Source organism: Ipomoea nil, unplaced genomic scaffold (assembly GCF_001879475.1).
Source record: "Ipomoea nil cultivar Tokyo-kokei standard unplaced genomic scaffold, Asagao_1.1 scaffold3047, whole genome shotgun sequence".
NCBI classification, from domain to species: Eukaryota; Viridiplantae; Streptophyta; class Magnoliopsida; order Solanales; family Convolvulaceae; genus Ipomoea; species Ipomoea nil.
Window position 1 is genome coordinate 407,589 of NW_017619475.1, and position 72,089 is coordinate 479,677.

At 34.8% G+C, this 72,089-nt stretch overlaps 2 protein-coding genes across 3 annotated transcripts; one reads left to right on the top strand and one right to left on the bottom strand.

Moving 5' to 3' along the window:
• Positions 1–6,931: 6,931 nt before the first annotated feature.
• LOC109163887 (GDSL esterase/lipase 1-like) lies at positions 6,932–32,550 on the bottom strand. 2 transcript variants are annotated; one of them, XM_019312607.1, is made up of 7 exons: positions 32,503–32,550; positions 31,949–32,229; positions 31,737–31,861; positions 31,377–31,607; positions 30,833–31,094; positions 30,475–30,726; positions 6,932–6,953 (listed from the first exon to the last, which is right to left on the bottom strand). In XM_019312607.1, exons 2-6 carry the CDS (start codon positions 32,196–32,198, stop codon positions 30,482–30,484), a joined length of 1,113 nt encoding a protein of 370 aa, XP_019168152.1. In that variant the 5' UTR covers positions 32,199–32,229; positions 32,503–32,550; the 3' UTR covers positions 6,932–6,953; positions 30,475–30,481. The 2 variants fall into 2 exon arrangements, with proteins under 2 accessions (XP_019168152.1, XP_019168151.1); XM_019312606.1 differs by lacking the exon at positions 6,932–6,953 and having other exon boundaries at positions 30,438–30,726.
• A 7,114-nt stretch (positions 32,551–39,664) lies between these two features.
• On the top strand, positions 39,665–43,312 carry LOC109163886 (furcatin hydrolase-like). The gene is made up of 10 exons (XM_019312605.1): positions 39,665–39,927; positions 40,292–40,361; positions 40,455–40,513; positions 40,605–40,680; positions 40,792–40,957; positions 41,414–41,997; positions 42,139–42,170; positions 42,286–42,388; positions 42,602–42,704; positions 42,819–43,312. Exons 1-10 carry the CDS (start codon positions 39,793–39,795, stop codon positions 43,015–43,017), a joined length of 1,527 nt encoding a protein of 508 aa, XP_019168150.1. The 5' UTR covers positions 39,665–39,792; the 3' UTR covers positions 43,018–43,312.
• Positions 43,313–72,089: the final 28,777 nt, after the last annotated feature.

The window sequence follows — 72,089 nt, forward strand, 5'->3', positions numbered from 1 at the left end:
AACAACACAATTACACTCTAGATGCAAATTGTAACAACCCAAAATTTCATTTTATAAATCCTGTATTAAGAAATCTCAAAGTAGCTTTTTCACCCCATTAAAAAATTTTGCGATCAAATCGGTGTTTGAATAAAATAATTTTGTTCCATTTTAAAAATTAATTCGACACCGAAGAAATGAATTTCATTCAAAAATTCCAAAGTTTTCGGGTACTTCGCGTACCAAGATTTAAATTGAGAATTTTAACCGAGTGAGACCGGGAGAATTCAAAAGGGAATTTTGAACAAGTGTTCATCCTTATAACTTTTGGCAAAATTCACTTCCAACCCCAAAGTAATAAAGAAATAACATTTTTAGCCTATTGTTCATGTTACATGGTGGACCACAAGACATCCAAAAATCCCTTATAAAATCATCTTTTAGCTTGGGAAATTACCCCTTTGCCCTCAACCAATCATTGTGAATCATCCTAGGGTTTTGCACCCTATATAAACCCCTTCATTTCATCTCATTTTCCTGATCTCATTCTTTGCCACTTCCTCATTTTCTTGGCTGCTAACAACAAGAAGAAAGACAACAACCTAGTAAGCTTGTTCATCCCTCATTCTAGTATCTTTTCTCTTCTAGTTTTCTTTAGTCTTTGAGGTTCTAGGCTAAGGATAGAAGGTGTGTTGGGAAGTGTAGGTGGTGAAGGAGGCTCAAGCTAGGCCAAGAGAAAGAAGAGATCCAAGCAAGAAGACTAGACTACAAGAAGTATAACCCCATGGATTCCTCTTTAGATTTGGCTCTGTGAAGCCTAGTGTTGAGTAGAAATGAGTAGAAACTATGAGATTTTGATGTGTTTATGCTTAGAAGTGATCTAGTATGTGTTTGTGAGTTGTTGAGATTGTTTTGGAAATGTTTGGATGAGTTTTTGCAGGTAAAGTTCCATCTAGTGCACAACACAGTGTGCACCAGATCAAAGTGGCAGCCCTAGCCGCGGCCCATCAGAAGGGCCGCCGGCTAGAGCCGTGCCACCACGGGACTAGGGCATGGCCCTAGAAGAGGGCCGTAGCCTAGTCCCGGCACATCAACGGGGCTCCAGGGGCGGACTATGGAGAGTCCCGCCCTAGGTCCCTAAGTATTATTCTGATGAGATATTGTGCAGTGGCCGGGCCCTTGTGGCTCAGCTACGTGTCGTTTCGGATCGAGTGTTACGGGCCTTTGTGGCTCGGCTCTTCGGGCTCGTCTCGACGCACGTTTTTGGTTTCGATTTCGTGGAATTTGGATTAAAAACAAGTATGTTAAGAAGGATTTTGTGAAGAAATGTTACACAGTACATATTTTGCTAAATTCTCTGTGTTTGAGAAATTGTTGATTATGTGATCAAATATTGTTTTTATTGAGTAAATAAGCATGACCGTTTGAGAATATGATTAATTATGAAAGCATGATTAAATTGTATTATTTGATCAATGAGAATAGAAGCATACTTGTTGAGTGAAATGTATAGAAATTGCTATTTTGCAAACCGAGCATGTTGATACATTTTTGAATACTTCTTGTTAGTGTATACATGATTTAGAAGCATGTTATAGAGAATTTTGACATTTCACATGAGTCATATTTCAAAGATGCATAAAAGGCCAACGTGAGTCCAAGAATATTTTCAAAAACCATGAGCATGTGGTATAATATTCTTTGATGCATTAAGAAGTAATAGAATTGTTGCATGCGTGAGATTGATGCATGAGAGATATATTTATGTATTATCTATATCGGTGAGGTTTTTGGAGGATACCGTTTGGACTATGTTCCTCTCGGGAGATATTTATGACATTGCGGTCCCAGTATATGTAACGCGGCGTATTCCCACGTTACGAGGTTGGAAACTTCCCGCCGGGCTTGGAATCCTGGTTAGGGGGTGTGCACACTAATAGTTCGATACCTAATTCCAAAGAGTTTGAACCACGAGATTGGTTCCGTAGACGGTAGGAGATATTGGGTCGGAATCATGCCGTTCCCGATGGGGTAAGTCACACTTTTGTGAAACCCTAAGCCGTCTACGAGTATAAGAGAAAGAAAGAGATTCAACAGAGACTCAAGAAAGAGAGTCAACAGAGACTCAAGTATGAGAGTCAATATAGACTCGATAGAAAGAAAGAGAGTCAAGAGAGACTCAAGAAAGTTACAAAGAAACCTCCACAGAAAGTACTCTAATTTATATATGAGTGTATGATTATATTATTGCACTAGATTGCATATGAACATGAGTATATTGTTGCACTAGATTGCATAAGAGTATGATGATATTATTGCACTAGATTGCATATGAACATGAGTATATTGTTGCACTAGATTGCATAAGAGTATGATGATATTATTGCACTAGATTGCATATGAACATGAGTATATTGTTGCACTAGATTGCATAAGAGTATGATGATATTATTGCACTAGATTGCATATAAACATGAGTATATAGTTGCACTAGATTGCATAAGAGTATGACGATATTGTTACACTAGATTGCATATGAACATGAGTATATTGTTGCACGAGATTGCATAAGAGAATGAATATATTGTTGCACTAGATTGCATATGAGTATGATTATATTGTTGCACTAGATTGCATAAGAGTATGAGTATATTGTTGCACTAGATTGCATAAGAGTATGAGTATATTGTTGCACTAGATTGCATAAGAGTATGATTATATTGTTGCACGAGATTGCATAAGAGTATGAGTATATTGTTGCACGAGATTGCATATGAATATGAGTATATTGTTGCACTAGATTGCATAAGAGTATGATTATATTGTTGCACGAGATTGCATAAGAGTATGAGTATATTGTTGCACTAGATTGCATACGAGTATGATTATATTGTTGCACTAGATTGCATATGAGTATGATTACATTGTTGCACGAGATTGCATATGAATATGAGTATATTGTTGCACTAGAATTGCTGAGAGTATGATTATGTGGTTGCACTAGATTGCACAAGAAGCATGACCATAATGTTATACATGATTGTATGCGAATGAAGCATCGTAGGAGAATTATTTAAATGAGAAGCGTAACTTAAGGTATTCCTTTGAGCATGGTTATTGTGATGTAGTAGAAGTTCTACTTAATAAGTTATGTGATAAGAGTGTGGAAGCATGTGAACACCTGTTATATGGTCTTTTAGCATAATCCTATCTGTAAGCCTGAATTGCTTGATAAGTTATTTGAAAAGTCTATAAGTTGATGAATCTACGTGATTAGCCTTATACGTATATAAGCATGCCAGCTGATAATATAGGGTGCAAGCATTTTTAAAGAATACGATAATCTAAAAATGTTTTGAGTTTAGCTTATTTCTATAAAGATATCAAATGTTTTCAAAGTATATGCTAGAATGCTTTACAGGGTTGAGTGTGGTTATACTTAGCTTCGTGCTAACATGTGTTTTTCCTGTTTGTCTATGTGTTGCTTGTAAAATTGTAAAACCCCTTTCAGGTGGGCCCAGCAGTGAGAAGAGATCGAGTTAGATTAGTCTCTTAGGTTGAGATGTCTAAACTCTAGTTTTTATTTATGATGATGTTATGGATTTAGAAATTATGACTTCATGATGGTGAATTGTTGTAGACTGTATTGGGGTGATGTTTTCCCCCTTACTTTTTCAGTATTTACTTTTAGTACCCAGACTTAATCGTATTCGTAGTTTTACCCCCTTTAGCCTGTGCAATCACCAAGAGTGGTGGTTGTGGCGGTGACACTCCCACTATTTATCATCTAGATTTCCGTTGCATAGTTTATGATAATGACTGTTTAGGGATGTAATTAAGAGTTAGAAAAGTGAGGTGTTACACAAATCCTAAACATGTCAAGACTCAAGGATAAACACATAGTAATTCAAGAACATCAAGAACCTCAAGAACATCAAGTTAATTGCTATCATATAAAACCCTAATGACAAGTTCTAAACATGCTTAAACCCAAGATCATGCATATAAACACTACGAATAACAAGAGCATCAAGATTACCATGCAATCACAATATAAACCCTAAGACAAGCTCTATCAAGGCATAATTATAAGATCACACATACGATTATCAAAGGAGCCAATAAATAAGATATAACAAGGAAAATAGGTTTTGTAAGACATGGGTTACCTCTTAGCCTTAATATTTTTCCTTAACTCCTGAGATCCTTCTCCAAGATTTTCCTTCAATTGATCTTCCTAGGCTTGGTGATGGGAGATTCTTTGGCTAGGTTTCTTGGGGGAATTTTTCGAGTAATAAAGTTATGGGTGGGAAGGTTTCTAAATGCTTTCTAATTCCCTATATATAGATTTAGGAATCCTAATTAGAATCTGAATAGTAAAGGCCCACTTTCTTTATTTCTAACACAATTAAAGGCTTTATTATAGATAAGGGTCCACGGTCATCCATGGGCCACATTAATTGATTAAGGGGTCCTGAATAAATCCTTTTTAATTATTCTTTAGCGGGATTTATTACATAATTAATCCGGGTTTGAGGATCGTAACACGGAGTGTTACACCCTCCCCCCCCCCCCCCCCCATAACAAGAAGCTTTGTCCCCGAAGCTTGGTAGTTTACCCACTCAGTTCCCAGTCATAACACATGCTCACAAGTAAATTAGGAAATTTATGCACACATTCGTTTTCTATAGGTACAAGTCAAGGGCTGATCAAGTTAAGAGACAGTGCGGGTTGAGATAGGGTTACCTTGGTTTCCCATCCCCGACCTTGAGGCTCCGCGCGGCCCTAGCATGGTCTCGATCGCCGACACCCTTCGGTCCAAGGAGCTTGTCGTGAAAATCAATGACGAGAATCCTTCTTCCATGATCCTTTTTTGCCTCACGAGTGGTGCGAGGATACGTTCATTGGTTGATCTCTCGTCCTGGTCATCCGCGGCCCTCCTTCCCCTTGCGGGTTCCGGGTAGTTTGGTTCGTCTTCCTCTTCTTCTTGTTCCTCTTGTTCTTCGTCCTCTTGGGCAGCTTGCTTCATCTTTTTGTTTGAAATGCCCAATCGCTCTACTAGCAATCTTTGTTCGGTCGGGGGCTTCAGGCATACCTCCTCGAGGGTGATGTATTGTCCCTCTCTGACATGGTAAATGTCATTGCGGCGGAGGTTTTGGGCATTGAAGATCATCCTACCTATGGGCTTGGCTTCGGTCCGTCCTACGTCTACCCATTTTCTTTCCATGATCCAAGTATCCAACTTAGGATCTTCCCGTAGGGTAGGCTGAGGATCATCCCGTAGGGTAGGCTGAGCCGATTGCTAGATTTGCAAAACTCAATATGTTTTACCATAAGAGCGGGTAATAAGTTGAATTTGACCTTGTGCTTAAGGAAGTAGGTAAAGGTGCACTCAAGGCTCCCCACATCCTTGCTCTTGTTATTGTTGGGCAACAGGCTATCCGTCACAATCATAAGGGTCATACATGAGTCTGTAAGACAGTTGATTACGACTAGAGCACTCACATTAGAGTATATGGAGCCCGAGAAGAATATTGCATATCCTCTCGCTAAAGGACTAAATAGAAAGGCTGTCCTCGATACATCGAAGGAAATGAGTTTAAAATCAACAAAGTAAGCCAAGCTTACGTACTCATAAAGCAATTGAACATGAGATGTTCTAAGTTAAGGTCTACACAGAGGTAGACCTCAAGTCAAAAAGTTTGACTTCCGAAGAACCTGCATAATGGGTGCTGATGTGTGCACATGAGTTCAAAACTACCTCTCCTTGGCTAGTTCAAGATTCAATTCACTACTAAGGAGAAAGTTACTCAAGTCACTACGTGTCAGTTCAAGGTCTAAACCATTGGCATTAAGGTCAGTGCTCACTTCCGCTCAGACATCTACTTCCTTCACACTTGTTTGAATGTGTGGGGGATGTTGGGAATAACATTCAAAAATTGATTGTTGGAAAATTCATGAGTTGGTCCAAAACTACTTTGTCTAATTATTTTTGTGGTTGCTAGTTTTTCACTCAAATGAGTGAATCTCATTTGATTAGAATGAATCTCATTTGATTAGAATGAGTGGTCCAGCACTGGTTTTGGATTTGGATGGTTAAGAAGAGAAGCCTATGTTAGTATATAAGGAGCACTTCCCTTATTCATTAAAACACACAACAATTCATTCTTCTCTTCTTCTATTCTCTCTGAGCCTCTTGTCTGAGCTCTAAGTCGGGTCCTATTGTGACTGCGAATACATGTGCCGGTATCTCGTAGAAAGTCTGTGTGCAACCAGTCGAAAGCACCCGGTTATCCCGACAATTTGCTTTTAAGGTAGTGTATTCACACGACACAGGATTCCCTTACTTTTCCCAAATTAGCCAATGTAAAAAGTAGTGCTACTGCGACATTTTCCGGTACTAAACTCCAACACGTTTTACCCCCACAACTGGACAATCCTCTCTAAGGACCACTACCACAACATAACATGTTGTCTCTGCCTCTTTCAACCCTTAAAACATACATACATACAACCACACACACACACACACACACACACACACACACACACACACACACACACACACACACATATATATATATATATATATATATATATATATATATATATATAATAATCATGTCCACATGTTACGAAGGGGCTTAGGTAGTCATTGTTACCAATGCTCAACATGTACACACTACACAACACCGGACAACAATTTGTTCGATTCTTTGTCCCCTAACGATAGTTATGCCAAGGACTTAAGTCCACCTTACAAGGTGGATCTAGATCAAAATACACAATTTATATATGGAATGTTCATAGTTTACATACTAAATGTTCATACTGTACATACTGAATGTTCACAATTAAAATTGTAAACATTCGTATGTAAATTATTAACATTTGGTATATAAAATTTTGAGCATTCAATATATAAATTCAGTATAAATTACATACTCAAATGAACTTCCTCAGGATAAGCTACTTGGTGAAACAAGGACTTCACACTGTAAGACCTAACAACATTAGGGTCCCCATTCCAAAGTAATGTAGCAAAGTGCAAGTTAGACTTCTCTGTGGGGTGAAAATTATCAAAAAACATATAATCCCTAACATCTTTGCATAACTCATACTCTTTCAATTGCCCCCTTTTATCCCCACAACTGGAAAATCCTCTATAAGGACCACTGCCACAACAAGCTGTCTTTGCCTCTTTCAACCCTGAAAGCATACATACATACATACAAATAATATATAATAAGTAATCGTTGGAAGTGTATATTATTTGTCTTAACCAATACATTATAATATTAACATGCGTACCATATCTTGATGGATAATCAATTATATCAGTGGCAGCCTGAAAGAAATCAAAGTAGGAATACTTAAACCCATATAAAGCCTTCTCTAGTTTGAGGAGCTTGTTCGGTAAAACCTTATTATGTATCTCTATCAATACTCAGAATTTCTTCTCACAACCAGTTCTATTTGTTGGTTGAAACTTTAGGGCCCTTGAATATGGTAGGCAAGCTAAAGGCACCGCCGAAAAAATGACAAATTTTCTTCCTCCTTCCATGTATACTTCCTGTTGAAACTGGGTTGTTCGCGATGCTGAAGGAAATTTTATTGCAGCAAAGGGGAGTCGTCACACTGGTACCTTTGGGGTTAAAGAAGCTGAAGCATTTAGTAAACATGAGGCTCTCAGTTGGCTGAAGGGGATGAATCTCGAACATGTGGATGTGGAAACTGATTCCCAGCTTACTTTTTATGCTTTGTGTTCTGAGTCATTTAGTTCATCTTTTGGTTTTATTATTGATGATTTTAAACAAATTGCTTCCCAGATTCCTGATGCAATTTTTGGTTTCGCTAGGCGATCTGCGAATCGCGCTGCCCATGCTATTGCTAGGGAAGCCGTTTCCATGCCAGATTGCGGAGAGTGGTTTATCCACCCTCCTATTTTTCTTGTAAACATTCTTGCTGCTAACTTAATGAATTAAGTTTTACTTCAAAAATTATAGTGAAAACAAATTTATAAATTTTAAAAATATAATTATGATATATAAATATAATGGATTATATATAAAATAATTTTTTTAAAAAATTGGACCAAAAAATTAGAAGCGATATGATGTCACCTAGCGACACCTGCACATGGCCATGGTCGGCGCCTCACCAAATTCTAGCGGAACCTAAAGTAGAAGCCGTACCAAATACAGAAGCACCGTACCAAATCAAAAATTATCAAGATTACATAAAACAAATTTAAAAATAAAAATACATCTGGAGTTCTTTCCAAAAAAAAAAAAAAAAAAAATACATCTAGAGTATTGGTTCTTTATCAGCTTCCGCCCAACTGTATCAATTGAAGTAATGGGAAAAGATAGTAATATGCATACAATTCATTAGCATTTACCGAACAAGGTATTGGCTCTGATACCACTTGTTGGTCCCGATAGAATGAGATGAGAGTCTAGAGGGGGGGAGGGGGGGTGAATAGACTCTTTTCGTTAGAAGCCCTAAACGTCACCTTTCGGTGTCTTGGCGCAGCGGATAAGATAGATTCGTTTTAAAATACTTTGCACGAGTTTGCGTAATTAGACAAACTTCCGGTAAAGATAATGAAGTAAAGATATGAGAGCAAAATAAAAAGCGTAAGTAAGGAGATAAGGAGGACACGAGATTTTATAGTGGTTCGGCCAAAGTTGCCTACTCCACTTTTCTTCCACAACTGTTGGAAGGATTGCACTATCACTCTTAGTACAATTACACAAAGACTTCCTTGATCACTAAGCCGGACAGCCTTCGTAGGTTTTTCAACTCCTCGAGTTTACTCCGCCTCTATCAACTTTTTCTCCTGAGTTGAGGTTGGTAGAAAATGATTTCTTGAATTCTCCAACGAAGAGATCTTGACTCTGAGATATGATAGCTTTAAACTGATGTCAAGACTTCCTTGAGGTGTAAGACAAGTGATTCTCCAAGTAACTTAACACCTCAAAAACTGGTTCACAAAAGCTTTTTGTAAATCGTAGACATTTCAAGAGCTTTTGTAATTGAGTAAGTCGAGTGATAATGAACCAGCACCTTCTTAGTTGATGAAGGTGAGTTTATATAGGTGATGAAAATTCATCCGTTGGAGGGAGATGAAATTTTCGAACCTTTTAACCATTGGACAAGGACCGGGGAGCTTCATGCATTAAATGCTCCATTAATGAGGTTGTACCATGTAGCCGTTGAAGGTATGGAAAGCATTAGGGTTTTATCCTTTAGCTCCAAGAGATGGTACATCTTCATTTAATGCTTCTTGAAAAGTGTGTCCCATAAGATGAAGTCCTTATTGTCCTAGGATGTTGTCAAATCAGACAAGTGAAACATTCTTCTCGTTGTTGAAGAGAAGTAATGCTTGATAGAGATCGTCTTTCACAAACACTGTCCTTTCGTGCTTGTTGACAACTCCTGCTTGACTCTCGTTGTTGTTCTTCATGTCTCGTGTCTTCTTTCGCCTTGGAGACCCTAACATCTAGTCATAACTCATTTTCGTGTGTTTGTCTAGCTTAACACGAATTACAGAGGAGTTATGGCAACTCTCGTCTAGGACGAAAGCAGCAAAACAAAAAAGCTAAAGGTTAGGGGTCTACTTTTCTACATTACATTGGTATCATCAAAATCCTAATACAATGTTCCTAACAATTTCCCCCTTTTTGATGATGCCAAAACCTATACTCTTCTTATAAGGCTGATAAAAGTTCCATAAGGATTTTTCTTATACAAAAACAGCCATACTCGAGAGTTTACAAGTCTTTTTCTAGATAAAAACGTTTAATAAGCGATATAAGAACAAGTAACTCCAACAGGTGACACGAGATGTGTAACAATGAGAGTTTCATATATAAAGATGTGATCATTACAAAAACTTCATAAAAGGAATATAACAAAAGTTAACTTACATTTCTAAAAGCTTTGATTTCTGTTGTTCAGCTTCCTTGAGCTCTTGGTCATCCTTTTCTTTTTGTCGCTTTAGCATCCTGTTGAAGTCAATTTTCTCATTGATTTTTGCTCTGAAGACTTTGATAGGGTTAGTCCTGACAAGCTCTTCATGTTCTCCTCTGATGTTCAGACCAGTGTAGTTGTTGTAGGCTTCCCGAATGTTGCTTCCTTCAACAATACCATACTTCCACCACGAGATCAGTTCAAACGAATTCATGCCTTCTTGGTAGCTCTTTCCTGATTCCTTGTGCACTTTGAAAGCTGCATTATGCATGACATTTTGTGGGGAATCTTTGGTTACACTCGAAAGATCTTCAATGAGATTCCTGATCCTTTTTCTTTCCATTGCTTCATCTTCTCTTCTCTTTCTTTCTTCATCATGCTTCCTCCACAGTTCTTTGTTTGCTCTTTTGATTCTTTCATTTTGAGTGCTCATGTGATTTTGTCTTGTATGGTTGTCTTTTGTTTTCAACCAAGTGGGATTATTACAACCCTCGAATCGTTTGCCACTGCCTTCTTCATATGGGACAAAGTCCACAAAGTTTCCTATGCCATCCATAGTTACTTTGTTGTCTCTCATAAGCTTTTGCCTTAATTTTATCTGTTCTTTCTTTGGCAGTCCTGTGAAGATGTATTTGGCTTCAGAGCCAAAAGATTGTCGAGGCTTGATTTGTTTGGAGGATTGGTATCGACCATATCTTGACTTCGAGGAGTAATGACCACGAGACTTGGAAGATGGATTCGGGTTCCTTTGGTTATAGTCTCTTGGTGTCCGAGAGGGAGAGTGTCGTGCTTCACGAGCTTGATCTTTCGTGCTATCTCTCGGCTGATCATCATCCTTATCTTTGTCATCATTTCTCTTTTCCCCCTTTTTGGCATCATCAGCACAGGTGGTAGGAGGAATGGAAGAGACCTTCTTGATTGCAAGCAAAATATCCTGAGCATATCCGAGAATTTGAAGTGCATATTCGCCCAGTTGGTACGAATTGTCCTGATATGTGTCAATCTTTGTACAGGCCAAATCCATACGCTCTTTGAGACCAAAATGAGAGTGTTTGATTTCGTGCTGTTGTCGCGCAACTTTGTTCAAAGAAGCTTCGAGATCATAAAGTTTCTTAGTCATTCGCTCAATGGCTTTGTGATCTGATTGGCTTTGTTGCTGCGGTTGAGGCTGTGCTGGAGGTGGAGATCGAGGTTTAGATTGGGCTGCTATCAGAAAATCGACCTTCTTGCATAGATCATCCATAACTTTCGTGTCCTTTTCTCGTAAAGCAAGATATTGCCTGTGGATGGTCTCGGCTGAATGAACAGTTCCCCTCATGATGTTCATGATAGTTCATGGGGACTTCGCAGGGGATTCTTCCTCAATATTTGTTGGTGATGTGTCCATGTGATCATCTTGAGGTGGTGCTTCCCGGTTTCCACCACTATCTGAGCTAAGAGGTATTGGTGAAGCTTCCAGTTTGCCTTCACGCATACTTTCATTTCCTAGATGGATTGGAGTCTCGTTTAAGGGTTGAATATGCGGAACAATGGCTCGAGATAGATCTTCAGGATGAGTAGTTGAAGTTTCTTTCGAATCTTCATTGTCAGATGGTAGTCTTCTTAAGGGAGATCTCTGAGGGTAGGTGTCATAGTCAGAACCGATCAAAATTGTGTGACTGTCTTCGGGTTCGGTTTCTTGAGCACCTTCATTGCCCATCTGATCATCATTATCATCATCGTCATCATTATCATCATTCTCATCATCATCATTCCCATCATCAGCATTGTCAGCATCATCATTTTCTTCATTTTCACCTTCATCACTCTCGTCTTCTTCAATCTCTCGTCCAAGCTCATCTTTCGTGCCACTGACATTACAATTTGGATCATTTTGGTGTTCCTTCTCCAGAGTGGTCTTGATCTTTGAAAGCAACATGGCATATCGAAGTTGCTTTAGTTCTTCTTCATAAACTGGATCCAAGGGTGGCTTGTTGAGCTCGATGCAGATTGGAGCTTTATCTCTCCCGAGAGTGCGATTTGTCATCTTGTAAGAGAAAACGCGATTGATCTCTTCAATTCGAAGAGCTTTTGAAAGATCATCAGTGCCCATCCATGCAAGTGCAAATTCCTCTTCGTCCTGCATTGCTTCAAAAGTTTCAAGAAAGATCCGCAGGGGAGCAGTACGCCACTTTTGCCACTGTTGAACTCGTTTGTAATCTCGTTCAATGGATTCTCTAAGCAACTGATCTGGTGAGGGTTGAGGAACCTTTACTTCTGGAGCTGGTACCGATGGTTTCGGGATGTCCGGAGGTTGTACCTGCACTACTGCTGTCTCGTCTACCAATACAGGTTCTTGTGTCAGAGTTACCTGCTCTGTATTGATAGGTTCTTGTGGCAGACAAGGTAAAGCGATCAAAGCATCAGTCGCCTCTTTCGTCTTTTCTGGTGATCCAGGTTCTTGTGGAAGACTTAAGTGACTGGCCTCCATGTCTACATTAGCAGGTTCTTGTGTCAGCTCTCCTAGGAGTTGATCTGCCAAAGTAGGTTCTTGTGGATGGTGGTCTTGAGGAAAACCGAGATCAGGCTTGGGTTCTTGATCATCAGGAATTTTCTTAGGAAGAACATCTTTCGGTTGACCTTCTCCCTCAGAAAGTGCTTCTTTCGTGTCACCTTCTTTCGGTGTAGAAGATTTCTTCGGGAAGGATTTAGCCTTGACTGGGGACCGAAAGTGACTGTCTTTGATAATTCTGGAGAGAATTAAATTATCTTCATCTTCGGATGAATCTTTGACTACGATTGATTCTGGTAGAGGGGAGGGTGGAATAGGATCGTTCTTCTTTTGTGGAGATCTTGGTGAGATTGGAACACCCGAAGATTCTTCCGCCTTTTTCGCTTTACTCCGAGAGGAGTGCTTTTCTCGTCTTTTTCGTTTCGGCTTTGGCTGCTCATCTTCTGAAACCCTAGGTGTTCTTGATTTCCGCTTGGCTTTGACTTGCTCGATAGGGATTCCCAACTCCAACGCCTTCTGTTTGTCATATCCTGATGGTTTTTGTTTCATGTGACATGCTTTCTGACCAGGCCGAATTCCTGGGCGCAGAACGACTCCTTTTGTTGCCAGAAGATGGCTTATCACAAAACCATATCCCAACTTCTTCGCAATGTCTCCTGGACTTTTTCGATGAAAAGTGATGGTGTGAACGATACAGTTGAAAATGATCTTTGACCAATCGACTTTAAATCTATTCAAGAAGGCATGCGGCATTTTCAATTTCTCCTTCGTTACATCATCCGTGCCCGAAGTCTTGTGATCGACGAGTTTGTTGAAGATATCAACAGTGAACTCATAGTCTAGCCGGAACCATTTCTTCTTCAACGGCCATGAGATTTCTGCCTTGGATGGTGCGTGATTGTTCTTGATGGATTCGTAGAAGTCCTCTGGGTCGAGATGATAATAGATAATATCTGTCTTGTAAGACTCATCTCTTTGTGGAAACCCGTATGTTGATCGAATGTCTTCTGCGGTAAGAACCACATGATGATTATTGACTCTGGAAGTGATAGTCAAATAATCAGAAGATATTGAAGCATTCATATAGAACTGGGTTACGTCAACCGGGTGCCAAACAGTATAAAGATGTGTGACGAAGCTGTATAATCCTGTTTCTGTAAGGAGACTTATGATGTGTTCACCAAAAGTTCTATCCAAGATATATTCAAGGAATCCATGCGCGTCCCACATGCTTCCCCCTACGATGAAGGGTACTCTGGATTCAATGAATGTTAGGTCCTCTGTTGAAAAGCTTGGGATTTCCATGGTGGAAGGAGTTTCTGGTTCAGGATTAGATGGTGATGCTTGTGGATGTTCTGCCATGATTGTGGATTTGTGAGAAACAAAAGGTTGGAAAAAAAATAATGAGATTGAGGAAGGTAGGGTAAAAGGATCAAGAGAGGTTTAAGTGGGGTTTTATAGAGCTCCGGGTCTCCGGGTATGGATGATCCATTTAGAGATGAACGGTTTAAAAAAAATTCAAAACACTTCCGGTTCTTTTTCTCCAAAAGGTAACTGATCATCATGGGGGAGTGATAAGATTGTTTGCAGATCAAAAACGATCATTCCCTCATTTAATGAAGAGAGAGAAAAACACTCGAGTGCCTATATGTGCATTAAATGCACGTCACATCCTGCATCAGACAAAGTGGGGGAGTGGACCACTTTTCTCGGCCACATGATCCCATTGGGATTCATCTTAACGGTTGGAGATAAAGGCTCAAAACATTAAGCATGTTTGGTCATGATTTCAAACCCGAAAGAGGATGTAATTTTCAAAACATTGGACTTGTGAGACAAATGAAGTCAAACATGTCTCTCCTTTATGGCAACAGATGCTTCTCCCGAGAGAATTGTCGCACAGAACAATATATAGTGAAGGCAGTTGCAATCTCTCGTGCATTGGAAAGCAGACTTTCCTTCTACATAATGCAATCCTTAACCTTTCGTTCGTACTCAAGATGTTCCCTTTTATGAGCAAAGAGTCTTAGCAATAAGAGCCTCATGATCTGCTTTCAAGATTTGTCTAGAAAGACTTCGTCTTTCCATGTCATTTAGGTTAGCCATTGCTTTGGCCTTAGCAAAAGAGTACAGTGCACGATGCTTTTCTTCGTGCTTTAAAAGAGAGTAGAACTTTTGAATTTTTGAGTTCTTTCTCAAATAGATAGACCGAACCTCTCAAAAGGTGTATTCAACTGTCTTATCCAAGACACTATTTAGAGAACATATTCTTTTTCAAGAATTTTGTTCCTGAATCGAGATTATTAGGCAGACGATAGATTAGGCAAATAACGTCTCGATTAAAGGAAACTAGAGCCAGTTTATTCATCATAGACCCGAGAGAGGAAAGTACATAGGATAAAAAGTAACACACAAAAAGATCAAATTTTCTTCCTCTCGTTCTTCTTGACTTCGGATGGTTCTCCTTTGGCCTTTTTCAAATTTCCCAGCATTTGCTTGAACCATTTCCCGGTTCGTGGAAAGTTTGAGCCAGATGAGGATTCGTGTTCTTCCTCCTGATCATATTTCTCCATGAAGTCCTCTTGTGCAAGAAAAGCCATATAATCTGGATCTGGAGTCTTGGTGGGATCTTTCAAAGTCTTTTCTTCACTTTCGACGATGAAACCCACCATATCATCATACTTAAGAGACGAGTCGGAGTCAGAGGGAATTTCCACCGGTGCTTGTGGACTATTGCCAGGGTAGAGATCGCCCTGTTCCTCCCTGAGGCGTCTGGCATTTTCTCTCAGCTTACGAGAATCACCTCTGGTGAATGGTTTCTTTGGAGCCATGGTAAAGAGAAGAGGGATGAGTATAATGTGAAGAATTCTCCTCCTTTTATAGCAAGAAATCCACAAGGCTCATGTGTCTGCTACACATTAATTTCAACGCAACAATAAATGCTTATAACTGTAGTCAAGAAGTCATTAATTTCAAGTACGACTTTGACTATTATCTTGTTTCTATATGAAACTCTAACTTCAATGCTCTTTTAAGGAAAAGTAACGCATAAAATTATGGCCCCTTTTTGACCAGAAAACGTATGAACGATGATCTTTCCTGTGATTTGGACAAGTAACATATAAAGTTAGGCATAGACAAGAAAAGCAGTCATTATAAGTAAGAGAAGATAAACACGAAAGGATAGCAAATTTTATTAGATCACGAGGATTCCAGGTCACGAGAGTACATCATACAGAAGCTTAGAGAAAACGATAAGGCACGTGAAGTTCCAGGCGAGTCATCTCTTCGGTCACATCAGTCAGATTTGTCATTTTTGCAAATTCATCCAACTCCTCAAGTGAGAGAGTGGGTTCGGGTGACTGAGTTGCTGGCCGAGAGTGAACCATAGTGATATCTTCAGAGGATTGTTCACTAGGTTGAGGAACTTCATAAGATGTTTGCTCATTAGCCATCATCAGAATTTTCTCTTTAGCAAGCCAAGTGGCTTGTTCCATGCAGTAAGCCTTTGTAGCCCTGGACTCGTTGATCAATTTTTCATGAGTTTCCTTGTCCATTGGTGCTGTGTTGGGCATGGAGTAGGTGACAATGACCCTTTCCCCATATTCTTCAAGCCTTATGACGGTGGCATTCGAAAGCTTGTCGGCTTCTCGCATATGATGTTTTAGGCGTTTGGCCCTTTTTTCAGCTTCGTTGCTCTTTTCTTTTCCCTTATCCATTCCTGCAATCTTTATCCTTCTCTAAAATTTTGTGAATGAGTAAAGCTCATGAAATAGAAGGATAATATATATATATATATATATATATATATATATATATATATATATATATATATATATATGCAAAAGATAACGTGTGAATCTTAACAAAATATTTTGGTTACTGACAAAATGTTTGCATGATGGAGTTATAAATTAAAAAAAAGATCATGAGCAAGATAACATCACATTTTGTCACCGTGGCCTAACAAATTATTCAAGTTTTCTTTTTCTTGCTGCTTGCGGTGGACTTAAGAGGAGATGCTATCTTGGTGGGGGTGCTTGAGGGTGAGTAGTCAAAACTGTCGCTTAGTTCCAGCACACTGTTTTCTTTGACATATCCAATGGGATTGCCAACAGAGTGGAAAGATTCTCGTGACTCATTATTGGATGAGTTACGAAGAAGGTTTCGTATGTGTTGAGCGTGTTCAATGAACTGGTTGAGCTGTTGCTCAGTCACTAGCGGCTCACTGAGAATTTCATTCTTTCCTTCTCGTGCCTCCGTAATGGTTCTTTCGCTTCCCGTACTCATTCCTGCATATGTAAAGACAGACACTAGAATTTTTGTTAGATGAGAAAATTATTCTCATAGAGTTTCATTTATAAAAAATCCTTGCGTGTGAGAGTGAATCAAATCTTTTGATTTTCGAGAGCAAGAATCTTTGCAGATTTGATTCTCTAAGCTTTACGTCATTTCAATCATTCCGAGTTCATGCCTTAGAGAAGAGAATCTTGTTTCACTTAAGGGTTTCGTGAGTATGTCTGCAAGTTGATCATCAGTATTGACATACTCAAGAGATATGTTCTTTTTCTCGACATGATCACGAATGAAGTGATACTTGATGTCAATATGCTTGGTCCGAGAGTGCAGCACAGGATTGTTCGTGATAGCGATAGCACTCGTGTTATCGCATTTTATGCTCACTTCTTGTGCATTTATGCCATAATCTCTCAATTGGTGTCTCATCCATAAGATTTGAGCACAGCAACTTCCGGCTGCTATGTATTCGGCTTCAGCCGTGCTTGTGACAATAGAGTTTTGCTTTTTACTAAACCAAGACACAATTCGTCCTCCTAGGAACTGACAGGTTCCTGAGGTACTTTTTCGATCAATCCGACATCCAGCGAAATCAGAGTCTGAGTATCCAACTAGATCAAATGATCCATCTTTTGGATACCAGAGACCGACACTTTGCGTTCCCTTAAGATATCTTAATATCTTTTTGGTTGCACTTAGGTGACTTTCTTTCGGCTTAGCTTGAAAACGTGCACATACACCAACAGCAAACGAAATGTCAGGTCTGCTTGCTGTCAGGTATAGAAGAGAACCAATAATACCTCGAAAGTTTGTTTGATCAACATCCTTTCCTTCATTATCAATGTCCATTCTGAGGGATGTGCTCATTGGAATTTTAACTGAACTTTTTCCATCCATGCCAAACTTTCGGATTAAATCCTTGGTGTATTTGGCTTGATTTATGAATATTCCATCTGGGCATTGTTTGACTTGCAAACCCAGAAAATAGTTCAGTTCACCCATCATACTCATTTCAAATTTGCCTTTCATAAGATTAGAGAACTTTTCACACAAGATTGGATTCGTGCTTCCGAAGATAATGTCATCAACGTAGATTTGTACTAAAAGAATATGGTCATTATCTTTTATACGGAAGAGTGTTTTATCAACCATTCCTTTCGTGAAGCCGCAATTGATAAGAAAGTGTGAGAGAGTATCATACCAAGCTCGTGGAGCTTGCTTTAAGCCATAAAGAGCCTTTTTAAGATGATACACCTTTTCAAGCTCATTATTGATTGCGAAGCCAGGTGGTTGTTCAACATATATTTCTTCTTCAAGAAGTCCATTTAGAAAAGCGCTCTTGACATCCATTTGATAAACTTTGAAGTTCTTATAGGCTGCAAAAGCTAGAAATATGCGAATAGCTTCCAATCTAGCTACAGGGGCGAAGGTTTCATCAAAATCAATACCTTCTTCTTGGCAATACCCCTTAGCAACAAGTCGAGCTTTGTTCCTAACAATGAGCCCATCTTCACTCATTTTGTTTCTAAACACCCATTTAGTTCCAATGACATTCTGATGAGATGGTCTCGGGACTAGTTCCCATACCTTATTTCGTTCAAATTGGTGGAGTTCTTCTTGCATGGCTATTACCCAGTTTGGGTCTTTTAGAGCTTCTTCTATGGTTTTTGGTTCTATTTGCGACAGGAAACACGCCATCATACTTTCGTGCAAGGAGGCTCTTGTTCTTACACCTTCCTGAATATTTCCAATAACCTGATTTGATGGATGATCTTTTAACCATCGAAGGTCTGGTTCAAAAGCATCTTGTTGATTTTGAGCGTCCATTTCAGGAATGTGAGGTAGATCAATGTAAATCATTGGTTCAGATGTTGTGATAGATGAAGGATCACTTTGTTGAATTCCAACCTTTTCTTGAGGCACCGGTTCGGGTTCATGAACCTTTAGATGATGTTTCATGTAGGACGAGAGTATGTCTTCATCGTCTGAGGTATTTTCGTCAACAGGTTGCTGAGGATTTTGATTTGACTCGATTGATGTTTTATATCCTGATGGGTTCATCTCAGATTGTTCATCAAACTTGACATGAATGGATTCCTCAATTACCATTGTTCGTTTGTTTAGAACTCTGAATGCTTTGCTTACAGAGGAGTAACCCATGAATAACCCTTCATCAGCTCTTTCGTCAAATGCTCTTAGATGATTCTTTCTATTGTTATGTATGAAGCACCTGCAACCAAAGACATGAAAATAACCGATACTAGGTGTTTTACCTTTCCATAACTCATATGGTGTCTTGTTGTGAGATTTGTTGATCAAGGATCTATTTTGTGTATAGCATGCCGTGTTTATGGCTTCAGCCCAAAATCTCTTAGGTAGACCTGAGTGAGAGATCATCGTTCGTGCAGCTTCTTTCAAGGTTCTGTTTCTTCTTTCGGCTACTCCGTTTTGTTGAGGAGTTCGTGCCGCCGAAAGTTGGTGGAAAATTCCATTTTGCGCACAGAATTCCTTTATGACTTTGTTGACAAATTCCGTTCCCTGATCTGATCTTATTCGAATTATTTTGAGCTCCTTTTCTGTTTGAAGTTGTTTCAAAAGATTTGGAAGAGTGGTTTCTGTTTCATTCTTCTTTTTCAAGAAGAGCACCCATGTATATCTCATGTAGTCATCTACTATAACAAGAGTATATTTTCTTCCACTCAAACTTGCTGGATCAACTGGTCCAAAGAGGTCCATATGTAGAAGGCTTAGAGGTCGGGACTTTGTATCTGTATCTTTTGACTTAAAGGATGTCTTGAATTGTTTTCCTTTTTGACATGCCTCACATATTTTATCTTTCGTGTAAGAAGCTTCGGGTAGACCTCTTACGAGATTTCTCTTGGCAAGCTTGTTTATCGTCTTCAAGTTCAGATGACTTAGTTTGTTGTGCCATTCTTGATTGAGATCTGCATTACTTTTGGCTACAAGACAAACGTTAGCATTAGAGGAATTTAAAGATAACACATACATATTCTTCTTTCGTTGTCCTGTTAAAGCTGTCTTGTTATCTTTCGTGTTCACGATTTTGCATTTGTCTTTGAGAAATTCTACTTTGTATCCTCTGTCACAAAATTGACTTGTGCTTAGAAGATTGAACTTCAGTCCTTCAACATAAGAGACATCTTGAATTGTTATTCCCTTGTTGATGATGTCCCCTTTTCCACGAGTTTTGCCACTATTTTCACCTCCAAAGATAACTTTGGGTCCATCAAATTCTTTAAAGTTGCTCAACATTGTTTTGTCACCAGTCATATGTCTTGAGCATCCACTATCAATATACCATATGACCTGTTTTTCCTGCACCAAAGATTATGTGTTTTTAGGTACCCATTTAGTTTCGGGTCCTTGGGGGTTAGCAGTCAACTTTGGAACCCATATTAACCTAGAGTATCCACGACTCATCATCGGTCCTCTATATCCATTGGATGTGCGATAATCATAATGGATGTTGGCAAAGACTTTAGCATTATATTTCTTACGTTGATCTTCCTGAGGAAGATTTTCATAATGCTTGAGATGATTGGTCTGTTTACGCAGATGAACCATTTCAAATACTGCTCTTGGAAGAGGTTCTGGATAATCAAACCAATCTTCTTCTGATGGCCCAGTCCATCCATTGCCATACCCAGACCTTTTGAAGGATCTTTCGGGTTGTCTGATTTGTCCGCTTCTTGAGATTCCTTGTGCAGGATTCTTTCGTGTGGATTTCGGACGATATTGCCTCTGGTTACCATTCGTCTTTTTGTTGGATTGAGTATTCCAGTTAGGCTGACCCTTTTTATGGTGTGGACTTTGTTTATTGCCATTTGGTCCATTCCTTTTGACATAGATTTGTCTAGGGTTGCCATTACTAGATTTCTTCTTTCCAGATTCCACAATTCGTTGTATAGCCGTACCTTTCGGTTGGCTTGTTGATTGTGGTGTTTTGACGATGTTAACTACCATCATAGCCTCAGACACCTGGGTGGGTCCTTGAACAAATGCGGCCTCGAAGCTTTCGTGTGAATATGCATTCGTGGATTTGTTCAATTCGACTTGTGATGAGGAGCTGGGATTAAAACCAATTCCAGTTCTTTCCCCGGGCAGTCTGGATTCATTCAACATTCTATCCATTAGGTTGGATGAATTATTGAATTTATCCAAGACTTCAAGCAGTTCTTGCTCTCTCTTCTCTTTTGTTGTGCACAGCTCCTTTAGAGCGAGAACATCTTTCTCAAGCTGCTCCTTAGCAATGACTAGCATATTGTTCTCAATACGAACTTGCTTTAGTTCATTATGGCTAAGCCTAAGCCGAGAGTTCTCCTCCTTGAGTTTGGAGTAAGTGCTATTTATTACATTGAACCTCATCATCATTTCGGTGACAGATTCATTTGAGGTAAAACTTCTCACAGAACTTGACTCAGCTGAATAGCAAGAAGATGAATGACAATTTACCTCGTCTTCATCTGCCATGAGACATAGTTCGTCTGACTCTTGACTAAATAGGCACAGCAGTCCTTTCTCCTCATCAGTGCTTTCGTCTTCTGAGCTAGAACTTGAGGAGCCACTTTCGGTTGCGACTGTGTCAGAAGTTTCGTTTACTAACATTGCCTTCCTTCTTCCTTCCTTTCTGGAGTTTGACGATTCAGGTTTGTCGCTTCTTTTATATCTTTCTCCAGTCTCCTTTGAGGGGCTTGTGGTAGCATTGTTATCTTGATGTTTGCTTACAATGGGATGTGGACAGTTTGCCTTGAAGTGTCCTGGCTTTCGGCAATTATAGCATAATAGCTGAGAATCCATGGTTTCAGATTTTGAGGTTTGAGGAAAGTTCTCTTGCTTCTTTCGGTGGCTCGAACGTTGTGGATCTTGAAAGTTGTTCTTTCTCATGAATCTTTTCATTTTCCTGACAAATAGTGCATATTGTTCATCAGATAAGAATTCACAAGAGTTAGATTTCGACCTGTTGGATGTTGATGCTGATTGATTTGCCATGAGAGCAATATTTCTTGTTTCTGAATCTTCGGCATCTTTTGGTTCATGTTCGAACTCATAAGCCTTGAGATCACTGAAAATTTTGGCAGTGCTTGTCGTTTTCATGTCTCGACTATCCCTCATTGCAATAACCTTCATTTCCCATGATTTAGGTAGACCATGAAGGATCTTTAGATTCATTTCCTTCTCAGTAAGTTCTTTTCCAAGATCTGATAAATCGCCCATCAGTCTGGTGAATCTGAGTTCCATATCCAAGATTGATTCATTTGGCAGCATTTTGAAATCTTCAAATTTTTTTATAGCCATAGTCAGCTTGTTGTCTTTTTCTTGCTCGTCTCCTTCTCCTAATCTCATTAGGACATTCCACACTTCCATAGCATTCTTGCATTTTCGGACTCTCGGAAACAGGGAATCATCCAGAGAGTTGTAGAGAATGTTTCTTGCTACATTGTCCAGATTCGCTCTTGCTCTATCTTCTGAGGAGTACTGGTCTTTTGGTTTTGTTATCATCTGTGGAGCTCCTGCACCCTGTGCGGCTGCTTGAGTATTCGCCATCATGATTGTGATTGGTCCGGTTGTTATGACGTCCCACATCTCATCATGAATGGAGCATAGGAGAGCCTGCATTCTTAACTTCCAGTCATCAAATTTAGCAAGACTAAATGCAAGTTGTTTGGAGCGATGAGCATGTTCCTTTTCCATTTTTTTTTTAAAAAAAACGTGCAAAGAAAATATGCAAGATTTTCAAGAGATTTTCGAATAGGGATCTACCAGGCAGTAAATGCAAAGCCTTTACCGAACAAGGTATTGGCTCTGATACCACTTGTTGGTCCCGATAGAATGAGATGAGAGTCTAGAGGGGGGGGGGTGAATAGACTCTTTTCGTTAGAAGCCCTAAACGTCACCTTTCGGTGTCTTGGCGTAGCGGATAAGATAGATTCGTTTTAAAATACTTTGCACGAGTTTGCGTAATTAGACACACTTCCGGTAAAGATATGAGAGCAAAATAAAAAGCGTAAGTAAGGAGATAAGGAGGACACGAGATTTTATAGTGGTTCGGCCAAAGTTGCCTACTCCACTCTTCTTCCACAACTGTTGGAAGGATTGCACTATCACTCTTAGTACAATTACACAAAGACTTCCTTGATCACTAAGCCGGACAGCCTTCGTAGGTTTTTCAACTCCTCGAGTTTACTCCGCCTCTATCAACTTCTTCTCCTGAGTTGAGGTTGGTAGAAAATGATTTCTTGAATTCTCCAACGAAGAGATCTTGACTCTGAGATATGATAGCTTCAAACTGATGTCAAGACTTCCTTGAGGTGTAAGACAAGTGATTCTCCAAGTAACTTAAAACCTCAAAAACTGGTTCACAAAAGCTTTTTGTAAATCGTAGACGTTTCAAGAGCTTTTGTAATTGAGTAAGTCGAGTGATAATGAACCAGCACCTTCTTAGTTGATGAAGGTGAGTTTATATAGGTGATGAAAATTCATCCGTTGGAGGGAGATGAAATTTTCGAACCTTTTAACCATTGGACAAGGACCGGGGAGCTTCATGCATTAAATGCTCCATTAATGAGGTTGTACCATGTAGCCGTTGAAGGTATGGAAAGCATTAGGGTTTTGTCCTTTAGCTCCAAGAGATGGTACATCTTCATTTAATGCTTCTTGAAAAGTGTGTCCCATAAGATGAAGTCCTTATTGTCCTAGGATGTTGTCAAATCAGACAGGTGAAACATTCTTCTCGTTGTTGAAGAGAAGTAATGCTTGATAGAGATCGTCTTTCACAAACACTGTCCTTTCGTGCTTGTTGACAACTCCTGCTTGACTCTCGTTGTTGTTCTTCATGTCTCGTGTCTTCTTTCGCCTTGGAGACCCTAACATCTAGTCATAACTCATTTTCGTGTGTTTGTCTAGCTTAACACGAATTACAGAGGAGTTATGGCAACTCTCGTCTAGGACGAAAGCAGCAAAACAAAAAAGCTAAAGGTTAGGGGTCTACTTTTCTACATTACATTGGTATCATCAAAATCCTAATACAATGTTCCTAACAGAAACGCTACCTAAAAGGCTTTGTTTGGCAAACCTAGCTGAAAAGCTATAAGCTAGGAGCTGAAAGCTGAAAAGGAGCTGAAAGTTGAAAAGCTATAAGCTCGGAGCTGAAAACTGAAGAGCCGTTAAGCTAGCTGTTATGGTTGATAGTGTTTGGTAAAATTAACTTTTTGATAAGCTGATAAATGTAAAAAGACTAAAAATGACATCTTTATAAAATTTAAATTAGTTTGTTTACATATTAAAATTTAACATTTTGTCTTTAAAAAAATTAACATTTTGAAATAAAACTATTAGCATAATCATGATCTAGCATCTCATAATGAAGTAGCAATATTGTTGCAAATCTCACAATAATAATAATAATAATAATAATAATTATTATTATTATTATTATTATAATAATAATAATAATAATAATAATAATAATAATAATAATAACAATAATAATAATAATAATAATAATAATAATAATAATAATAATAATAATAATAATAATTGCGGTGAAAGTTGCTGATAAAGGAGAAGAGAAAATGATTTTAATTGGGAAGGGTAAATTATGTCATTTCTTTAAAATCTACTATACTAATAAGAGCCCAAGAGAGTTAGGCCTATAATGGGTAGAAAAAATGGTGGTCAAATTTTTTAATCAAATGAATGGCTCAGATTGATCAAATTTTAATTTTTCCTTAAGATTTCCTAATTTATCCTTAATGAATATGATTATCCGTTAACTTTTCCGTTAAATATTATCTTTTCCGTTAATTTCTGTTAGTTCACCGTTAACTTACTTATTGATTTCAATAAGAAAGGTCTTAGGTTCGAACCTCATCCCAATCAAAGTTGGCATAATTAGTACGCTATTTTATACTTATTAAATTAAATAATAATTTAGTAGCTACAACAAAAAATAATACATATGCATTTCTTTAATTTAGAATTATGTGTCTACAATGACTTTATTCAAAAAAAATAAATAAATAAAATTATTCATTATTAATAAATTAAATAAGAGAAATAATTTCATTAGTTATATTGTATTTATTTTTCTCAAATATAAAAATTCTTTACATTCAAATTCATCAATTGGTTATATTCGCTACATTGTCCCTACAATGTCTTTATTAAAAAAAAATTATTCATTATTTATAAATTAAGTAAGAGAAATAATTTCATTAGTTATATTGTCTTTATATTTCTCCAATGTAAAAATTCTTTACATTCAAATTCATCAATTGATTATATTCACTACATTGTCTATTATTTTTTTTTTTGCACTAATTTTTAATTTAATATCAAAGTTATAATACAAAATTATGCTATATATTTATTTACCAAGTATTTTATTAATACCATAAAAAATTAAAAAAAAATATAATTAATAAATCCAATCATATTAACTACTTGAGGAATTTGTTGACAAAGAGAGTATTCAAATCACACAATAAATTGAAGTGAGAACTACCTCGCAATGTCCTTGTTTGACAATCAGCAATTAGCGGTTAGCGTTAGCAGATTATATTAGCGAATTATTTCAACGATTGGTAAACCTCGCAATATCAAAGTTATAATACAAAATTATGCTATATATTTATTTACCAAGTATTTTATTAATACCATAAAAAATTAAAAAAAAAATATAATTAATAAATCCAATCATATTAACTACTTGAGGAATTTGTTAACAAAGAGAGTATTCAAATCACACAATAAATTGAAGTGAGAACTACCTCGCAATGTCCTTGTTTGACAATCAGCAATTAGCGGTTAGCGTTAGCAGATTATATTAGCGAATTATTTCAACGATTGGTAAAAAGATATTTGAAAAAATTAGCGGTTTAAATTAGTAGTAGTAGTAGTAGTAGTAGTAGTAGTAATAATATTAATAATAATAATAATAATAATAATAATAATAATAATTGTTTTAAAAAATAAAAAAAATATAATTATGCCAATCATATTAACTACTTGGGGGATTTATTGATAAAAAGAGTACTCAAATCACATAATAAATTGAAGTTGGAAATTATCTCGCAATGTCGTTGTTTGGCCATCAGCAGTTACCTCTTCAATATTAGTATATATTTAATATTTTATGCCCTAATTTTTATTTTCTCTTCCTTATGTCCCGTATTTGGTTTCAATCATACCTATATAATTATTTTATTGACAATTATAATCAATCTTGATTATATTATCTTGCATTTGTAAACTTAGAATTACATATTTAAATACACAAATTTAACATTCAATTATCTATGCACGAATAATACCAATATAATCTTGCCTTGATATACTTTAAAGTACTTAAAAAAAAACATTGGACATTATCTCAATCGTGCAATGCACGTAAAAAAATAGTAATAAAGATAAAGATGGAAAAAAAGTTAGGAAGCTATGAGCTTATTTTGAAACGCTACCTAAAGTAGCGTTCCAAAATAAGCTCTTATTTTAAGCTAGGAGATTATTTTAGGAACATTACCAAATAGAGCTTATAGCTTATTAGTAGCTTAAAATAAGCTATAAGCTCCTAAATAAGCTCTGCCAAACAGAGCCAAAGTAGTGTTCCAAAATAAGCTCTTATTTTAAACTAGAAGCTTATTTTGGGAACATTACCAAACATAGCTTATAACTTATTAGTAGCTTAAAATAAGCTATACGCTCCTAAATAAGCTTTGCCAAACAGAGCTTAAATATAAAAATTGTTTAAAATATAATAAATTTACTAACGTTCTAGCGGTTCTCTCTCTACGGTTACATAGAGAAAATTCTCCCTAGGGTTTCTAGGATTTTGGTTTTTTTGCGATTCCTTTCCTTTCTGATCTTCAGTTTAGTTTTTTGTTTGGGAGTCATCGCTTCGTGATGGATGTCAATAGCCTGGAGGAGGGATACATGCGCTAGGTTAACCTTAGCGGAAGAGGATGTAGGAGGTTTGGAGGTCCAGTCCCTGATCTCGCAAGCGCTAGTGCTACGTATTGTGAATTGGTTGGTCGCTTCCTCACTTATCGACCCATCAAATTTGACCATATGCAGCAGGTTATGGTGTCAGTGTGGTGGCCAGTGATTGGTATGCGGGTTCTACCTCTCAATGAGAACTTGTTTGTTTTCCAATTCCTACACCAGAAAGATATGTTGCTGGTTCTCGACGATAGGCCGTTGTCTTTCGAAAATCAAACCCTAGTCTGCAAGCAGGTTCTGAATGCGGTGTGAACCGAAGATGTGGTGTTGAATACAGTCGCCTTTTGGGTGCACATTCATGACCTGCCGCCGATGTATGCATTTGCCGAATTCATCGTGGAGATTGGGGAATAAGTGGGAACACTCTTGGCGACGGATCTGAATAATTTTGGTGGGACATGGCGTAGTTACTTCAGGTTTAGGATTGCGCTGAACATTGGAGATCCTTTGAAGCGGAAGATGAAGCTACGTTATCGTGATGGAACGTGCCAGTGGGTGACGTTCAAATACGAACGTCTAAACACCTTTTGCATTTGTTGTTGTTTGATAGGCTACTTAGAGAAGTAGTTTTGCAGCAAGGTGTATGAGTATGGCCTTACTCCGAAGGACTATCCTTATGGTGCATGGTTGAGGGCGAGTGCGAGGAGGCAAGCTAAACCTGTTGGAGGCAAATGGCTACTATCCGAACTTCCTCTGAAATCAGTTTGTGTGCGTTCTGCTCCGGGGTTGCCCACTACTGGTTGAGGAGTCGATGATGCTGCAGGGGGAAAATAAGCGTCAACGTGATGAGGGTTCGGATCGGGGGTAGCTAATTGTTGGCTTTGTTGTTAATGTTAGTATGTCAAATGCTTCAAAAATCATGTTTACAGTAGGTCCGGGGAGCAAGTCCCACCCTTCATCATGAATACTTTAAGCTGGAACTGCCGAGGTTTGGGTAGCCCTCGGACAGTTCGGGAATTCTTGGGCCTGGTGTCCAAGCAGCGACCCAATTTTATTTTCTTAATGGAAACGAAACAATGTTCAGAGCATCTGGAACGAGTGAGAATGTGGTTGGGTTTAGAGGGGTTGTTTTGTGTAGATAGAGTGGGGCTTGGAGGTAGTTTAGCTTTGCTATGGAGGGAAAAGGAGATGGCTACTCTTCTTGGATAATCGGTTAATCATATAGATGTCATGGTAACCTTGCCGGGTTCGCAACCATAGCGCCTTACTTGTTTCTACCGATATCTAGAGCGGTCGAGAAGGAGTCAGTCATGGGAGCTCTTATAGGAGTCGTATGCTCGTTCCGACTTGCCATGTGTGGTGATCGGGGATTTCAATGATATAGCCAGCCATGTGGAGAAGAGGGGCCCTATCTCTCAACTTGAAGGACTGGTTCGGGGAGTTAGCGAAGTCCTGCAAGATTGCACGCTGTCAGACCTAGGGATGTCTGGCTACAAATTCACGTGGAGGAAAGGTCGGGGAACAACGCACTGGGTGGAAGAGCGGCTGGATAGGGCGGTCGCATCCACAGCCTGGTGTGATTTGTTCTGGAAGTGCGGTGGTGAATACTTCAGGAAGTTTGACAGGAGGATACAACAATTGAAAGACAGGTTAGAGGGTTTAAAGGGCAGTCGAGACAGAGGCAATGTTGAAGCTTACTGGACTATAGAAGGTGAGCGGCGTAGGTTGCTTTCCCAGGAAGAGATCTACTGGTCGCAACGGTCTAAACAGTAAGTTTTGGCTCTTGGAGGGGAACCATAACATTAAGTTCTTTCACAAATTTGCTTCATGCCGGGGGAAGACGAACCAATTGCTGCACGTGTGTGATGTTGAAGGTCGGTGGGTCAATGGTGCAGCCATGCATGCAGAAGTGTTGAGGAACTATTCTGACACCTTTAAATCCTCGACATGTAGTGGGGTCTTATTAGTAGGGTGCCTAGTCGTGTAACCCTTGCGATGAATGACCGACTTCTTAGGCTTGTTGAGGCCAAGGAAGTAAAGACAGCTTTATTCTCTATGGCTCATGAAAAGGCCCCGGGACCTGAGGGTTTGACCCCCGCTTTTTATCAAAACTTCTGGTCGATTGTGGGGCGAGATCTTACTAGGTTTGTCATGGGCTGTTTTGATAGCTGTCATATGCCACCCGATTTGAATGACAGAAATGTGGTGTTGATCCCTAAAAAGAAAGTCCTTGAAAGAGTTTCTGATCTGAGACCAACTGCCTTGTACAACGTAGCGTATAACGTCTTTGCTAAAGTCATAGAAAATCGAATGAAGGAGGTGCTGGAAGTCATCATCTCCTCTTCCCAAAGTGCGTTTGTCCGGGAAGACTCACTTATGATAATATAATTGTTGTGGGGGAGGTTGGTCATTTCTTGAGGGGTAAGCGAGTGGGCAATGTAGGGTGGGTTGTGCTCAAGTTAGACATGGAGAAGGCTTATGATAGGATGGAGTGAGTTTTTTTAGAGGGAATGCTAGTAGCGCTGGGGTTCGCCCGCGGGTGGGTTGACCTTGTGCTGCTATGCGTGAGCTCGTTTATGTACAACATTGTAGTGAATGGGGACTCGATGGGTTCTTTTGTGCCTACACGGGAGATTAGACAGGGGGACCCATTATCTCCTTACTTATTTATTGTTTGTGCAGAAGGTTTGTCTTTAATTTTGCAGCAAGAGGATGCTTGGGGAAACATTATATTCACTGAGTTTTGTTGCTAGAGGAGCCCCTTCTATCTCGCTTCTCTTTTTCGCCAATGACAACCTGCTTTTCTTCAAGGTGAATGGCAAGAGGCACAGGAAGTGTTGGAATGTCTAAGGCTCTACAGCTGGGCTTCGGGCTAGGAGGTTAACTACGATAAGTCCAACATCATGTTTAGTGCCAACATAGGGCTGACATGAAAGAGCACGTGACGACCCTCTTTGGGGTCCAATAGGTGAATGATTTCGGGAGGTATCTTGGCCTTCCCTCTTTCCTTGGCCGCAACAAAACTCTAGTTTTTAAGTACATTGAGCAGAAGGTCAAGGATCGTGTTAGTACTTGGTAGAAGAAATTACATTCTCGTGCGGGTAAGGAAATTTTACTTAAAAAGTGCTATTTTGCCCAATCCATGCCAATATTTGCTATGTTAGTATTCTTGTTGTCGAGAAGTGTGCGTGAGTCGATTGAGAAGGTGATGAATCGGTTTTGGTGGGAAAATGGGGATATGAATGGTCACGGCATACATTGGTCAAGTTGGTTGTGGTTAGTTGTGCCTAAGCAGAGCGGTGGGTTGGGCTTTAAAAGGCTGTATGAATTCAATATGGTGTTACTTGCAAAGCAAGTTTGCTGTATTCTTACTAATCCTCATTCCTTGGTCAGTAGGGTATTGAAAACAAGGTATTTTCCCAATGGTTGTTTCCTTGATGCTCGTATTTGCCACAATCCTAGTTACCTATGGCGTAGCATTCATGCTAGCCAGGGTATTCTGCGGCACGGTGTTGTGCGAAGAATTGGGGACGGGAAGGAGATCGATCTCAATCTGGGATTGGCCGTGGTTGGTTGACTCGAGCGATCCTACATTGCAAACACCTTGTGTGGAGGAGCTGAGAGATGCCAAGGTATGTAACTTGCTGACAAATGAAGGTACTTGGGATGTTGAGGTTATCCGTGACATTTTCACTGCCAGATTTAATAAAAAAGTCTCCTAATTTTTGCAGAGAGAAAGGGAAGAAAGAGAAATTTTTATTTTCATTTGTGCATAGAAATAATCTACAACACTTGTTCAAATAATGACTTCACACTGCAAGACCTAACAACATTAGGGACCCCATTCCAAAGTAATGTAGCAAAGTGCAAGTTAGACTTCTCTGTGGGGTGAAAATTATCAAAAAACATATAATCCCTAACATCTTTGCATAACTCATACTCTTTCAACTGCCCCCTTTTACCCCCACAACTGGACAATCCTCTATAAGGACCACTACCACAACATGCTGTCTTTGCCTCTTTGAACCCTGAAAATATACATACATACAGTCATACATACAACCACATATGTAATAATTAATCGTTGCAAGTATTATTTGACTAACCAATAATACATTATATTACCGTACGTACCGTATCTCGATGGGTGATCAATTATATCAGTGGCAGCCTGGAAGAAATCAAAGTAGGAATACTTAAACCCTTGTAATGCTTTCTCTAGTTCGATGAGCTTATTTGGTAAAACCTTATTATGAATCTCTGTCAATACTCGGAATTTCTTCTCACAACCAGTTCTATTTGTTTGTTGAAACTTTAAGGCCCTTGAATATGGTAAGCAGGCTAAAGGCGCCGCAGAAAAAATGACAAATTTTCTTCCTCCTTCCTTGTATACTTCCTGTTGAAATGCATCGGAAAAGCACACTACTATAGAGTTTGGTAAACTAAAACTTCAAATTCTGAGGACTAACAAATAAGCGTTAACACCATATGTCCATATGGGGTCCTAGTATAGTTATTTTGTTATGTTTAGTCCTAAACTTTCAAATTGACCACCAGTAGTCCTTCTAAGAGGATCAGGCGCCACCGGTGATCAATTTCAAAATTTAGGACTAAATTAACGTGACAAAATCACTATATATACTTGAAGGACCCATATGGCATTAATAACTGAACATACCTTGATAACATTAATAAAACTATGAATAACCATGTCCACATATTCCTCCTTAGTATATGAATTAAAGATGGTGGAATTTGTAGTAAAAAGGCTGAAGTAGTCATTGCCGCCATTACTAAACATGTACACGGCACTGGACAGCAATTTGTTCGATTCTTTGTCCCCTAACTTCCCCTTCAACTCCTTTATAATGTTCTTGAAATACTGCAGTTGTGTATTAAGATCAATTACCTGCATACACAAAAATCAAATAAAAAATCTTTGTTTCCTTACTGCCTTCAATGTCGAGCATGTAATATATATATAAATGTACAATCCAACTATCAGCTTAGATTTTTAATTAGGAATCATATCACGCACAAAACCAGAATGGGTTTCAACAAGACTGCCCGCACCGCCAGATGCAAAGTTCACCCCATTAACATATCCACGTTGCTCCTCCGCCTGGAAATACCCCGGAATTAATGGCAGCTTGGCAAACTCGGCTTGTAACATAACATATATAATCAGTCAGGCCGAGCATCTATGAGCCAGTCAAAAAAACCGAAAAATAACGAATTAGCTAGTCTTACCAATAAAATCCGGGACGAGGCGACCATCAGAAAACCTGCCTGTTGGGTACTTGAAAAATGAGTGACCATAGGGCCAAAAATTGGCCTGGAAATCAGTAGTGGTGTTGATGAAGTTATTGTTGCCAGGATCAAAGAGTGAGTCCCCAAACACAAAGAGGGCCACATGATTATGATGGGCTAAGCACAGCAGTGGATTGGCTAAGCTGCAAAGCAGAGCCAAGGCATACATATAGGAATACAAACTACCCATTTCCAGACTAATTATTTGACTGTATCTGTCTCTGTATTACAAGTTAAAGGAAGTAAAATTGAAATCTATCAATTCAAGTAATTAAATTGCGAAAACATATATAATCAAGGGAACTAATCTGATGCAATACTCCCATTTATTTACACTAATTAACAAGCTAACTGATCTAACTATATATAGATCCAAACCAAACTAAATAAGTATTAATACAAGAACAAAATTCATCATCCAATTAGATTCTCTTGTTGTTAGTTGTTCTTGGTATTGTTCACAGGATGGAATAATAAATGAAGTAGAAAGATACCTTCTGAGTTGAGTCTTCAGTAGCGCAGTAAAATGATAAAGTGGGTATCTCAATTTCTCGGCTTGGAGAGGGCAAATTATAGGTGTGGACCACGCTCGGGAACGATGTCGTTTTGATATTAAAAAATAAAAATTTTTGTTCCGTGCGTGTTAGAATAATTAACATTTTAGGATAAGATAATGTACTTTATGTGTTAAAATAATGAAATTTCTATGGTAAGATAATATGTTTTATGAGGTAGAATAATATAATGTGTTTTATATGTTAGAATAATGTATTTTATGAGTTAGAATAATGTATAATGTACTTTTACGTAGTAGAATAATGAAATTTCTGGGGTAATATAATGGCCCTGTTTGGTAAAATAGTTAGTCTATCAGTCAATTTTGACTTATTTGACCATTATTAATTGTTTGACTTAGTTAAAAAATCAATATAAGTGTTTGATTAATTAACTTTTCGTAACAACTTCAAAATGCTGAAATTCAAAAAGCTGCTCAAAGCAACTTTTTTAATTAATTTTTTGAGAAAAGAAATTATACTAAACAGCTAACAGCTAATTTACAAATACCTTTTTACAATCAGCTAATGTTATCAATTAATTATTCTATCTAATTAACCCAATTAGCTAACAGCCATTTACCTAACATGATCAATGTATTTTATATATGAGCTAAAATAATGTACTTTATCTGTTAAAATAATGTACTTTATGAATTGAAATAATATACTTTATGTTTTTAGACCATGATCCACACAGTTATGTGAACAATAATGATTGAGAGTGGGTTCCAAGAGAGAGGATAGAGGTGAGAAAGAGCAGACTGGGAGTGGGTTCCAATAGAGAGGATAGAGCTGAGAAAGAGCAAAGTGAAGAAAGGAAAGACTTAAAGGTTGTTTACCAAAGTGGAGAAATGGAAAATTTTTCAAAAAAATAGAAAATTGGAGAGGTAGAAAAATGGAAAATGGAAAAGTTGTTTACTAAATTTGTTCCTCCAAATCCTTATTCCATCTCCATTCTCCACTCTTCTTAAGGAATTTGGAGAATTGAAAATCCAACTTCTCCAAATGGAGAAATGGAAACACACGGGTGAACAATACAAGCCAAGTGTGGCGTCCCAGGTTCGAATCTTGCTGATCCCTTCTTCTTCCGATTTTGATTTTTGACACTGGCGCACACTTCTTCTTCCGATTTTTACACTGGCGTACAAGCAAAGCGTGGCATTCAGATTTTTGACACCTCTTCAGATTTTATTTTTATTATTATTATTATTATTATTATTATTATTATTATTATTATTATTATTATCATTTAATTATTATTACTAATTATTATTATTATTGTTATTATTATTAAATTATTAAATTTTTATTAATATTATTAGTATTGTTATTATTATTATTATTAATTATTAAATTAGTATTATTATTATTAAATTATTAAATTCTTATTATTATTATATTACTACTATTATTATTGCTGTTATTATTATTATTAAATTATTATTATTATTTTTATTATTATTATTATTATTATTATTATTATTATTAAATTTGTATTATTATTATTATTATTGTTGTTGTTGTTATTGTTGTTGTTGTTGTTATTATTATTATTATTATTATTATTATTATTATTATTATTATTATATAGGTTGATAATAAAATCAGAAAATTAGAGAAATGAAACTGGAAGAATGGAGAAATGGAAAACTGGAGGAATGGAGAAGGAAAACTGAAAAAATGGAGAAATGGAAAACTGGAAATGGAAAAACAGAGAAATGAAGTAAACGACCCCTTAATTTTTTAATGTTTATAATTGTAATTGCATGAATCACGTGCAAGTCCTCCATTCCAAAACACTTGCCATTAAAGAATTCCACGGTCCTACACTCCTAACCATTCCTGAAATCGTCCTTTCTCGTTGTACAAATTATTAATTATGCCATAAAATATGATACAAATTATAAAGTTTATTGATACTGATTTAATTTTTAATATGTTATAAATATTAAATATAAATATTGATTAAAATATAATAAATTTACTAAAAATAAATATATATGTAATAATCAACTATATAACAATTGGCTTATTTGGCTATTGTCCTTGGGACGCTTTACGCTTATACATACATCCACCTTCTTGTTATTATTATTGTTCTTGCTAATAATTTTAGAAAAAAAATGTAATTTTAGTTTTTTACCACTGCAATATACATCCCTAACTTTTCAAAAAAGTTGCAGTTTTAATTTTTCAATAATTCAATTTATAAAATGTCATTTAAATAATAATTTTTAGAAAAAAAAAAGTTTACTCCATAATGTGGACAAGCTTGGAATCTTTATCCTAGATTAGCATAACTACATGACACTTGTTGGAAAAAATAGCTTAAAATGTCATGTTAAGTGGCTATTTTGTGGTACAATTATCAGTGGGGTCCACTTTCAATTTGGGCCGGGTCAAAGTGAATTCGCGTTCTTCGTAGTGAGACGAAGAGATTGAATATTGTACGCTCAAAATGGATAATGGGTGAATGAGATATTGATTCTCAGAGTAGACCCATTTGAGTTGGAAAATGAAGGGAAACAATGAGCTTTTGTCCCACATTGATTTGGGAAGAGGATTTGCCCCACTATTTATACAAGAGCTCTTTTTAAGCTTATTGAATTTTATAGTATAGAAGTTGTCTCTCGCGTGTAGGGAGGGGTTGCAAATAAAATCACAAAATGAGATTAAAAGGCTTGAGCCTGATCTCGTGCCACGAATGTTGTCTACTTCTACTCTTTCCTTTCTCTTCATCTTCCCTTTTTCTATAGAAAATAATAATCCTTCCTTATTTTGTAGGATTATTATTGGGTTATACCAACGTACGTGATATTCAACAACACTTTTATAACGAGAGATGTTTTTAAAAAATGACTAAAAATGAAATTAAATTTATAATTTTTTTTTTTTAAAAAAAGAATTAACTCTAATAATAATGATGATGATGATGATAATGATGATGGTGATGCATGGTGGGTGTAGCAGACAGCATCTTGTGTGGATATGAGAAGATGGTCGTTTATTTGGATCATATCACAAAAGCGAAGCCCACTTTTACAGTCATACAACGAACCAGAGTAGCTATATACTCGTTAATTTCCTTGATGCTTCGCTGCAGTTAAAGACAAGTTGTGGGAAATATCGTTTCATGTCCAACAAAATAATGATCAAAATACTCCCATCACTATACACGCAAATTATGCTGTGCAACTGAATGCACCTTGCAAGGTGCATACGGTTGCAAAACGGCGCCGTTTTGGTTAAAAAAACGCGCGTCCCATTTAAAGAAGAAATCAGGTTCGATTCTCGGCAATAGCATTTTTATATATATACAGAAATTTATAACTATATATCCACAAATTCATAACTATATATCCACAGTGAATGAATGAATGAATGAAGTAAAAATCCACCATGAATGAACTAAATATCCACAATGATTGAACTAAATATCCACAATGAATGAACTAAATATCCATAAATTCATAACTATATATCCAGAAATTCATAACTATATATCCACAGTGAATGAATGAAGTAAATATCTACAATGAATGAACTAAATATCCACAATGAATGAACTAAATATCCATAAATTCATAACTATATATCCACAAATTTATAACTATATATCCAGAAATTCATAACTATATATCCACAATAATACTATTGCCGAGAATCGAACCTGAATTATTTTTTTTAAAAGTGGGACGCGTATTTTTAGTCAAAACGATATCGTTTTGCATCGTATGCACCATGCGCATGGTACATTCGGTTGCACAGCATAAGTATTCATATATAGTCTTCTTTTATATGTTCCGTTATTATGTAAGATTAGGTATATTCAAAGCCCGCAGATTATGTTGACCAATCCACATTAAGCCCAGTCAGCCAGTGACCAATCAAAATTTTTGTTTTTGTTTTTTTCAGTAAATTTCAACACCGATAAACCTCACACTAATTTCCATGGTTCACACTCTCTGACTTCAAGTCTTATGGTAGTTGGCACTTGGCTTATTATCATTCTTTTTATTCATTTATTTCTCTTTATTTGCGCGTCCATGGCTGTTACGTTGGCACAATGGCGAAATTCTCATTTTCATAATTTTTTAAATTTGTTAAATTTTATTTTTTAAAAATCAACAAATAAAAAAAATTTATCGCATTAGTCCTAATTTATAATTTTGGTCTTAAAGTGGTAATTAATTTTTTTTTTTAATAGCTCGGGTGTTTTTTTTTTTTTTCTTCTTCTTCTATTTATACTTTGACTGTTGTCACTTTCTTTTGTAAGAATTCTACAATTATTGTATAATTCAAGAACGAAAAGTGTAAATTTCCCTTTATTTAATAATATTTCATTCTTACTTTCATATTTTTATTTTTATTTTCCTAAATTATATCAGTCAATCTCTTAACAAGTCATCACTTTGTATAATATTATCATATAGTAATTTTTAAGTACGTCTTCGCTAATATCACAATAATTTTATTAATACCTTAGCTTAGTTCATTTCTTTTTATAAATATTTGATGCACCATATGGTCCATATAACACTTATTATGTACCATTAATGCATCAAACGTTATCGTGTCATATAGAGAAAATTTGACTTTTGAACTAAGTTCCTCTTTGCAATAATCCATAATTTTGATCATTTACTCAAAATAAATTTTGTTTAATAAAAAGTACGTCCAAATATTTACTTTCCCTTAAAGTAATTGATGGTCCCAATTTAGTATAAGTCTAGGGGATGAATAGACTTATACATAGTTTGATATTCTTTTACAATTTTGTAGAAAACCTTTCAAATTAAAGTTGACTAAGAAAAAATTAATTTCTCAATAATACCTTTTAAGGTTATGTTGAAATTTTTTTTCGATTAGAAGGGCTGACCCGAATCAAGAGTCTTAAAACTTCTCCCTACCTCTTCACACGCTGGTATGTCGTAGCACCCATCTTGTCCTTAGTAATTATCACACTAATTCTAGGGGTGGTTTAGAAAGCACGGACCAGTCCCTTTGTTGTCTCGCGACAATAATGGCCAGCATGTCCGCAACTTTGTTTTGCTCCTGGTAGATGCTCCTCACAGACACATTCCAATCCTTAGCCAACAACCACATTTGGATGTCCTTGATAACCATCCTCATCGAACCATGCAGGAGCGATCATTCTCTAATCCAATCAATAATTTTAACTAGATAGTAAAAAAAAAAAAAATAAGATAGTAAAAAAAAAAATTACTTTTAGAGTATATGTAGCGGAAAGTTAATTTAGCACACTTGAAACGTTAAGTGTAAAAATGTTGTTAAGCACGTATAAATTAAGTAGGAATGTAAACGAGAGAAAGATTTATAGTGGTTTGGAAACTATGCCTGGACAAATTAAATTAGTGTGAACTTTATGAATTATGTTCTATGATATATGGAATAATCCTTTCTAACCCAAATTTTAAGCACAACTTCATGCTTCATTCAAAGAATTTCTCCTCACGTAATGGTGAGTTGATGCCTTCATTACGCTACAAAAGTATGGGATATTTGATCAATTGAAATTAAGGTTAATATCTATTTTCTGATTTTTTTATTTAGTAAATAAATATAATCATTATAGAGAGATTCACTACTGGAAATTATGGAATTTCCGACCACCTGAAAGTGATCTTAAATCAAGTCGAAAGCCTTGTTCCGACCACTTTTGGTATCCGGAAAAATCTTTGTTGCTATTTTGACCACTTTTTAGTATTAACTTGATTTAAGATCACTTTCATGTGGTCGGAAATTGCATAATTTCCAGTAGTGATTATATATTATTTGCATTAAGTGATTTAGTCCATAGCCTTTTTTTTTTTTTTTTTTTAATAATGTGACAATTTTTGGTGCATTGAAATAGTTTATAAGTATTATTCATGTATAAATGTATAATGCATCAAATTTTTCTTTAATAACGAATAATTAATAAATAACTTGACCACCAGGACTATGTGGTCCAATGGTACCCGGGTTGGACTTCCATTTGGAAGATTATGAGTTCGAGCCTCAGTGGAGGTGTTATTGGTTCTTTGTGTTTCAGTAGGTTGAGAAAGTATATGAACAGATACTACAATGTAATAGAGCCAGTAACTTTCAAAAAAAATAAATAAATAAATAACTTGACCAAACATATTCCTATAACAAAATCAAATCAGCTAACAAATAGTTTTTAAATAAAACCATTATTTATTTATTTATCTCTTTTCTTTTTCATGATGTACTTGCACCTCTTAGATATATTCATTTTTGTTTTCAATTATATAAGGTAGTCATGCACGTGCGTCAAAAGGTGTTTTCTTTTGTGCAGGAAGAGGAACTTTCTCCCATCACTATTCAAGGGAGTACATAAACTTCACTTTAGTTGTGTTTGATAACATAGTTAGCATATTAGTTAATTTTGACTTATTTGACTTATATTAGTGGCTTAATTTGGTTAAATAGTCAATATACGTGTTTGATTAATTAGTTTTTTTGTAACAGCTTATTACTCTAAAATATTAAAATTCAAAAAGCTGCTTAAAGTAGTTTTTTTTATCTAACTTTTTTAAAAAGTCATTTTGCATGTAATCAGCTATCAGCTATCAGCTAACAAATAATTTATCAAAAATATTTATACGATCAGTTAATGTTATCAACTAGTTAAACTCACTAACTGAATCAACTAACAACTATTTATCAAACACCCCTTTGTAATTTTAGTTGGTAAAGAACTACAAAGAAATAAGTCACCCTGCCCATAGCTACTGCTCTCATTGGAAACCAAACTTAAAAATTTGTAATTTCTAAATTAATAGCAGCGTGATCAAATTGGCTGGAGTTACTAGAAAATGTTTCTATATTTAAATAATTGCATAGAGATTATTTGAACACTTTAAGCTCTAATGCAATGCATTTAAACAAAGTTGGCCGTTGTTGACTTGTTCCCTATAATTAATTGGTACCAATAGTCCAATATCATGGCATGGTCAAACGGTCAATGCATGTAAAAACAGAAGTATTTTATATATATTGCCCTCCCTTTTCTTTATTTTTTTGCAAGTTGGTATCATTTCACTCACGTGTTTTTGCCATGAAAAGTATATAAAGGGTGAGATGGGATGTTGCTTCAAACAAACACCACCAATTACTCTATCCTCAAAGAAACTAACAGATCAGATCTGATTAGCACAAAAACTTCATTCAAAATTTATATTGATCCACTCAATCCTAGCCATGAAAGTCTCTCTTCTTCTTGTTGTTTTGATCTGCACTCTTGCAAACGCCAACGGCGGCTTCTCTTCTAGTTCCGTTAACCGGAATAGTTTTCCGGCAGGTTTCCTGCTCGGAGCGTCTTCCGCTGCCTACCAAGTATGTATAGCTTCTAGCGAATGAACAACTTTATTTCCTTATAAATTAAACCACACACTTTAAAGACGTTGGATGCTGGACTTGGCCCTTTTGAGCCCTTTAATAGTGTCTGCTCAACAATCCCCAGCCACCGGGTGCTAGACTTGACCGTTACTGGTCTTGCCCAACAATTCCCTCTCCCACCACACATTTTCGGGACGTTGGGTGCTGGACTTAGCCCTTTTAAGTACTTTACCGGCTTCCACCCAACAGTACTCCAGTTATCGGGTGCTAGATTTGGCCTACATACGGGCCTCTACCCAACATATATTTTGTACTAGTAGTGTGTGAATCTTGTTTTAATAATTTGTGTTGTTTGATTCAGTACGAAGGAGCAACATCTGGAGGTGGCAGAGGACCAAGTATTTGGGATAATTACATCCACAACAATCCAGGTAATTAATTAATTCAAATTTTTTCTTTCCTGATTTTTTGGTTAATAAATTAATTTGTGGACTGCATATATAACTGTTTATTTCCCCCAACAGGAAAAATATCAGATGGAAGCACTGCAGATATAGCCGACAACTTTTATAAATCGTACAAGGTACGATGATTTAGTATAATAAGGCGCATGCATGCATTATTATTATATATACATATTCGGTCTCTGATTTGGTATAGCTGTTAATCTCCAGGAAGATGTGAAACTGATGAAGTTCGTAGGACTGGACGCTTTCAGATTATCAATTTCATGGTCCAGAATTTTGCCCCGTAAGTCTCAATTTTATTAAAGGGTTAATTAAGCTTAGCTTAGGTTGTTTATTGTATATATATGTATATATGGTTATATATTAATTATGCTATAATTTCTGTAATTATCAGGTGGGAAGTTAAGTGGAGGAGTGAACAAAGAAGGGATTGCGTTTTACAACAATCTCATAGATGAGCTTCTGGCAAATGGCATACAGCCTTTTGTGACCATCTACCACTGGGATCTTCCTCAGGCACTCGAAGATGAGTACAGCGGATTCCTTAGCCCTCTTGTCGTGTAAGTAAAACAATCAAAGTCCATTACCCTATTGTAAAAAAAAAAAAAAAAAAAAAAGTCCTTTATGAGTAAATCAGACTAACTCTGTTTGGTAAAAAATTGACCTATAGGTCAATTTTGACTTTTTTTTATCACTATTAATTGTTTAATTTAGTTAAAATATCAATATAAGTGTTTGGTTAATTAACTTTTTACAATTTTAAAATGCTAAAATTCAAAAAGTTATTCCAAGCAACTTTTTCAATTAGCTTTTTTTGAAAAAGAAATTATATTAAACAATTATCAACTAACAGTTAATTTACCAATTCAAACACTTTTCTACAACAGTTAATGTTATCAACTAGTTATATCCTCTAATTAACACAATCAGCTAAGAGCTAACAGATATAGCTAACCGCCATTTACCAAACAGGGCCTAAATTAACTCATTTTCTTAACTTTATTGGGTACATGCAGAGATGATTTCTTGGATTTTGCGGACATCTGCTTCAAGGAATTCGGGGACAGAGTGAAGCATTGGATAACCATGAATGAGCCCTACGTTTTCACTAGCGCCGGCTACGACGCCGGCGTCTTCGCCCCGGGGCGGTGTTCTCCGACCGCCGGCTGCCCCAGTGGGAACTCCGCCACGGAGCCTTACGTTGTCGCGCACCACCTGCTCCTTTGCCACGCCGCAACGGTGAAATTGTACAAGCAAAAGTACCAGGAATCTCAGAAGGGAGAGATTGGTATAACCATTGTGTCTCAATGGATGGTACCATATTCAAGTAGCGAACTTGATATTAAAGCAGCCAAACGAGCCCTTGATTTTGTGTATGGATGGTTCCTTAACCCCTTGGTGTATGGGGAATATCCTTCCACCATGCGTAGCCTCGTCGGAAAACGCCTGCCGGAGTTCACCGCCGATCAAGCGGCGATGTTGAGAGGCTCTTTTGATTTTCTGGGAGTAAATTACTACACGGCCAAGTACGTGGCTCATGCCACTTCTGTTAATAACGTCAGTGTCAGTAGCTCAACCGACGCTCAAGTCATCTTCTCAAGTAAGCTACCTACCATTCTTCAGAAACAAAACAAATTTCACTTTTGATTCGCTGACTATTATACAAAAATAGCATTTGGTCCTTAACTATTAATTTGACGGCCAATTAACCTTTGTCTTTCTTTTTTCTTCAATTTTGCAGCTGAGAAAGATGGAAAACCTATAGGTGATCCGGTAAGTTAGTTATTATTTTTTCTCTATAGTAAATAGCTTAATTATTATTCAAGATCCTATGTGTAATGATATATTTATAAATCAATTTTACTAATACAATAATGGATTGTGACAGACTGCATCAAGTGATATGTTCGTCTATCCCGAAGGGCTTCGAAATCTTTTGGTCTATACCATGCAAAACTACAACAATCCCACAATTTATGTTACAGAAAACGGTAAGTCAATCTCTTTTAATTGTTATACCATGAACCAAGATTCATCTTATATTGCAAATAATGTTTCAAAAATTATGTGTACAGTTAACACATAATATGTTAAGGTGGACTCTGGTCCATAGTATAATTTGCCAAGTTCTTTATTACAAGTCATTTTTTGAAGTGTTTATGAATTTTTTATTTATTTATTTTTGACGGTTGTGATGATTTCAGGGATGTCTGATTCCAGTAGTCTCTCAAAGCTGGAAGGGATTGCAGATTACAAAAGAGTAAAGTTCTATCGCAATCATCTCTTATACCTCAAAGAAGCTATCCAGTGAGTTTCCTTTTCTCTTCTCTTAACATGTATATTTTTATTTATTTCTTTATTTCTAATTGGCTATTTGGGTTGTTGAAATTAATTAATTTTTTTGATTAATTTGTTTGGTAGGGTTGGTGTGAACGTCAAAGGTTTCTTCGCATGGTCATTTCTCGACAACTTTGAATGGACAGATGGATACAATGTTAGGTTTGGAATGTGCTATGTGGACTACGAAGATGGACTCAAAAGATATCCAAAATATTCAGCGCTTTGGTTCAGAAAACACTTTAACAAAGACTCCACCGGCTCATTGGCAGCCAGCATTTGAGTTCTATTATATTTTACTTATTTATTCAATTATTTATTTTCAAATTTTTTTCCATTTAATTTTTAGGTCTTAGAATAGTAAATATATTCTTTTTCCATACATTGCATGGTACATGCATCTCCAAATGTATTTAGTTTAGGACTTAGGAGATGATGAGACCACATTCTTTCATAGACTTGTCACTAAGATAGATTATTTAATGATATGGTATAGAAGAGTTGAATTCTTTTACTGCCGCCTCAATGTATGTATGCAGAGAATTGAATATTTTATTTATTAATTGGCATCTTATTCATGAAATACACGGAATATATTATATACTTATATAAATATTAAAAATATATATAAATTAAATCAAAATTTAAAATTTTTAATTAAAAGAAATATTCATAATAAAAAACGAATTATATAATTTACTATCGTGGTTGAAAACTGGCTTCCCTACAAGTCATAGCGTGCTTCCAAGCTTTCACGTACTGACAAAATATACATTCAGCTCTTGTTCCTTCAACTCAAAAACACTCTCCGTCAAGAATCTTACTAAATCGAGAGTTGTTAGGTAAACAACATCTTTAATTTACTGCTACCTCTTGAAGTTTGAGCTGTTGAACTTTTCCGACTTTTCAGCTGAGCCACTTGATACCGACACTGTACTTGCATCGTAGGAATATACCCTTGGATGCTACCACCGGTCTGTGAACCAAGATTCACTTATGTTTTGGAATGTGCAACTTCGTTTCCACTCCAACATTGTTGTTGTTTTTATACCCATTGTTAACAAGTAGTACAAGGGATGCCATATTCATGGGGGAAAAAAAAAATAAAGAAATAAGGTCTTATGCTTGTAGGGAGAAAATATAACATTCACATGCAAAAAAATATTAATTCCAAAAAATTTCAAGCACAAGATACGAAAGGAGTATGGATTTTGTAAGTTTGAGTCGTGTGATATCCACACTACTTAAAACCTTATTTGCCACTGCACCTCCCTTTGATGCTAAGGGTGTTGTACTCTAGATTTTTCAGGATAAAACAATGGGTTTTTTGAGAGAAAAATATGGGTTTTTTGAGAGAAAAACATAGGTTGCTGGACTTGTAAAAATTCACCTGCTCAACATTCAAAAAGTAAAATAAGTTTTAAAACAGTACTCCGAGAAGTATTTTAACTCGCATAACACCATCATAGACCATATTTTAGGGGCATTCCAAGAATTGAACTCAAGACCTCTCACACCCTAAGCGAGAATCATACCACTAGACCAAATGCCCACCAATCAATAGTCAAAATTAATATAAATATGATATAAATTCATTCATGTGAAAATAAACAATTAAATTTATAGTTAGTGAGATTTGAATGGTACAATAAAATTCATAATTAATTTATTACTTAAGATTTGAATTGATTTTTATATTGATATTTAAATTTATTTATTTATGTGGGATTTACAATGATATTTAAAAAAAAAAAAAAATACCTTTGCGCATCCAAAGTTCATGAACTTTAGACGCGCAAAGGTATATATATATATTTTTAAAAACTACAATTAGCGTCCAAAGTTTGAACTTTGGACGCGAATTGTAGTTTTGCGTCTCCTACATACGCGCGTATTAGCAACTTTGGACGCGAATGATTGTTTCTGTACTAGTGCGCTACATGTTTTCTGAAAAAAATAACATGTCAACATCTTCATAGATCATAATTTGGGAGCATTCTAAGAATTGAACTCGGGACCTCTCACACCCTAAGTGAGAATCATACCACTAGACCAAATGCCTAACAATTAATTGTCAAAATTAATATAAATGTGGTATAAATTAATTTATGTGAAAATAAACAATTAAATTTATAATTAGTGAAATTTGAATGGTACAATAAAATTCATAATTAATTTATTAATTAAGATTTGAGTTTATTTTTATATTGATATTTAAATTTATTTATTTATGTGGGATTTACAATGATATATTTTTTTTGAAATTATTTATATATTAGGAATCGTTATTAGTAACATGTTATAAAAAGAAAGAATGTTATTTTCCCTCCTAAATTTATCTCCCAACTATTGTATCTCCTTGGCAATGTCAAAGTCATTAATTTTTTTTTTAATTGCTAACAAAAAATCATTAAAATATATAGGTTTTGTAAAAATGAACTATTGGTTCTTTGTGTTTCAGTAGGTTGAGAAAGTATATGAACAGATACTACAATGTAATAGAGCCAGTAACTTTCAAAAAAAGTGAATTATAGATAATAAAATATTCACACATTTTAAAAGGCAATAATTAAATATCGATCTTACCATCACAATCATGCTCCTGCATATATTTGAAATTTGATTATAATAAGTGCTAAATTGTACTACTTTTGTGGTGCATTAATTGGTCAATTTTGGACTAGAATTTCTTTAATTATGTTTAAAGTGATCAATATTATGTGATAAATTGCGTAGGAGGAGCTAATTGTGACCAATATCTTGTTTTGAAGGCAAAAATGACCAAATACAATGCAAATTGGATTCAAAGTGATCAAATTGTGATGAAGGCCGGATGATGAGCCATCACGCACACTATGTCATGCACGCACGTGAACCAGATCGTGAAATAATCTTCTGCGAGTCATCTCTGTTATCACAAGCTATGTCACGTCGTGAGAGGGACTTGTGATAGCAAAACACTACTATCACGACCCTCATCACGATTTGCCGGAGCTCGTGAAAGAAGCTTAGCTTATGCGTGTCGTTTATGCTGTTGCACTATGAGTCATAATGTGAAGCCGCTCATGATAAGTGAAGTTCAACAAGTTCATCGACACTGCCACGAGGCCTATCACACCATGACAGGCCTCGTGATGGTGCCTGATAGGCTAACTATCAATAAGAGTACTTCGAAATCACTAGGGGAGGAGACATTTGACTTGATATTAGACTAGACTAGCATTAGGGTAGATCTAGATAATTTCCATCCGTGCTCTTAGTTCTTAGAAGTTAGAACTCTACACTTCGATATACAATTTACTTTTCAATTGTAATTTCAATTTCAAGCATTAGTTAGATTCAAGTTCCATTTCTAATTTTGAAGCAAGGATTGAAGATTCATCTCCAATTAGATAAACTCATTCCAATTTCATTTCAATGCAATTTTGCTTATTGCCTTGTTAATTTAATCTATTACTTTGTGATTGTTATGTAATTCTTCTTTGATCTTGAATCTATTGTTATTTCTATTAGGGATAAGGGTCAAATAGACCCTTCAACTACAAGCCAAAGTGCGATTAGCCCCATAAACTAACAAAAGCTCCAATTAGACAATTAATCTCTTTATTTGTATACAATTAAGTCCATAACTTCTTAAAACTGTGCAATTAGCTCAATTTGCAGGTAAACATAAGGTAATAACAGGTAAAATTATTATTTATTTTTAAATATTAAACAAAAAACCTTCTCCGTCCAGTTGGACGTACGGAGAAGCCATGGCTAGGCTTCTCTGTCCAACTGGACGGAGAAGCCATGGCCTGGTTCTTCGTCCAAGCGTCCAGTTAGATGGAGAAGCCATAACCCGCTTCTCCGTCCAATTGGGCGGAGAGTTGGCCTCTTTTTCTTTTCTTTTTTTTTTTAAAAAAAAATAAAACTTATTTTTAATGTTTTACACAACATTAAAAATGAGAAAAGAAATTTTGAAAAGGCTACAAGATTAGCTTACAAGAATTCAAATTTGATATTGTCTTTTTCCAACAGACAAATTCACAAACACCTATATAAGGATGAAGATTTGAAGATTGAAGACAGAGCTCTGAACGCACAAGTGCTACATACGAAATATTCAAGAGAAAATTACTCAAGTGATACAGTACGTGCTTACAAAGAAAAATCATGAGTGCTAAATCTTCATCAATTGAAAGACTTGCTACATATTGAAGAATCTATCCAAGAAGCTAAGTCTCAAAGTGGGAAACAAAGAAAACTTGTTTTGCTACAAACAAGTGGTTTCCCTACGGAAGTGTAGGAAGACGATTGTCACAAGGAGTTGTGAAATCTTGGTTGCATTTCTACCGAAGTGTAGAAAGGGAGCAAAGTAACACAGAGTTGTGAAATCCTTGTTGCAGTGCCGGAAGCACTAGGTTGAGGCGTGATTAGTGTGGGCTTGGTGATCAAAGCACTAGATCACGAAAATTCATTGTATCTTGTAACCAAGGAGTGGTGGATAAAGTGAATTCCTCTTGGAGATAGGAGAAGACTGGAGTAGGAGAATTACATCACCTCCGAACCACTATATATCCTTCTGTTCTTTACTTCTTTATTTATTTACTCTTGCATGCTTGCGTTACACGTGATATATGTTGAAAAAAATAGCTTAAAATGGAAAAAAATGACGTGTTAAGTGGCTATTTTGTGGTACAATTATCAATGGGGGTTCACTTCCGAATTGAGTCGGGTCAAAGTGGATTTGGGTTCTTCGTAATGAGACGAAGAGATTAATATATTGTACGTAGGGATGGGAATAGGCCAGGCCCCTTGTAGGGGCCTATATCCTGGCCTAATTAAAGCCTAGTTAGGCCTAGCTCGTTTAGTAAAAAGGCCAGGCTTGAGCTAATTTTAAAGCCTATTAAACTAAACAGGCCAGGCCTCTCTCTCTCTCTCTCTCTCTCTCTCTCTCTCTCTCTCTCTCTCTCTCTCTATATATATATATATATATATATATATATATATATATATATATATATATATATATATATATATATATGTAATACTTTTATATTTACAATATAACCCCATATAATTACCAAACCCTAATCCTTCACCTCCAAAATCTCATTCTAAATTATGATTCAACTATAAACACTGCTGTTAATCCTGCTATAATTGATTTTATTGTGTAATTTTTTAATTAACTGTTCTTACTATAATAATATTTAATGAAATATCGCAACTTAATTATGTGAGTTGATTGTTAATTATTTATAATATTATATAGAATAACAAACAATAATACAATTGAAATTATTTCTAAACAAGTTAACGAGCATGCTGAAGTCGTGACTTATTTTATTTTATATTTTAATGCTATTATGTTTGCATTGTGGTGATATACTTATGTAATTATGTATTAGTTTTGTATTAGGTACATTTCTTATATTATTTAGATATACTAAAGTTTTTAAAAAGTCTTAACATGTAGGCTTAAATTGGCTCAAGGTAGGACATACATTGAAGCATTTTTAATGACCTAAATATTAAACAGGCTTTTAAAAAGGCTTCAGGCCAGGCCAGGCTAATTGCAGGCTCAGGCTTGAGCCTAACAAAAAGCCTACATACAGGCTCAGGCCCAGGCCTAGGCTTTAGATTTTCGTAACAGGCCCAGGCCTAATTTTCCAAAGCTCGACTCGGCTCGGCCTATTTCCACCCCTAATTGTACGCTCAAAACGGATAATGAGTGATTAGGATATTGATTCTCAAAGTAGACCCATTAAGTTGGAAAAATGAAGGGAAAAGTGAAGCTTTTGTCCCACATTGGTAATGGGAAGAGGATTTGCCCCACTATTTATACAAGAGCTCTTTTAAATTAAGCTTATTAAATTGTATAGCATAGAGGCTATCTCTTGGGGGTGGGGGTGGGGGGTGTGTGCAAGAGGATAAGCTCGTGTGCGCTGGCCTTCATGATGCCTGTACAGTTCATCCCAGAATTAATTCTCAGGTTAATGGTGCTGTTACATGGGTGTTTTTATGTCATTTTTGAATGATATTGAATTCCTTCACCCCTATATGAATGATATTGAATTCCTTCACCCCTATATAAGAGAGGGTAGAGCAGTAGAATTTTAAAACAATATAGAAAAATCATATTTTCGAGCCTCAAAACTCTCTGCTTCTACTCTCCTTCACCCCTATATGAATGATATTGAATTCCTTCACCCCTATATAAGAGAGGGTAGAGCAGTAGAATTTTAAAACAATATAGAAAAATCATATTTTTCAGCCTCAAAACTCTCTGCTTCTACTCTCTTCTTAGCCTAATTGTGTTTATCCCGTTGCTCTAGTTCGCCGAATTCCTTGTTTGGGTGCTCAAACATTGAATTGTAACAAGTTTTATCTTGGGAAGCCTAGGTTACAACGCTCCTAGCACTTGTGGGAGGTAGCAAATAAGGTTATAATAAAAGAGTGATCGCTCGACTCATGCTAAAAACCCTACACCAAACACGAACCTATCTCTTCATCTTTCCTTCCCTTTTTCTACACAAAATAATAATCCTTATTTTGTAGAATTATTTTTCGGTTTTACCAATGGCTAACCAACAATATACACTTGACACAATCACAATACTTAGTTTAACATTCCTCTGTGCATAAAACTCTACCAATTGGTTAAGGGTTTTGTTTTATTTATTGGCATAGCAATTCGTATTTGGCGAAATTGGTGTAAAAGCCTATTTACCCCCCCCCCCCCCCCCCTAGACTTTTATCTTTACAATGGAGATGAGTTTAAAACCAATGAGGTAAGGAATTCATGTGTATACCACTTCAGTGGTCAAACGAAATCATGAAAAGATTTACACTAAACTCATGACAAAAGTGGTCATTACATACTTTGTAGCCTCTAAAAGGTGGTCTATATTGGGGTAGACTTGACATAGTTATAGTCTATATTGAGGAAGACTTGACGAGTTTTAATTTTGAATATCTATATGGAGATAGATTTGATGGCTTTGAAGGTCTATATTGAAATAGACTTGACACGAGATTCATGAGAAATCAAGATAGAGTTTGATTCTCGTAGAATCTAAAGCTGTAAGTGTTGATGTGTGCATTACAATTCAAAATCTATCTAACCAATGAGTTCTAGATCCATATCACTCGTGGTAAGGTAATTATTTAATGTCACTACGTATTAGTTCAAGATTCCAATTACGGCTCAAACTTGTCTTTCCAGCCTTCTCTTACATTTTGTGGGGGATTGTTGGGAAGAAAGAAATGAAAAAAAAAATCAAAGAAATTAAAGGCTTGGTGCTCATTTAAATATGGCTCGACTTCACTTGTATTATGCAAGATGTACAAATGTACTTGCTCAATATCTTCACAAGGCATACTGTCTACTTTGCGTTCTCGAGTACCTTTCCCAGCACTTCTTCCTTCATGTCGATACTTAGAAAGACCAATAGCTTCTAACCCCGCCAAATATTCAGTAAAAAATTCAGTTACTTCCTCAGCAATATAGCTTTCAACAATAGATGCTTCTGGTCGATATTGGTTCCTCACATAACCTTTTAAGACTTTCATGTACCGTTCAAATAGGCACATCCACCTCAAATAAGCAGGACTGCACTGTCTGATCTCTTGCACCAGATGTACAACCAAATGAACCATGACATCAAAAAATGACGGTGGAAAATACATCTCCAGCTGACACAATGTAACAATAATGCCATTTTGCAATTCATCTAGTTTGTCTGGATCAATCACATTTCCACAGATAGCATTGAAAAAGAAATAAAACCTTATAATAATATATCTCAACTTTTTTGGCAATATACCTCTAACAGCCACTGAAATAGTTGCTGCATTAAGGCATGACAATCATGAGATTTCAATCCCACCAATTTTAAATCTTGCATATTCACAAGTGTTCTAATATTTGATGAGTACCATTGTGGTACCTTGACTCCACGTAAACACTCACAAAAAACTTATTTTCTCATTTCTTGATAAAGTATGAGCAGCTGGAGGCAAATATGTCTTCTATCCCCTTGGCGTGTAGCTAATGTAGCTCGTATGTTCATTTCAATCAAGTCTAATCTAGCATTGAGTCCATCTTTAGTCTGACCTTTTATATCTAAAAGAGTTCCAACAAGACTATCACACACATTTTTCTCCACATGCATCACATCAATTCTATGTCTCACATCTAATGTCTTCCAATATGGAAGATCAAAAAATATGGGTTTCTTTTTCCATGGACTCTTTTCATTTGGAGGTATCTCAACATTAGCTCTTGACCTCTTACCTCTTTGAGATTTAAGCTTTTGAGTTTTACCAAAAGTAACATTTATACTTTTACACGTTCATAAACTTCAATCCCAGTTAGTGGTTGTGAAGCATCTGTATAGTCTTGTTGCCCATTGAAAGCCTTTTTTAATCTCCTGTAAGGGTGAACTCTATCAAGAAACCTCCGGTGACCCAAGTAGACTGTCTTTCTGTCATGGACAAGTTGATAATAACATGTATTATCTTCACATATAGGGCATGCCTTATGTCCTTTGACACTATACCCAGCCAGGTTTCCATAAGTTGGAAAGTCATTGATTGTGCAAAAAAGCATAGCATGCAACTTAAAATTCTCTTTCCGGTAGGCATCAAACACTAACACACCTTCATCCCACAATTTTTTCAAGTCCTCAATCAAAGGTGCCAAAAATACATCTATATCATTACCGGGTTGTTATGGGCCAGAAATCATCAAGGACAATAATATATATTTGCGTTTCATACACAACCAAGGAGGTAGATTATAAATCACTAACATAACTGGCCACGAGCTATGCTTGCTACTTAGGTTCCCGTGAGGGTTTATACTATTAGTACAAAGTCCAAGTCTAAGATTTCTCGACTCATTGCCAAATTCAGGAAAAGCATTATCAAAGATTTTCCATTGAGTAGAATCAGCTGGGTGTCGAAGCTTGCCATCAGAAATTTTTTGATTTGCATGCCATGTTAAGTTTTTCGCGTCGCTTAGATTTGCAAACATATGCTTAAATCTTGGAAGAATTGGGAGATACCACATAACTTTAGCTGGTGGCCCTTTCGAACTTGCCTTACCAACAATATGCTCTCTTATTTGGTACCGAGATGCCCCACAGATTGGACATGCATTCAATTCTTTGTAATCATTCCTAAACAATATGCAATCGTTAGGACAAGCATGTATCTTTTCATACTCCATACCCATGGGACACATAATCTTCTTGGCATCATATGTACTCTTCGGGAGTCCATTATCTTCTGGAAGCATATCATTTATTAAATCAAGTAAAGCAGTAAAGCTCTTGTCGCTCCATCAATTCCCAGCTTTTAAGTTGAATAATTTCAAAACAGCAGATAAGCGAGTATATTTATTACACCCGGGCCATAAAGGCTGTTTTGAATCATTTAATAATTCATCCAACTCATTTGATCGATTTGTGAACTCTTCTCCAACATCACGGAACGTTTCGTCCAATCTATCTTCAGACTCATCATCTTCATTTGCTTCGTTGTCAACATACATGTTAGATGTACTAGTCTCTCTTCCTCCTTCACCGTGCCATATCCATTTTGTATAATTTAGATTAATTCCATCACAAATTAGATGATCATATATGTCATTTGCACTTAATAGTTTTAGATTACAACACTTCTTACAAGGACACCAAAACATCGCATCATTTTTTGGAAGATGACGTTTTGCAAACTCTATAAATTCTCTAACTCCGGCTTCATATTCCATACTCAACCGAGAAGCATTCATCCAACTTTTATCCATCACAAGTCAATCTAGGATAATATTAATTCTAATTAAACTTTTGTTAACATTGATTCAAAAAATATCTAAAATAATTGTTGTGGTGAGCATATACTAGTTATTAGTAGTATTAGTTTTTCAGTACACTAAGTAACAAGCAAGTTGTGCAGCCTAATGTAAAAGTCTAGCTAGCTCTAAAATGCAAATATATTTACTAAAATTCGAAATAAATCAATAATAATTTCAAATATAATACAAATAAATCAATAATAATTAAAAATATATACAAATAAACCTTTAAATGCAAATATATTTATTAAAATTCGAAATAAATTAATAATAATTTCAAATATATACAATAAACACTAAAATGCAAATATATTTACTAAAATTCTAAATAAATCAATAATAATTACAAATATATACAAATAAACCCTAAAATGCAAATATATTTACTAAAATTTGAAATAAATTAATAATAATTTCAAATATATACCAATAAACACTAAAATGTAAATATATTTACTAAAATTCGAAATAAATCAATAATAATTACAAATATATACAAATAAATCCTAAAATGCAAATATATTTACTAAAATTCGAAATAAATTAATAATAATTACAAATATAATACAAATAAACCCTAAAATGAAAATATATTTATCAAAATTCGAAATAAATCAATAATAATTACAAATATAATACAAATAAACCCTAAAATATAATTATATTTACTAAAATTCGAATTAATTAATAATAATTACAAATATAATACAAACAAACCCTAAAATATAATGGGGTGCAGCGGACGGCGGGGAGGCTGGGCAGCGCGTCTGTATGTGGCGGAGCGGTGGCGGCGGCAGTGTGATGCAGCGACGAAGAGGCGACGGTGTGGGGGTGGGAGATGGCGAAGGCGGAGAAACGACGTGGCGGAGCGAGGAGTGGTGTGGCGTTAGAGGTGGCGATGGCGAAGAGAGGAAGGCGTTGGCTATGGCGATGGCGACGCGAAGAGAGTGGTGAGGAATGACTGAAATTCAAAAGGCAGATCTGTTTTAATAAATATATAACGTCGGCTAATAACAATTAGCCGACGTTATATCTAAACAGTTTTTAAAAAATGATAATAAAAAACCCTACGACGTCGGCTAAATAGTTAGGCAACGTCATATCATATTTATTTCTTTTATTTATTTTTTATTTTTTAGTATATAACGTCGGCTAATAACGTTTAGCCGACGTTATATCTAAACAATTTTTTTTAAAAAAAAATAAAAATAAATCCTACGACATCGGCCAGATAGATACCCGACGTCGTAGGGTATTTATTTCTTTTATTTTTTTATTTTTTATTTATAACATCGACTATTTATTAATAGCCAGACGTTATAAATTTAATAAATAAAAAAAATAATTAAAAAGTCTTTAACGTCGGTTATGTATATAGCCGACATTAAAGGCCCGACGTTGTATGTGAATTCTGTAGTAGTGTGTTGATCCTATTTCTCCGGATCATGCTTCTTGTCTGTAGTTTTCCTAAAGTCAAATACATGCCCACATACAAACCTATGATCCACTTCCTTCGTTTTGATTTGTGGCCAGAATAAGAGAAGCAGTTGGACTCATACAGTATATAATAAGCTCCCCTAGTCTATCCAAAGAGATGGAATACATAGCTATTACAGAGCTTCTTTCTTCTCCATTCATTCATTTTCATTGTCTGAGCATTATAGCATTCTGTGTTGCCTGTCGAGAGCGAAAGCGTGCTGACGTCGTTACTGGAAAATTAATGGTAGCGTTTCAGGAACACGACACAAACTTCTTAAATTAGCTTTCTTCTCCAATTCTACATTCGAATTTCCAACTTTGCTTTGACATTGTTTTAACACGTCTTTCAACACGTATTACCCAACAGATCTATCTTATAATGTCGATCATGGGGCATGATATAGTTCGGCCACATTTCTTCAAATATAACCAAACCAATCTAGACTCAATATAATAGTTACAACTTGGACTAAGTCGCATGTTGCTACATACACCCAACACATTCCTTTTTATTCCTACTGATTTTTTTTTTCAACTTAAATTTATTATTTTTTCTACAAATAAAATTAATGTATAAAAATTATATTATTTAAAAAACTTTACTTGAAATCTTTTAATGATACCTATATTGATATTCTTTTAAAAGAAAAAAATTTATAAATAAGTAAAGTCATTATTTTAGTGTAATATTTATATACATTTAAGCATTGTTTATATGAACATATAGAAGTTAAGAAACATTGTAAACCAACTACAAATGAATAAAAATAAATATGTTGTACATGTAATTTACTATTTATGCATATTAAGGTAATAAGGTTTAATTTTATGATCATATAGAACACATATTATAAATATAATACATGATAAATGTTATTAAATATGATACATATCTAATATATCTTTGTTTTTTGAAGAGACACATCTAATGTACTTTTATGTACAATAAGTTTTGTTACATGAACATATAGAAAGAATCTTATAAATCTACTATAGAGTGAATGAAAATAAATGTAAAGTACTTGTAGTTAAGTGTTTATGTATATTAATGTTTAGATTTATGATAATATAGAACAAATATTATGAACATAGTACAAGATGTTATTAAACATAATGTGTCTCTAGTGTAATGTTTATGTACATTGAGCTTTGTTTTAATGAAATATATATAAAATAAATATTATGAACTTACTACTGAGTGAATATAAATAGATACAATGTACCAGTAATTTAATGTTTGTGTACATTAAGATTTAGGTTTATGATCATATAAAATAAATATTATGAACATATATAATACTTGATAATATTATTAAATATTAATCCGATACACTAGTTAACGCTCATTATAAAACGACTTTCTTTAGAACTTATTTATTATGCAATGTGTACAATATAATAATGGCAAATTATTGCGTGGACACAGTCTTGTGTGGAGTCTGTACTGTGCACCATAACAAAAAGTACATTTTTAATATATATGTTAAATGTATATTATTGGCAAATTATTTTGTGGACCATGGTTCACACAATGTTGTGTAGACCATAACAAGAAGTACATTTTTAATATACTAAATATACATTATTTATGTACTGAATGTACATTATACAAAATAATGTATTTTCAGTACTCAAATAATGTACATTTTCTGAATATAATATACATTTTTAATATACTAAATATACATTATTTTTATACTGAATATACATTATTTTACAATATACAAAATATGATCTACACAACTTGTATGGATCATGGTCCATACAATAATGATTGTATAATTATCCTTTGGACTAAGGCATTTTGGCCTTTCTTGAGTTTCTTCATTAAGCAACATTTCATTTTGGGCCTTGGATCATTCATCCAATTATCCCATCACTCCATGTCCATGAAAATTTTACTGCCAGTATATTCCGAAACATGAAGTTTGAATTTCAAACGGACATAATTTCTAGGAAAACGTTATTTTCATAATATATACTCCGTAGCACCTAATCCTCTAATCATCTAATACGTGACAAAAACTGGGCAAGGGCCAGTGTATGCAGCTTTTGATGAAAAGAGGTGTACAGTGACCTAAAAAGGGAGAAAAGTGAGGGTCCAATTTCTAATACAGCCAAGAAACATGATGGGAACCCCACAGACTAGACTTGCCATGCTAAGGGGAAATGACATACATATATAAATGCACATGGCAAGGGGGACAGTTATCACATGTTACAAACATATATGGAGGGTTTTCTTCACTTTTCTTTGCATTGTTTCCTGCATTCATGCCAAGTCTCTGTCTATTCACTCTATTCCCTATCCTATCCACTACTTCACTTTACCTACCAAAATCAGCATTAATTTTAATTTCATTTGGAGCATACTAATTAAACTTTCTTAATCTTTCTGCTAATCTTATCTAAACCCATGGAGATGATATAATTTTATTTCTACTAGCAAATATAATTAATTCAACCATCGCAGTATTTTGTTATTATTAGAGAAAAGGGTCAAATAGACCCCTAAACATTACCCTAAAGGTCAATTAGCCCCCTAAACTTTATAAAAGGTCAATTAAACACTCAAACATGCTAAATTTGGTCAATGAAGCCCAAAAACTGGTAAATGACCTGTTTTTACCAGTCATTTTAATTCCGGCGACGAAATCCGGCCACCGGCGAATTTTTCCGGCGGCCGGCGAATTAATTTTCCGGCCGTCCGGTCGTCTTCCACCGGAGAAGACGACCGGACGGCCGCCTTCTCCAGCCTTCTCCAGTGGAGAAGACGACCAGATCTGGTCGTCTTCTCCAATGGAGAAGACGTCCGTCTGGTCGTCTTCTCCATTGGAGAAGATGACCAGATCTGGTCATCTTCTCCAATGGAGAAGACGACCAGATCTGGTCGTCTTCTCCACTGGAGAAGGCGGCAGACGGCCGCCTGCCGCCTTCTCCATTGGAGAAGGCAGCCGTCCGGTCGTCTTCTCCGGTGGAAGACGACCGGACGGCCAGAAAATTAATTCGTCGGCCGCCGGAAAAATTCGCCGGTGGCCGGAATTCGTCACCGGTGGCCGGATTTCGTCGCCGGAATTAAAATGACCGGTAAAAACAGGTCATTTACCGATTTTTGGGCTTCATTGACCAAATTTAGCATGTTTGAGTGTTTAATTGACATTTTTTAAAGTTTAGGGGGCTAATTGACCTTTAGGGTAATGTTTAGGGGTCTATTTGACCCTTTTCTCTTATTATTATATTTTTTTATTTAAAGTTGAGGGTTTACACATATTCGATCAATAGTTACAATATTCTTTAAATTTTGTTAGTGTTTAGTAATGCAAACCCTAAATTTTGTTAGTGTATAATAATGCAAACCCTATTACTCTTATTAAATTACTATAGTAGTTTTTTCTTTACGTGCTTTGCACGAATGAAATAATGCCCAATGATTATTATTAAATAAGTACTTTAAAGTATAAATAAATGTTGAATTTGTTTATTTAAATTGGTAATTTAAAGTGTATAAATGCAAAGATAATATATGAGAGCTGGATTGATTATAAATGTCACTAAAATAAGTGTTTGCAACTTTGTAATAGCGCTAGCTTAAATATTTAGCCTAAAAGCGATAGTCTAAATAAATACCACTTTCAGTTTAAATTTCTCTAATTATTCTTCCCAAAAGGTTGAATCCCCAACAAATTTGTCTAATTATTCTTAATTCTCCTTTTGGTAGCATTGTCGTTGTCTTTTATCTTCCGTACATGTCTTTTTTTTTATAGGTACTGTGTCATGTGCAATTGGGTTACTGGTGGTAGCATAGAGGAATTCATCATGCAGTGAGATTATGGTGTAGGAAGCTTTAGATTTTCCTTGCAGTGTATATAACTGGAATCTTAGTTGTACTATGAACTCTTTACCTTACAAGCACATGTTGATATTTGGTAGTGATAGTTTTTTCTCTACATGTTTCATGTGTTGTGAAATGTGTGTCATAGGTTATCATGTGAAAGTATTGAACAAAATATTAATATTTATTATATTTGTATAAATTACTTCGTAAATAAATATATATATATAACATATTTGGTATTATAACTTTGATATTTAATTACAAGATAATGTCTCTTCAAAAAAAAATTAAGAAATAATAATGTAAAAATAAGACAATGGACAATATAGTGAATATAATAAATCAATAAATTTGAAGGTAAGGAATCTTTGAATAGTAGAAAATAAAGATAATATAAATAATGAAATTATCTCTTTTTAAATTTTTTATAATGAATAATTTTTTAAATAAATGCATTATAGACATCTAAATCTAAATTAATTAAATGTATATGTATTATTTTGTGTTGTAGCTACTAATTTTTTTAATTGAATAAGATTAATAAAGTGACATACATACTTTTCATCCACAATAATGAAATCATTAATTTTTTTAATTTTTATTTGTTGTTGAAATAAATTGTTTTGAGAGTTTGCCAATGACAATTGCTACAATTGTTGTCAATAGAGGATGATAATAAATAATTCAAAATATATGGTTACAATAGATATTGTAATGATATAGTAATAATTAACTTACAAATTTCTTTAGAAGTTTTCATGCATTGATAAAACTATGATGTGTAAATTTGTTCAATTAAAGCTAGTGGGATGTCAACATTGTCAATTATTTGGAAAATAGTCTTACTGTTATAGAGTCCGTGTAATTGTATTTATGATCAACAACTTTGTAGTTAGGTCTCGCATATCTGACAATGATGTAAGAACAATTTTGTCAATTTGATACAAAAATAATAGTATAATATTTATAAAGTAATATACAATTGTACCATTATAAAAACACATACAAAAAAAATATTAATACCATAATGAACCAAATCATTCAAATAATACAAAAGCATAATTGAAATATTAATGTTATAAATAATCAAGAGAAGATTAATTAAACGAAAAAAAAAAAAAAAGAAACTTAACTTAAATTTTTTTTTAATTCAAGAAAACCAAATGATTTTCAAAGTTCCTAATTTATATCTTTAATGCTCAACTTTGAATGGTATGTATTTAGTCGGGCTAATTATTTGACAAAATTTTATGTCAAATTTTATATTATATATTTTAACATATTCGTAATATATGTTTAAAAAGTATGCCATCTTTAATTGGGTTATGGTTCGAACCTAAGACCTTTCTTATAGAAATTAATAAGTTAAGAATAATAAATAGTTAACGGAATATTCCATTACCAAAGTTTATACTAACGGAATTTAGAGTTATTTATGGGAGAAAATAATATAGTAGAGGGTAAATATGGAAAATCATTAAAAAAAATACTAAAATCAAAATAATATGAACCATTCATTTTAAGAAACTATTATACATATATTTTTTTTTTCAGTTAAGGGCCTAACATTATTGGCTCTTATTAGAATTGTATATATATATTGTAGATGTAGAAATAAATTAGTGACTACAACCCAAAATAATACATATACATTTTTTTTAATTTAAAATTAAGTGTCTACAACACCTTTATTTAAAAACAAACTTATTCATTATCAATAAATTAAATAACAGTTGAGAAATAATTTTATTAGTTATATTGTACAGAAACCCCATTCAACGCACTGACTCGTGGACCCAAAATTGCTTCCAAATTGGGTGGCTTGTAACACAAAACGGCCCATGAGTTAACGACCGTTCTTCTTTTTTTCTTTATGATATGAATGCTGCTCAAAGAAATAAATTTCCTGTCGAAAAATGATGAGAAAATTTAACAAAAGGGCATACATACCCCTCGGTTGTTATAGTGTGACTGTATGGATAATGGTTCCAAAACACTGTTGTTTCTTTAAGTAAATAACGGGCGGTCGTTACATTTTAACAAATTTCGTAATTTTTGTGTGTTTATAACAAAATAAAATTATTGTGTATCTAAAATAAAATTGTCGATTTTTTTAAAAAAAATATTTAAATAAATAAAATTGTCTTGCATATTGTGTTTATATTATCAAATAAAACTATAATTGAATTGAAATGATACTTTAGTTGTGTTGAAATGAAACTGCAATATGTAATGTATAAAATGAAACTGAATAACATGTCTCACATATTGAGTGTATACTGTCAAATATAAGTGTAGTTGAATAGAAATGATACTTTTTTTAAGGGAGAAATGATACTTTAGTTTTGCCAAAATGAAACTACCGTATGTATAAAAAGGAACTGGATAATATGTCTCACATGTTGAGTGTATATTGTCAAATGAAACTATAGTTATAATAAAATGATACTGTAATTGTGTTGTAATAAAACTACAGTTTATATAAAATGAAATTCAATAACAGTTTCATATATTTGAGTATATATTGTCCAATGGAACCGTAGTTGAATTAAAATTATAATGTGGTAATGTTGTAATAAGACTACAGTGTGTACAAAATGAAATTCAATAACATGTCTCACTGTAATAAGACTATTGTATGTATAATATCGAATGAAACGGTAGTTGAAACAAAATTAATTAAACTCTAGTTGTGCTAAAATGAAACTATAATGTATATAAAATGAAATTAGATATATCATACAAAGCAAAACTAATTACACGAAACGGACGTCATTTCTTTTTATTAAATAAAACGGTACCGTTTTAAAAGGAGTAGAATTTTGAGAGTCTATGTAGTAGAACTCCAGGAAAAATTTACTCATACCCCTATATCTTAGGTCAAAACCAATCATTTAGTAGTATAGGTAGTATAGTACTGAACCATTAGCTATATTGAGTGGCGCCACATTGTCCTTGGACAATGACGCCCTCTTTTATGTGTTTTTTTCTTTTGTTATAATATTTTTAGTATCCTACTATTTAATAATCATAAATTTTACACAAGCATTGTACAAATGAGCTAATCCCTAATATTTAAATAAGTACTTAAAAGTATATTAATACAAGATTATATATTAAAAGTTCATATATATATATATATATATAATATATATATATATATATATATATATATATATATATATATATATATGTAATTGAATATTGAATTTGTTTATTTAAATAGGTTATTCAAAGAGTGAATTCCATTTTTGATCCTACTGTTATAAGGGCGTTTCCAATTTTAGTCCACCTTAATTTTTTTGTCACTTTATAACCACTATTATTGAATGTGTTTCACGTTTAGTCCCACCGTTAGTATTTCCATCAAGAGGCCGTGTTATCTAGGGGTATTTTGACATTTCTTATCATCCAAGACTATGTTTGACTAAAGAAATGAGAACATTAAACCTAAAACCTAAGAAACCTCGCCGGCCCATGTTGGAACGAACGAAATGATGTAGCTTTGGCTTCCCATTCTCGTTGTTCGAAGAGCCATCTTCGAATATCGGAGGAGGAGGACGAAGCGTCTGAATTAAAAGAGAAGAGACAAACATAAAAAGACCAAAATACCCTTTGATTATACGGCCTCTTGACGGAAATATTAACGGTGGACTAAAAGTGGAACACATTCAATAACAGTGGTTGTAAAGTGGCAAAAAAAATTAAAGTGGACTGAAATTGGAAACACCCCTATAACAGTAGGACCAAAAATGGAATTCACTCTAATTCAAATTATATGAATGTAAGATAATATATGATATTCATTATAATTATTGGCACTAAAATAAATGGTTGCAACTTTGTAAAATCGATAGTCTAGCTAAATACTTAGTCTAAAAACAACAGTCTAAATAAATATTACTTTTAACTTGAATTTCTCAAAGTCTTCTTAATTCTCTTTTGGGTAGCATTGTCATTGTCTTCATCTTTACTATTTGCCATCTTCTTTGTTGTTGGTAGTGTGTTATTTGCAAATGGGTTACTAGTGGTAACATAGATGGCAACGCCATGCAATGAGATAATGATGTAACAAGCTGTGGATTTGTCTTGTTGTGTATATGATTGATATCTTAGTTGTACTATGAAGTATGAACTCTTGATCTTGCAAGTGCATGTTGATATTTTACAGTGGTAGTTTTTTTTCCCTACATATTTCACGTGGGAGTATTAAATAAAATATTAATATTTATTATATTTGTAGAAGATTTATGAGTAGTATGTAACTCTTGTTCTATTTTTATAACTTTTTTACCTGACAGTAAAAACAATGACTCAGTATGTTGTCCGAATATTGATGCTGCAACGTGTCTAGTTTCATCAACAATTTCCACATCTATTTTGCCCCTGTTCATTTTCAAGTTCATATTTTAGAATTAGTATGAATGTGTAGTACATACTTGATTTTGTGTGTGCGCGCGCGCGCGTGTGTGTGTTTTTTTTTTTTAAAAAAAAAAATTTATTGAATTGATACTAACGTTGGAGTTAAATTGTTTATCATTTTGTGCATAAACCTTTTTAAAATAGTGGTTACATCCTATATACCCAAGTGTTTTTGTTGTCAAGGTTGATGTTGATTTTGCCTTTAATCTAAGCAAGTTGAGTTTAGAAGATGAATTGAATTGTAAATTTATATCAGTTCTTATATATTTAATGAATGCACAATAAGTATTTTACATACAATATCAATGAATGCAGCAATGATAGCTATTTTGAAATTTCTTCATTTTTTAGAGTTGCCAAATTGATTGGAGCATTGTAGTATGATATTGGCATCTTTTCAATGCGTCAAGTGTGTCACGATGTTCTATTTCCCTACATTGACATTTTTAATATTGAGTTTTAAATATAACTACGTAAGATAATGATCTAATTAACATTTACATATTATTATCAACATAAAATCATACCTGATGTGGTAAATACGGTGATTCCAACAAATACGTAGAAGTATTGAGGTCGGATCTTAAGTGAATCCTTCTCTAGTCGATCTACTTGTTGGTTTAAGTTTTAAGCTTGGATGATGACGTAAGGTCAGAGGGTCCTGAGCTTAATAAGGTTAAGTGGAAGAGTACAAAAATCTCTTCCGCAAGCATTTAATGCAGTATTTATAGGAGGGTGAAGGGAGCACATGTCGGATAGCATGTACATCACATGGTGCCTATGCCCACAGGCAGGCCAGAGGCTATCTGATCCCTCCGCATGCACCAAGATTCCTGACTTCCTCGTTCTTGAGGTCACCGGGTTTGTACAAAAGAATAAGGCCACAGGCTCCATGTAGAGAGGGTCGGGTGATACTTCCCGACCTAAACTGGTCGGGGCGAACCTGGATGATAGTAGGTACTAATGCTAATCGCGCCTTGCTCAGTCTTACTATTTTGGTCTGGCCAAGGTCGGTAGTGCTCGGGAACGGTCCCTATCGATCAGCAACCAAACTGGATACGAAGTCAGTATGAGACTCACAAAGGGACGATACAACCGAGGAGTATTCTCTATCAGTACCAATCCTTTAAGTGTTTTGATCGGGGTTCATTCATTTGGTTCAACCATTGTTATTGAATGAGTTCTTATGGATAGAGAAATCCCAAGTTTAAGAAATAAGATTAGATAAGGTAGGTAGTAAAAATTTAAACATTTTAAATCATCTTAATAATGAAATACAATTTACCTTTAAAGTGAACAACTATGATGTATTCTGAAGATATTACAAGGTACTTTCCCGCTTCAATTTATTGGGTTATTTGAATATTATTTTTGTCAATAAATTCTCCACAAGTAGTTAATATCATTGGCTTCAAACTATTTTTTTTTATTGTTTTTCCACTATATTAATAAAATACTTGGTAAATAATTATATAACATTATTTTGTATTATAACTTTGATATTTAATTACAAGATAGTTTAAAAAGAAAACAATGGATAATGTAGTGAATATAATCTATTACTTAATTCGAATGTTAGGAATCTTTGCATTTCATAAAATAAAGACATGACCAAGAACTCAAGCCGTTCATCCCACATTCCCACTACTAGTTCATATCCTGGTACTTTGTTTTCGTTCATCGCTATTGGCCATTGAAATCCACCAGAACATAGGCACTAGCGGTTGGAAGATTGCTTGTAATGGATTCGCCTACTTTAAAGAAGATAAGACTGAGTGTGGCTGGTTTGTTTGGAGATGAACCAGCTGAAACCAAAACTAGATAAACTATGGACTGAGGTTGAGGCTGAGAATGGAAGAGGGACTGATTCTAGTAGAGAATTGAATATGAGCATATTCCAGTGTATTGCAGAATTCTAGTAGGGACTATTTACGCGATTTCCACGATATAGCAGCTCCGCACATAGTGAACACATATCCACTTGTTGAGCTGACATCATTACTGTCATTTACCCAGTTTGCATCACAAAACCCTTCCATCACTGCTAGGAATCCTGCATATTCAATACCCCAATACATTGTGCCTCTCAGGTACTGAAGCACTCGTTTCAGTGCATTCCAGTGTGTACCACTGGGGTTGTGAGTATATTGACTGAATTTATTCACTGCAAACGCAATATTAGGTCTAGTATAGTTCATTAAGAACATTAGACTCCTAATTATTTTTATATATTCTTCTTGAGACACACTATCCTCCAAGGTTTTTGATAGTTTGATACTCGGATCATAAAGGAGTTTTAGCCAGGGTTACATCATAACTATCAAACTTCTTCAATAGTTTATCTGTATAGTAGCTTTGTGACAAATTGTAACCTTTATAAGCTTTTGAAACCTTTTTCCCCAAGTATAACACCAGCTTCACCCAGATCGTTCGTATCAAACTTAGCACATAGACCTCTTTTGGTCTCATTAATAGGAATAATAGCTTCAATGTTTGAACTAAAAATCAGCACGTCATCTATATAGAGGCATATAATCACAATTTTAGACTCAATCTCTTTGGTATACAAGCAGGCATCTGACTGGTTAGCAGAGTAACCTAGTGTTATTAAGGTTTTATGAAATTTTTCATACCACTGCTTAGGAAGTTGTTTTAAACCATATAGAGATTTTTTTTAGTCTACATACCTTTCCTTCCTAACCAGGAACAACACATATAGGAAGTTGTTCCATGTAGATTTCTTCTTCTAGTCACCATTGAGGAATGTTGTTTTTACTTCCATTTGGTGAACTATCAACTTGTGTAAGGATGCTAAAGCAAACAGAACATGGTTGATTGCAATTTTTGTTACTGGTGAATATGTAGAAAATAATCTTCACCAAATCTATGTGTGTAGCCTTTGGCTACAAGCCTGACTTTAAATCTTTTAATAGACCCAAATGGTCTTAACTTCCTTTTGAAGATCCATTTACAGCCAATTGGTTTACACCTTTTAGGCAGGTTTACCAATTCCTATGTGATTGGAGTGTATGGAGTCCAGTTCACTTTAATTGCTTCCTTTCATAATGTGGAATCGACTGAGCACATAACATCTTCAAAGGATTTTGGTTATTCTCCTATCACTAATTGACATATGGACTGATCACATATTTCATTTATGTCTTTCAATTCGGTCATAAATGTTATGAAATCAGAACCAAAGATTTTCTCTATTCAAGGTCTTTTGCTCCTTCTAAGCTTATTAAAATTATTTGTAATACTAGACATATGAGGTAATACATGTTCATTTCTTTGAAAACTACTAGCAGATAAAATGTGAGAATTCTTTAAATGAAATATGTTTTCAAAGAATACAACATCTCTAGATTCACATATCGAACGGCTTTCTAAGCACATAAATTTATAAGCAGTGTTGTTTTCAACATACCCAAAAAATTTTGACATCTAAGATTTTAGGTCCTAGGTTGGGCCTTTTGAAGGACGGGAGTCCCAGATTTTCCAAGCACCCCCACACTTTAAAGTATTTGAGGTTAGGGCATGCCTTTCCACAATTCATATGGAGTTTTTTCAAACCCTTTATGGGGTACTCTATTCAATATGTGGTTTGCTGTTAAGACATCTTTTCCAAGATTCATATGGAGTTTTTTGCTGAAGGACGGGAGTCCCAGATTTTCCAAGCACCCCCACACTTTAAAGTATTTGAGGTTAGGGCATGCCTTTCCACAATTCATATGGAGTTTTTTCAAACCCTTTATGGGGTACTCTATTCAATATGTGGTTTGCTGTTAAGACATCTTCCCCCCCCCCCCCCCCCCCCCCCTTCTCCCCTCGACAAGGACTTTGGAACATGAAGAGATCAACATAGCATTAACCATTTCTTTGAGTGTTCGGTTTTTTATTTCAGCTATGCCATTTTGTTGGGGAGTATAAGGAGTAGTCACCTCATGAACAAACTTTTGAGAAAATTTGTTTCATATTCTTCTCCTCTATCAGAAAAAAAAAATTAATCTTTTTTATCTAATTGATTTTTTACTTCTAATTTAATAACCAAAAAAAAAAATTGTTCGGCTTCGTCTTTTGAACTCAAAAGATAAATTTTTGTAAATCGAGAGAATGATGATTTACAACAAAGAATGATTTTCTAGCAAATTTAGCTTCAGAACATGTTCCACATTCAGAATATGACACTACAAGAAATTTCACATTTAGTGACAACAAAAGTTGTCACCGAAAGTATCAATTTTGGTCACTATTGAAATTAGTGACCAATTTTTGAAGTCGGCACCTGTCGTCACTATATCCTCCGTCACTATTGTAGTAGTGACGACTTTTGAAAAGTTGTCACAATTACTCAGTACTTTTGTGACAATATTTACTTACACTAAAAGTACTATTTGAGTGATAACGATAGTTGTCACAATAACTGTATAATTTGAGACCAAATATGTTATTACAAAAAATTGATCTAGTGACAACTAAAATCGTTGCAATTAATTATTTTATTGTGACAACACTTTAGTCACAATAGTTGTACTTATTTGTGAGAATTGTTCTTGACGCAAAAATGATTATCAGTGACCAAAAAAGTTGTATCAATAATTACTTTGTTGTGACCATTACTTGGTCATAATTCTTTTTCCAAATAATACTAGCCAAATGCACAAAATATAAAATTATTTATTTCAAAATCTTGTCATAATTAAATGTTTTAATTTAATTATTATTTGAATAAAATAATTCATTCAACAAACTCGTCAAATTAAGACATATATATATATATAAAAAGACATCATTGTCTAACAAATATACTTAATTTGTAAGAAATACAACTGAATTCAAATAAAAATGTTTTAAAATAAAATGTCTTGATTATTCTTCAATTGAGGTAGTTGATGGAGATGCATTGCTTAGAATATTTGGAAGTCCTTGATTGCTTGCTAAGTGAGCAAAAATTTGCTTGATTTCAGCTTCTTGTGCGATTTCTTTAAATTTTACAACTTCTACTTCTAAATTCTTTTCACCCTTCTTTGAAGTTTTTATTTCTGCTTGAAAACAATTTCTCCTGGACTTTTGAAGTTATCCCTTTAAAACATAAACCACGTGCATAGCTTGACTTTCTTTGAGGTGCGCTGAAATCTTTTCTTTATTCTTCTCTCCATCTTCTTGAAGTTTATTCTGCAATTAAAATAAATATTAATAATTGAGTAAATTAATTTAACAAAGGTCACAACAAGAAATATATATATATATATATATATATATATATATATATATATATATATATATATATATATATATATATATATATATATGCGTGTGTGTGTGTGTCATTCAATAATAATAAAATAACTTTTCTATATATATACAAAATACATATGAAAGTGTATATATGTGTAAGTACAGAACATATAATAAATCAAACATTATACTCATTTTTTTTTAGCATAATACTTGTTCAATACTAAAAAATTATATATTTCAACTATTCTGAATGCAATTTATCTAGAAATGATTCATCATTCATACAACAAAATCAACCAACCAAAATTTCACATTTATGCATTTTTGACTAATACATCATACCAAAATTTTCAGATAACACTTGGTCATTTGATTCATAACTTTCAACCAATCCAAAATTCATTTAAAAAAAAAAAAAAAAAAACAAAGATAGGCAAAGTAAGATAAAGGACAACCACTTACTTGGAACAAATTCTTCCCAAATCTTTTTAATCTTTTAATGCCCTAAGTTCTCCTCCTTAGGCATGTGGATTGTTTCAACTCTTGAGAAGAATATGAGAAGATTTTTTTTTTTTTTTTTTTTTAGAATTTCGGAAATGAAGAGATGGGAAGAAGAGAGGATTTTTGTTTTTCTTTTGCTAGTAGAATCGGCCAAGGTAGGAAAAAATTAAAGAAGGAAGAGAATATCTATATTGATCATCATCCAACTCTAGTCAACTTAGTAATTAATGGAAAGAATAATTTTAGTTAATTACCTAAAAATTTCTCTCATATAAGAGCATACAATACACATCTATTAAGGTAATTACAACCAATATATATATATATATATATATATATATATATATATATATATATATATATACACTATACGTCACAGACACACATATATATATATATATGTATACTTAAATATTCCTTCCAATATATATATAGATACTACACGCCACACACCATAATTACCAAAATATAATATATATATATATATATATATATATATATATATATATATATTTATTTATTTATTTATTTATTTATTTTACTTACATACAAATAATATATGTACTACACATATAATACATAACTATATAAAATGTACATATATAATTATATGACCCAAAATGATATGTACAAAATTTATATTAGAATAATTATTTTGTATTTCAAAATATTACCCACATACTTATAATCAAACATTATAATTATACATACTTTATTCTGTATTTATTTATAACAATAATAATAGGATAATGATAATGTGATTTTAATTTTTTTAAGGCTGGATCAGAAAAAAAAATGAATGATCAATCGGAAAAATAAGAATTTAGAAGGGCTAAAAAAGAACCGGGTATCGCATTTACCATTCAAGGTTCTAATTTGGAAGATATATAATAATGACGTTATGGTATTGCAGACACCTGGTTTGGATGATGCAACTGTTGAAGTAAGCTCATCAAATGTTCATACCATGAGTATCAAAGAAGATGAAATTGATAGTGATGGAGATGCTTTTATTAATGATGATGATGAGATTCCTAACATCTGAAGATGAGGAAGGTGGTGATGATGATGATGATTGAGTACTATATGAATTTGTATTTATAACTTTTGAATTCTTTACTTTTTATATTTTGAGTTTGAAGTTTTCAAAAAAAAATATATATATTTTGAGTTTGAATGGTTAATTTTAATAAATCTTTTTGAAATATATTGTTGGTACTAAACATATACATCTTTATTTAAAAAAAAAAAATTTGATATGACAAATTAGTAAGATAAGTAATAGTGAACTTATCTGTCACATAAGAACGTTTAAAATGAGTGATTATAAAATGTATTTTCACAATTACATTCATTTCACACAATATCCAACTATTTAACTATAGTGACGAAGTCATTCTAACAATTAATTACTTGTCACAATTATAATAAATTAGTGACAAAAAAAAATTAACACAATTATTGTCACAATTTTGTAATTTTTGTTACGAAATTATAGAGCGTCACAAATATTATTGTAACAATTTCATCACAAAAAATAACAATATTAGTGACAACAATATTTCTTCTCACAATTGTTTCTCATTTCTAATGGTACAAATCAATTGTATTTTTATTGACAAAAAACATTGTCACGAATATATCAACAAGAGTGAACAACAACTATTTGTCACAAAAAGTACAAAAATTTGTGTCAACATTGTTTTTTGTCACAATTACATTCGTTCCCGCCATAATTATAATGCCGCCAAAATAAACATACATTTAGTGACAACAAATAGTGACAACGCATGTTACGACACAATTATTCTAGTAACAATGACAACTTATTCGTAACAAATACTTACTCATCACAATTACTATATTATCTGTGACAAAAAAAAAAGTTATCACAATTACACCACACAATAGTGTCGAATTATTTTTTTGGTCACAAAAAGTGTATTATTTGTGACTAAATTATGAAGTGCCACAAAAAAATTGTCACTAAATGTCTTTATTCTTGTAGTGTGAGTCACTTGATAGGTTTGGCAACAAATTCTTATTTTTCGATTTATTTAAACAATTTAAATCAACATGTCCTAGTCTACCATGCCAAACATTAACAGAGACACTGATATAAGCAGAAGATGAATCATCATTATTATTATTGTTTGAGCCATGCCAGTTTGGGATAAAATCATAAATGGTCAGAGTAGGACCCTTAGTGGCAAGGGGGAGGGGGATTTATAATAACAACATCTAACACCAAAAGTCCTCCACATAGATATCTCTTCCCTAGATTTTCCCCCAACGAGTCATGACTAGACGATCATACTCAAACACTAACTTAATTGCAGCCTTGCTAAGATTAAGTTTCTAAGGAGGGAAGGGACATATATCACATTTTGCAACAGTAATTTTTTCCTATAGTATAACATGAGTTCTACTTTCCCTCTATCTCTTACCTCAGAGACGCTGGAATTCCCCATGAATACTTGTTCTCCTTCATTGATAAGCTTGAACCCTTTGAACATATCTTTGTTGTTGCAGAAGTGGTGAGATGCTCCTATGTCTACTACCCATTCTTCTAGATCTCCAACCATGTTGATCTCGGTTATTACGGTTGCAATCACTTTAGAGTTCTCTGTGTTTTCCAGTAGATTAGATTGATTCATAAGCCCTTCATTACTTGAGTTTTGGTTGATAACCCCTTTGCGGTGATAACACTGGGCTGCACGGTGACCTTGTTTCCCACAGACAACATTCACCACTCCTTTTTTTTTTGGGATTTTTTTTTTGTTCTAAAAACGATTGTTGTTGTTGTAGTTGTTGTTGTTGCTGCTACTGTTTTTGGAATTTCTTTTATTGTTTTTATTTTGATAGCAGTTTTTGTCCTATCAAAATTGACACTTGTTTGTACGACGTTGGCCTTTATATTACCTGGAAGAATAGTAGACATGTGCATCAAGCAATTCTCCTTTTCTATGTTTAGGTGGTTAACCAACTGATGCAATGTGTAATCTTGTCTTTCATGCTTCATCTTATTCTAGAAAGTTTGACCATTACTCGGGCAACTTCTCAATTAATGCATCGGACAGAAAAACATCGTTTACCTAGTTTCCATCAGCCACCATTTCAGCATCTAAATTTTCGTACTCGTGCACTTGTTCAACTGCGGATTTGGAGACGGTCATTCTAAAACTCAACCAGCGTCCAACTGCATACTTTCTCCTTCTAGCATCACCAGTGCCGTATTTTTGTTATAGTAAGTTCCATATAGTTTTTCTAGACTTATGCGCAGAAAATATGTCAAATAATGAGTTGGTCAGTCATTGTAGTATTGTTGCTCATAATACTCTTTCATATTTGGTGTGTGCTTCCTGGGTTATAGCGGTTGCTTTTATTGTAGGCGTTTTGGGATCAGGCGTGGCGTCCAGAATGGTAACTTGCGATTCTGGCTGTGCAAGCAGTCGTATGAGTGTGTTCAGAAGATACCTAGTATTTTGTAGGATCGTCAATGACTACGTAGTGCAGGTCCTGAGCCTCAAGAAGCATTAACATTTTTGTAGACCACCTTCAGAAGTTGAGACCACTAGTTAAAGGTTTGATTGTGTTGAGGTCGACAACGTTCTTTCCAGAGCTTGATATTGTTATCTTCCAAGTAAAATGCTTTTTTAACTATTTGAAAAACGTAAGCTATAGAAGCTGGCAAGAGGATGAAAAATGTCGTACGTATACTTATGCGTACTGTTGTTGTAGGCTTGGTTCGTGTGAACGAAAGAAGGGAAAGAAAGGTTCTATTACATGTTAGTTACAACACTACCTTAAAAGCATTTTACAACCAGGGAATCATATGCTTTTAGCGGGCAAACACAGAACGACGAACCTGACATATTAATGCTTAAACTAGAAATGTAAAAGAGGAAGAAGAAGTGTGAATTACATCTACCAACGGAGGAAATGGATGTTTATATACTAAGCAATAAAACAGCACTCTCTATACCAACCAAAAAAAAAAAAAAAAATACCAACACCTCAAAAGCAAACCAAA

Coding starts and splice junctions, on each gene's coding strand:
- LOC109163887 (XM_019312607.1), bottom strand. CDS start 32,198: ATGGGTAGTTTGTATTCCTATATGTATGCCTTGGCTCTGCTTTGCAGC. Junction 31,608..31,736: donor TTGAAACCCATTCTGGTTTT/GTGCGTGATATG, acceptor TTGTGTATGCAG/GTAATTGATCTTAATACACA. Junction 30,727..30,832: donor TGATCACCCATCGAGATACG/GTACGTACGGTA, acceptor GTATATTTTCAG/GGTTCAAAGAGGCAAAGACA.
- LOC109163886 (XM_019312605.1), top strand. CDS start 39,793: ATGAAAGTCTCTCTTCTTCTTGTTGTTTTGATCTGCACTCTTGCAAAC. Junction 42,389..42,601: donor AATTTATGTTACAGAAAACG/GTAAGTCAATCT, acceptor TGATGATTTCAG/GGATGTCTGATTCCAGTAGT. Junction 42,705..42,818: donor TACCTCAAAGAAGCTATCCA/GTGAGTTTCCTT, acceptor TTTGTTTGGTAG/GGTTGGTGTGAACGTCAAAG.